At 33.1% G+C, this 72,089-nt stretch overlaps 6 protein-coding genes across 9 annotated transcripts; 4 read left to right on the top strand and 2 right to left on the bottom strand.

The window, feature by feature from the left end:
• Nucleotides 1–6,610: 6,610 nt before the first annotated feature.
• LOC102610363 (uncharacterized) lies at nt 6,611–15,332 on the top strand. Of its 2 annotated transcripts, none has more exons than XM_006492454.4 (2): nt 6,611–6,990; nt 15,033–15,332. In XM_006492454.4, exon 1 carries the CDS (start codon nt 6,827–6,829, stop codon nt 6,971–6,973), a length of 147 nt encoding a protein of 48 aa, XP_006492517.2. In that variant the 5' UTR covers nt 6,611–6,826; the 3' UTR covers nt 6,974–6,990; nt 15,033–15,332. The 2 variants fall into 2 exon arrangements, with proteins under 2 accessions (XP_006492517.2, XP_006492518.2); XM_006492455.4 differs by having other exon boundaries at nt 6,629–6,990; nt 15,030–15,332.
• Nucleotides 15,333–20,075: 4,743 nt separating this feature from the next.
• On the top strand, nt 20,076–21,659 carry LOC102610856 (uncharacterized protein At5g39865). The gene has a single exon (XM_006492456.4). It carries the CDS (start codon nt 20,416–20,418, stop codon nt 21,517–21,519), a length of 1,104 nt encoding a protein of 367 aa, XP_006492519.2. The 5' UTR covers nt 20,076–20,415; the 3' UTR covers nt 21,520–21,659.
• A 10,674-nt stretch (nt 21,660–32,333) lies between these two features.
• LOC102611161 (DNA-directed RNA polymerase V subunit 5A) lies at nt 32,334–37,453 on the top strand. 3 transcript variants are annotated; one of them, XM_052434423.1, is made up of 5 exons: nt 32,334–32,779; nt 33,779–33,955; nt 35,215–35,328; nt 36,068–36,196; nt 37,052–37,453. In XM_052434423.1, exons 1-4 carry the CDS (start codon nt 32,486–32,488, stop codon nt 36,155–36,157), a joined length of 675 nt encoding a protein of 224 aa, XP_052290383.1. In that variant the 5' UTR covers nt 32,334–32,485; the 3' UTR covers nt 36,158–36,196; nt 37,052–37,453. The 3 variants fall into 3 exon arrangements, with proteins under 3 accessions (XP_052290383.1, XP_052290381.1, XP_006492520.1); XM_052434421.1 differs by having other exon boundaries at nt 32,335–32,779; nt 36,065–36,196; XM_006492457.4 differs by lacking the exon at nt 36,068–36,196 and having other exon boundaries at nt 32,338–32,779.
• A 2,488-nt stretch (nt 37,454–39,941) lies between these two features.
• LOC102611840 (AUGMIN subunit 1) lies at nt 39,942–45,045 on the top strand. The gene is made up of 6 exons (XM_006492460.4): nt 39,942–40,423; nt 40,542–40,674; nt 40,767–40,901; nt 41,064–41,187; nt 44,436–44,573; nt 44,671–45,045. Exons 1-6 carry the CDS (start codon nt 40,174–40,176, stop codon nt 44,776–44,778), a joined length of 888 nt encoding a protein of 295 aa, XP_006492523.1. The 5' UTR covers nt 39,942–40,173; the 3' UTR covers nt 44,779–45,045.
• Nucleotides 45,046–47,538: 2,493 nt separating this feature from the next.
• Nucleotides 47,539–50,454, bottom strand: LOC102612130 (mitochondrial fission 1 protein A). The gene is made up of 5 exons (XM_015525244.3): nt 50,037–50,454; nt 49,236–49,365; nt 48,101–48,222; nt 47,925–47,988; nt 47,539–47,832 (listed from the first exon to the last, which is right to left on the bottom strand). Exons 1-5 carry the CDS (start codon nt 50,127–50,129, stop codon nt 47,747–47,749), a joined length of 495 nt encoding a protein of 164 aa, XP_015380730.1. The 5' UTR covers nt 50,130–50,454; the 3' UTR covers nt 47,539–47,746.
• A 2,939-nt stretch (nt 50,455–53,393) lies between these two features.
• LOC112496052 (uncharacterized) lies at nt 53,394–53,922 on the bottom strand. Its single transcript, XM_052434010.1, is given in 2 exon segments — nt 53,394–53,528; nt 53,530–53,922. Coding segments are annotated over 2 exon segments (528 nt in total).
• Between the last annotated feature and the right edge of the window lie 18,167 nt (nt 53,923–72,089).

The raw sequence follows: 72,089 nt of genomic DNA, 5'->3' as shown, positions 1-72,089 counted from the left end.
CCTCATCGCTATCATCCCATGTGGCTACCGTTGCTTTCTTCTTGAGCTTGTTGAGAAGAGGACATTCCGTTCTTATATGGCCAAGCTTCTTGCACTCATAACATTTGATTAATTCCTTCTTCTCCTTTCGGTTCTTGAGGTCTCTAGATTTTCTTCGCTCACCGGATTTCTTAAAAAGTTTTCTGAACCTTCTAGCCAGCATATCCATCTCTTCCTCATCCAGCTCGCTTTCCTCATCACTCTCATGTTTTGAGGCTTTGAGAGCAATGTTTTTCTTCTTCTCCTCATTGCCTCTTTCGGCTGCCAAGTCTTCCTCATAAGAAATAAGAGAGCCAATTAAATCATCAATAGGTAATACATTTAAATCCTTGGCTTCCTCAATGGCAGTCCTTTTTGGTCTCCATTCCTTAGGAACTGACCTAATGATTTTCTTGACTTTCTCACTATTTGAAAAAGTTTTCCCTAGGGCTCCTAGAGTGTTCACTATGTCCGTAAATCTAGTATACATAGAGTACACATTTTCATTTTGTTCCATTTGGAACAATTCGTATTGTCGAGTGTATCTACTTATTTTAGATTCTTTCACTTGGTTTGTGCCTTCATAGACAACTTCAAGTTTGTGCCAAATCTCATTAGCACTTTCGCAACTAGACACTCTATGAAACTCTTTCTTATCTAATGCACAAAACAAGGCATTCATGGCCTTGGAATTTAGAGAAGCTTTTCTCTTTTCGAATTCATTCCAATCCCGTGAAGGTTTTGGAATATCTTCTCCGACTTCATTTTTAGTCAAAGGCATGAAAGGACCATCATTAACGATTTCCCAAATTTCATAATCTAAGGCTTGCAAGTAAATTCTCATCCTAATTTTCCAATATGGGTAATCGTTTCCATCAAAGTAAGGTGGTCTAATTGTGGATTGTCCTTCCCTAAATGTTGAGTCATATTGGGTTGCCATTGATCTTTAGCTCTAGACGGTTAAGTCTAAACAAGAGCACCTCGCTCTGATACCAAATGAAATATGAGTGTGCAACCCAAGAGGGGGGGTGAATTGGAATTTTAAAAATTATACTAACAAATCCACACAACAAGCAATCTAATGTCTTAATAAAAATTGAAAGCAATAAGTTCAATCAAAGCACAATAATTAAATAGCAAGGGAAGAGAAAGCAAACTCAAGGATTTTTACGTGGTTCGGCAATCCCCGCCTACATCCACGCCTCCAAGCACACCGGGCTTGAGGATTTCACTATCCAAGCCTTTCCAAGGCTTCAAACGTTTACAATTGACTTCAAGGTGTCAATGAACCTTTACAACAAGAGATTATCTCTCCAATCTCTTCACTCCAAGTGTTTCTCACACTTGTACTCTCACAATTTGATGAGAAATGAAAATTACAACAAAAACTCTCTTTAAGAGTGGATTTACAAATGATAGCTCAATGAAGATTTAATCTATGAAGATTTTCGAATTTGAAGCTCAATATAAGTTGTGTGCACTTGTTTATGCTTGCTTGAGTTACCAAAAATGAATTGGTTTTGAGTTTATATAGTTTGAACTAAAAAACTAGCCGTTACTAGCCGTTATGCACATTTTTGGTCGTAACCGGCTTGCCGTTTAACCATATCCGGTAAGCTGCTTTCGTTCTGGTGCTTACTGTCCCGTATCCGGCTTGCCGTTTATCAGTATCCGGTAAGCCGCTTGCTACAGTAACTGCTACAGTAAAATATTTCCCGAAATTTATAATTTGACCCCAAAACTTTATAAAACTGTAGTATGGCCCAAAACGTTATGAAACTTTGCAAATAAGTCCAATTTCAGAATTTCTAAATAATTCTTCGTTAACCCCAAACTTTCTGAAATTATGACTTTGCCCAAACTTTGTGAAATTATATAATGACCCCAAAACCATTTAAATAATTTCAAATAAGTCCAAATCCGAAACTTTAAAAACATTATCAAAGCTTTTAAAATACATGTGGTTTGTTATCATCAAAATCAATATTTATAGCCATATAGGCTAACACACTCTATAATATATTCTGTCATTTTATTCATTATCTTGCGTTGTTTCTTTATTTGTATTGCTGTGAGACAGTCTTATAAAAAATAAAAAAATCTATTATCTTGCGTTGTTTCTTTATTTGTATTGCTGACTAATAGATTTTTTTATTTTTTATAAGACTGTCTCATCTTAAAAAAAATCAATTCATATTTTTTTATCAATTTCATCAAGTGTAAAGTAAGAAAAAAGGATAATACTAAATTCTTTTTTCAAAGCCGTGTGAAGCGCGATTCTATTTTCTAGTTTATTTATAGATCTAAATCCCCTTAAATCTATGTGAGTATTTAGACATAATGTTGACATACCAATATAGTAGTGGAAACACTTCATTACGACTATGACACATTATGTACTTAATCTCTGTATTTATCTAGTGTAGTTAGACTTCATAGATTAAATCTCTTTGGATTTGTATGGGTGTAGACTTGATGTCAACACATCAATCAGTAGTAGAAAAACTTCAATATGGTCATGGCATGTTATATACTTAATAATCATATTTATTCATAGCTGGGTAATTAAAAACTGAGTCGCATAATTTTTAAACTGGTAAAAAATGCAAAATATAAACATGAGAGACTATTATGATCATGATTTGAATACAAAGAGTGGATCCCATAACCTTAGTATTTTTTTATTTAGACTATTCCTTCTTTACTTCTTTTTGTATAATTATTTTTATTTAATAATTGATTACCATACTTTAAATTCCCTGTGGGTTGACCCGGACTCACCAAGTTACATTGTAACTAAATACTCTTATATTTAGGAGCAATGAACCACTTTTGAGTTGTGTCACATAGTACTGCTTTTTTAATCCTTACTACATCCCAATCATTAGCATTTTATAATTTCATTAATTTATTTTAATAAAAAAATTAAAATTAAAATTCTAAACTATCATAAGATTCATGAGCAAACATAAAATACAAAAAATTGAAATAGTACCACTAATTTATTTTTTATTATAATTCAACAAAATAATTAACTTTCGAGTATCGATTCTGGCTTGATTTGTAAATTAAATTTTTTATATAAATTACAACACTATAAAATTTTCATATTAATTAAACTTGAGTTAATTTACATTCGAGATATTTGCGATAATATCAGTATTTTGATAAGTTAGAATTCATTATACATTTGTTATCTTGATAAAACAATTGAGATGGATTCAGTAAAATCGATATAAACAATCAATATGAATCAGCATTAGCCAATTCCAAACTAAACATTCTGATTGCCAACTCTAATAAGTATAACAGAGGAGCCAGATATCACGAGATGATTATTTTGCGCAGTATTCAATGCGGCAATTAGACAACTTCTAGCATAAAAGTAGCTAAGTAAGTCTATCAAACTTCTTAACTAGCTAAGTAAAGATGATTGCGGAAAAACTAGAGAAAAGAAAGTGTGTAATAGCCAAAGAGAATTTTATTACTCGAAAAAGAGAATACAAGAGAGCTTTAAAAATATGTTTGAATTGTTTGTGCTTGGTGTGTGGTGGTGTACAAAATGGTAAGTGTCTTGCCCTTTTTATATGAGGAAGACTTCTCCATTCTGTTGCCGCTTGTGCAACTTGCCTAAATATCTAGATATTTACAAGTGTACACATGTGTAGAATTTCTAGATATGTGCAAGTTTTTTAGATGTACTAGTGTGCCAGAAAATTCTGGAATCGGGTGACGCTGCCATTCTTGACTCAGATTTGGGTTCTTGGACTTAAAAATTTGTGACAGCCACTCAAATTTTAGCGCACCTTGGAACACCAATTTTACCTCCTTAATGAGGAATTTTGAGCGGCCCGTAACACAGAGGTTAGGTGTGTTCAAGTCATAATTACAAAGGTAAAAAGTAGGTTATAACAGCAGCGTCTTAAGTGTGGCCAAATGAACCACTAAAATGTGTTGGCACTTTGTCAACGTAGTTACACTAAAACATAGATGCATATATTTAGGTTTTAGAGACTTAGATTATCATTAGGACGGAGATTTTTGTCATCGATGACCATCATAGAAATAAAAAATGATGAAGTTAAATGATTTAATACTTTAATAATGAATTAAATCGATTTTCACATAAAATGACAGCCTTTAAAATCATGTAATTAAACTCCCTAAAACTCCAAACTTTAGCAATTAAGTAATGGAAGACTTATTGACAAGCTTCATCAATTGAATGTGCAAGTATTAGATGATTCTCTCAACGTTAAAGAAGTTCACAGTAATATAAAAATTCAAAATATAAATATGTGAAAATAATTTTTGCAACCCACCTTATTTTAAGAAAATAGTTGCACAAAAAGTGCACATTATTTTTAAAAAAATTCAAATAAAGTTTTTTTTGGAGAACTAATTACTTAAATCCATCTTAATTTACTTTTTTGTGACATTAGTTTTTTTTATTTTATTTTATCATAAAGATTGCTTCAACATAAGTTTAAATTGACTATTTTACCCTTATAAGTTAAAATTGCCAAGAATTTACTTTAACTTCAATATTTCTATAATTTTATACCAAATTTATTGTTTCTAATACTACTTTATTAATATAATTATTAAACTTTAAATAAACTAACATAGTGTCTTTATGGTAAAATACTCACGTAAATTATTGCGCTATCAAATTTGTGTCATTTACCCATAAGGATAGTAAAAATAATAATTAGGCTTCATTAAAAAATATTAGATTATAGGTCAGATTTATTTAAAGTATTAGATATAATGACTTATGTTTATTGGGGCAAAATTTGGTCCTTTCATATCATAAAATTAATTTGTAAAATAAAACTTATATTAAAGTTTATGATAAAAAATGGTCAAAGAACTCTAAAAAATATTAATAAAAGAATTTAATTAATCAACCGTACAAAACATTTCTTAATTTGTATTTATTAAAAATATTGTTAACTCATTGTAATTATTTTTCAAATTGTGTGAATTTACAAAATAGTTGGGTGGTTATATCACTACCCTTAGAGATAACTAAAATAGGGGTTTTAAGTGTTGCAAACGGGTGTGAACACTAATTACCATTTTTTAAAGCTCCATTTGATATAACTTTTTAAGTAGAGTTTATTTAATTAGAGATTTTATTAGTGCCTGTTTGGTATGGCTTATTTAAGAGCCATAAGTGCTTATTTAATCGTATAAGCACTTTTAAAAATTTTTTATGGTGTTTGGTTATTTTTTTAGTAGAGTTTTTTTGCTTAAATAAGCTAATTTACCTCTACTAGCAAAAGCCCAAAATTTGAGCTTTTGGGAGTAGAGGTTATAGAGCTTTCCTAAAAATATATAATATAAAAAATATCATACAATTTAATGGTTCAAAAGTACTTTTTTTATTGACAACCAAACACCCAATGACTTTTTGTCCAAAAGCTCTATTGGTATAAGTTCTACTGCTATAAGCTCTATTGTTATAAGCTCTATTTAATAAGCTGTACCAAACGGAGCCTTAGTAGAACTTATACAAATAGAGCTTTTACCTTAAAAATTTTAATTGTTTGGTTGTCAATAAAAACTTTTATTACAAATTTATGAAATCACTTTAATAGGCAAGTTTTTTAAATTTATGCTATAAAAATAATAAAATAAAATTGTCAAATAAGTAGAAGATATTTTAGATATTTTAACACTTAAAAAAATTTCATTCTCCACTCCCAAAAACCCAAAATTTGACCTTTTGACATTAAAGGCAAAATAACTAATTTAAGATTATAACCAAAAGCTCAACTAAAAAAATAACCAAATGATAAAACAAATTATGATAATATTATAAATCTAAAGGAAAGTACTCAAAATATTATGGAAGATATTAAGGAAGAAAATTTTTTAGAATTGGAGAAACTTTGAAAAAAATTCGAGAATAATAGTAAGCAAGCAAGTGATGCTCATTTCTTGTTCACAATCTTTGCATATATGATTTACATGCCAAATATGCCTATTTATAGCAATAGTTCTTGTGATCGTGCAACTCCACCAAATAGCAATAGGATTATAATAATATATTCTTTTACATAATTGTGAGTGGGTTGGTAAACTGGGTTCGGTGAATTCACTAATTTCACAATAGATAAGTGTTTATAGGATTAAATAAACACTTATAACCATTAGATAAGTCATACTAAATAGACACTTAATTTAGTTATAATAAGTTATTCTTATAAAAATATTAATTATTAGATTCTATTAAAATACAGGTGTTGAGATAAAGAAATTTATTAATCTAGAAAATTAATTGTGTAATTTTCAAACAATTTTTTAGTTGATTTTTTGAATTCAAATCATGAAGAGGTAGAAATTTAAAAATCTGATTAGAAGTCTTCTAGTTTAATCTGATTAGAACCCTCCTCCTAAATTTTTAAAAATCTTGTGCTAAATAATTTTTTTAGTGAAAATATATGAACATAAATTAAGTCAATTTAATAGTTGGACCTTCGTTTCATATTTACGAAAATGAAAATAAAATGACACGTCAGTCGGGACAACCAGTTTGAAAAATAATTTCGTTCCAGAGATTTCATATTACGTGGCAATGGCTTATTGCTTTTTCAGACCTCTGGAACACAATTACTTCAAAGGCTCGCGTTAGATTATCAGCAGAAGCAAGAAAAGGCAAAGTAAAACATTATCATAATTCATTTTAGAATAGAATTACAAGTTTCCTTAAACTTTCTGATGAATTGAGTTGTTTCTTAAAGGGGTTTTGCTTAAAACCCCAAGAAAAATTGAAAAAAGAGAAAAGAAAAGTAGAAGAGAAATGGCAGTGACATGTGGATTCATACTGTGGATGGCGAAGATGGTGTGGATAGCTATAAAGGGTTGGGTCTCTTCGTGCTTGATTGTTGCTGATGAACTTGCTTCCTCTTTAAGAACCGGCGATATCGGTCCTCTCAATGTTGGCTGATTGATTCTCCATCTCTGGTTTGTTTTTCAAAACTTGCAGTCCTGTATCTTGTTAAATTTAAATTAGAATGGCTTGAATGAGAATTTTAAATAAGTAGGTAATATTAGATTGAATGGATAGTTCTCAAACTGGAACCTGAGTTGTACTTGCTTGATTCTTGTTTACTGGTCTTGACTCTTGATGATGCGGTTTTTGCTGATCGCTTGATAGGATTGAAAAGAAAAAAAAAAATTGGAGTTGTTGAATTGGCTATGATCTTAAAAGAGATTGTATTGGTGATTGGTAACTTAGGTTTTCTTTGGCATTATTAATGCGAAGCCACGGAGATCAGTTTTGCATAAGTAATTTCATTGCTGCTATTTGAAAATTCCAAATTGAAGTTTAAATCTTATGTTGAAAAGGTTTGAAATTTAGGTGATTACTCTTTTGTTCATTGTCGTCATTGCTAAATTAACCATTTTTACACTGTCATTCACGTCAATGAAAGAATTATCTTGGTTATGCTTCCTTTGTCTCTCGTTATTATACTGTCATTTGTGCATATTAATGTGTTGCTGCCATTAACATGATGGCTTCTGTTTTCCCTTGTACAGTTTGGATTTTGTCTCTGCGTATTTTCAAGTGAGCAATTATTGTTTTAACAAATGGAAAACAGGCCAGTTTTAATGTTGTTTTTGTCAGTGTTCTATCATCTTCCTTTTTCTTTAGCATTTTTCTTGTCTTATCAGTTGTTTGTTCTTATGTTTTTCCAATCTGGGTGGTTTGTTTTCTGTAATTTTTCCAAAAGGGATTGGAACAATTACTAAGTTACTTTAAGGTGATGTTGGTTATGGGTGTTCAGAATCCAATTCGATCCGCTCAATCCGTCTGATCCGTGAAAATCCGATCCGTGGATCTGTGAATTGGATATGGATTGAAAATTTAAAAATCCATAATCAATGGATTGGATATGGATTTACTTCTGTAAATCCGCAAAAATCCGTGAATCCACAAAAAAAAAATAATAATAATTTATATATATATATATATATAAAAATAAATAAATAATTAAATATACAAATATAACTTGTAAAAATTGTAAAACAAAATAAAAGTAAAGTAATATAACGCCAAGTTACCAATAATTTGTAAAGTCATCCAAAAGCAAAGTAACATATCGCCAAGTCACCAACAATTTGCAAACAAAAACCCTAAGCTTCCCCGTCATCACACGCACTAGCAACTGGGGTTGGCAATGGGACAGGATGGGATGGGATTTACCAATTCCAATCCCGTCCTGTATATGCAAGTGGGATGAAAAAGCGTCTCACTCTCGTCCCTATATTTTTTTTGGGACAAAAATATGTCCCGATCTCGTCCCAAAAGAGATGGGATGCTATGGGATCCCATCCCAATTGAAAAATTTTCCATTCTTAGTCGGCAATGAGATGGGATGGGACGAAATTTGCCAATTCCACTCCCGTCCCGTATATGCAAGTGGGATAAAAAAATATTTCACTCTCGTCCCTAAATTTTTTTATGGGACAAAAATACGTCTCAACTCCGTCCCAAATGGGATGAGATCCTACAGGATCCCATCCCGTCCCAAATGGAGGATCCCATCCAATCAGGAAAAATTGTCATCCCTACTAGCAACACCCAATATTGGTTCGATACACTCTCGACACCGATTTGAAGGACGTCGGCCGCACGATTCCAGCGAGAGCAAGCCATCTTTTTCCCCGAGTCCATCGAGCCACTTCACAATCACTGGTTCCAGCCAAACAATTGCACTATTACAACCTTCAAGATTGCCACCTGTACTTCTCCTGGTTCCCATCGTTGACGGCTCCGTAATCACCACTTTTCAATAAGTGCAACAACCCCGGTGAAGGATCAGACTGTGTTTGGTTTCAGAAACTTCGCCATTTCAATTAATTGTGGCTTTATTTAAACAATTAATTTCGGTGTTATATTAATGTATTATTGTAACTTTATTTGAACAATTAATCTTAGTGTGTTATATTTTGAAACTTTAAACGTATTATTTTTGCTTTATTTGAACAATTAATCTTGATGTGCTATATTTTGAAACTTTGAATGTATTATTTTAGTTTTATTTAAACAATTAATTTGTTTAAATTTTATTCAATTTTAAATTTAATTAGTAGTAAAATTATTTTTATATTAGATTTTTTTTTTATTTCATTAGTTCATGGATTGGGGAGAACTAAAAATTTTTAATTTGGAAACTAATGCGCAAAATGGTGGATTGGATATGGATTAAGTTAAATCCGCAGATGTATGGATTGGATTTGGATTGAGTTTAATCAATCCGTGGATTGGATTGGATTAAAAAATTATAATCCGCAAAATTGTGGATCGGATATGGATCGATGTCCAATCCGTAAAATCCAATCCGCAAACACCCCTAATGTTGGTTCAGGAATTTTATTCCTCTGAATCATTAGAGGGCTGAGCTTAATGGATTTACTATTACTTTGCTGTGAAGAATTATTGGATTTTCTGAAGACCGTATCTTGCTTTTCTTTGATAATGACAAAACAGACTCAAGTAGAATTCTCTGTGTTGGCTGGCTGTGTGCAAATTATCTGTCTTGTGCCTTTATAATGAATTTTTTGACTTGCAATTATATTAATTTTCTTCTTGAGTCCACTATCTTAAGAAATTCTATGTTGGGGTATATTATTTCAAAATAGTTAAATAAAAGCAGCAATGTTCCCATGTCTACTGTTTTTGTATTGGTAACCCTCTGCTGTCAAAGGATTTATTTTGGTTTGTATTGTTCTGTTCTACTATTAATTAACATGGTTGGTCAGGGGGTAAAATTTTTGTTAATTTGATTCTCCATAGATTTTCTGTTAATAATATTCTTGTTTGTGAAACTAATTTGATACGCCGAGTTTACAGATAGCTTAGAGGGATTTCATTTTCTTACTGTTTTCCTTGGTTACCTTGACTCTCTTCAAGTCTCTAGTTAGTATTTTTTGTCATCCTCGTCTGAGACAAGTAAGCATGGCAAAAATCATCTGTATTGAGTTACAACTTATGTCAAATCCTATTAGCATATGATTCGGCTAGTTTGTTTAGCATCGGCATTTTAGTAGTAAATTATTGACTAGGTAGTGAGGGGGATAAAACATTTTGTCGTAATAGTATTGTCTTCTTATTGCTGATAGCTAGGAAAAACAATATCATAATGACATTTTAAAAGGTTTTGACTCTTTTAAACTTTTGCATGACTGTTTGTAGTCTGCTCAGAGTCTTTCCAATTTTCTTTCTTCCCCTCCTTCGAATAATAAAGTTTCAGTGTTTATATTTATAGAAAAGATTACCATGTAGGTGAATAACTTGTATTACTATATATTTGATCAGAATACAATCGTACAAATATATAGCTTTACAATGAACTAATTTAGGAAACTATCCTAGCTAATTGACAACTATACACGCAGCTATTCTAGGAAACTAGATCAATTCTAATAACTCTATTTTTGGTATAATTTCCTCTGGTTTGAATTAATATCTTGCAACACTCCCCCTCAAGCTGGCTTGTAGATGTCTTCCATAGCTGGCTTGCTAACTAGTAGTTCAAAATGTCCCTTGTGTAGTCCTTTGGTGAGTAAGTCTACTATCCGTTACAAAGGGAACACAAATTACCCCACTTTCAATTTTCTCCTTGATGAAATGCTTATCAACCTCAATATGCTTAGTTCTATCATGTAGAACTGGATTGTGGGCAATTGAGATGGCAGCTTTGTTGTCACAGTAAATCTTCATGGGAAGAGACACTGGAATCTTTAAATCTTCAAATAGTCTCTTTATCCATATTGCCTCGCAAATTCCATGTGAGAGAGACCCAAATTCTGCCTCAGCACTACTCCGAGCCACAACGTTTTGTTTTTTGCTCCGCCGTGTAACGAGATTTCCTCCAATAAAGGTGCAGTAGCCTGAAGTTGATCGCCTGTCAGTTGAGCTACCAGCCCAATCTGCATCTGTAAAGACTTCAATTTGAAGGTTGTCCCGTTTCCGGAACATAAGACCCTTTCCAGGGGTTCCCTTTAGATATCTTAGGATCCTATAGGTTGCATCAAAGTGTTCTTGCCCTGGTGAGTGCATGAACTGGCTTACCATGCTTACAGCGAAAGCTATATCAGGGCGCGTATGTGACAAGTAGATCAATTTCCCTACTAGTCTCTGAAATTTCTCCCTATCAATCACATCTTCAGCTTTAGCAGGACTAAGTTTTAAGTTGTCTTCCATGGGAGTCTCAACAGCCTTACAACCTAGAAGACCTGTCTCTTTGAGAAGATCAAGGATGTATTTTCTTTGGTTTACAAAGATACCTTCCTTTGATCTTGTAAATTCCATACCAAGGAAGTATTTTAGCACACCCAAGTCCTTGATCTCAAAATCTCGTGCCATTTTCTCCTTGAGATCTACCAACTCTTTAAGATCATCACCTGTTAGAATTATATCATCCACATAGACAATTAGTATTGATATCTTACCTCTCTTCGAGTGTTTATAGAACATTGTATGATCAGCTTGGCTTTGGTGATAGCCATAACTCTTCACAGCCCTTCCAAAACGTTCAAACCACGCCCTTGGAGATTGTTTAAGGCCATATAGGGATTTTTTAAGTCTGCAGACTTTGTTTTGATCGAACACCTTCTCAAATCCTGGCGGTGGACTCATAAACACTTTTTCTTCTAAATTCCCATTCAGAAAGACATTCTTGATATCTAACTGGTGTAATGGCCAGTTATAATTTGTTGCTAAGGATAATAGTACCCGAATGAAATTTATTTTGGCGACAGGTGCAAAGGTTTCTTGGTAATCAACCCCATGTGTTTGAGTAAATCCTTTAGCCACGAGTCTGGCTTGAAAGTTCTCTATACTTCCATCCGCCTTGCACTTCACTATAAACCCCCATTTGCACCCAACTGTTTTTTAATTCATGGGGAGGTCAACAACTTCCCATGTCCCACTTTTCCTCAGAGCATTTATCTCTTTCATCACTGTTGATTTCCAATTAGGATCATTAAGTGCTTCTTGAATGTTTCTTGGCACATGCAGGTTAGAGATTTTAGATATAAAGCATTGTATTTTTTTGAGAGTTTACCATAGGATAGATATTTGGACATAGGATGAGAAGTACAAGAGCGTTTTCCTTTTCTAATTGCTATTGGAATATCATGATCATTAGAATTGACATCAGGCATAAGATCGATGGTAGGTTCAGATATTTCATCATGGTTAGGAACAAGATTATGTGAGGAAGTATCTAGAGTACTTGTATTTCTTTCAGATTCTTCACTTAGGGTGTCTGGTTGGCCCTGTGCTAAAGGGATAGTCGGTCTCTTACTACTTGTATGGTTCCTCCTTGAATAAGTAAAAAGCTCTCTATCTTGTTTCTTGAGAACAGAAGGTAGTATTTCTCCCCCTGTCGCGGTCTCAGAAGTGTTTGGCAAAATAGTCTTGGTATCACCAGTTTCAAAAACAACATTAGGAATAGCAATTTTCTTTTTATTAAAAAACTCATTTTGAGGTATATGTTTAGTAATGCAATCTACGGTTTTAGGCAGGGATTGGAAATAACATCCCAAAAATTTCCTTCTTCTCCTATGTTCTCCCCCTGAAGAGAATTTTTTTGAAAAAAATGTTGATTTTCCAGAAAAAGTGATATCCATAGAAACAATAGTTTTCCTAGTTTTTGGATTAAAACACTTATATCCTATCTTATTCAATAAAAATACATTTTTCACCCCTTGGATTGAGTTTAGACCGGTTTTTATTAGGTATATGAACATAAGTTGTACATCCAAAAACTTTCAGAGAAAGATTAGATTGAATTCGTGATTCAGGAAAATATTTTTTAAAAACTTCAAGTGGTGTAATGTAGTTTAGAACGCGGATGGGCATCCTATTAATTAGATAGGATGTAGTTAAAACCACTTCACCCCAAAGATATTGAACATTCATAGAAAACATAATAGCACGAGAAACTTCAAGTAAATGTTTATTTTTACGTTCAGCAATATCATTTTGTTGAGGTGTATCAACACAAGTAGTTTGATGGTGAATACCTTTTTCTGCAAAAAAAGTTCTAAGATTTTGCTTAAAATATTCAGTTCCATTATCGGTATGCATAATTTCGGTTTTAGTTTGAAAGTGGTTTTCAATCATCAAGTAAAATATTTTAAATAAGTTCTGAACCTCAGATTTTTCCGTCATTAAACAAACCCAGCATAGGTAAGTGTGATCATCAATAAAAGTCACAAACCTTTTTTTTCCTGAAGAAGTATTAATTTTTGAAAGACCCCAAATATCATTATGGATTAAATAAAAAGGCTTCAAGGCTTGATAAGGCCTTGAAGGATAGATAGTTCTATGACTTTTTGATAAAATGCAGTTTTCACAATGGAATTCAAAACAATTCAAACCTTTAAATAAACTAGGAAATAATTTTTTAAGATAAGGAAAACTAGGATGCCCTAGCCTATGGTGCCAAAGCATAATTTGATCCTTAACCCGAGTAGAGCTGATACTACTAAAGCCATAAGCTTCTTTGTGCCGTGGCTTATTGCAGCGATCACACCAAACGCGAGACTTTTCATCAGGTTTCTTTGTAGCAGTTCGGCCAGCATTAATACTAGCAGCAAGGGCCGAGTTTCAATAGTGTTTCTGAGATTCCTTTTGCCAAGCATGACAAGACGCCGACTCTCCTCATGGCATACCTCAGAAAACACTTCTCCAATAGAGGGAAGCGGCTGCCTCCCAACAATCCTGCCTCTAACTTCATCAAACTCCATGTTAAGACCAATGAGAAATTTGAAAATATGGTTATCCTCCACCGTTTTCTTAAAGTGTTTACAATCTTCAGAAGATTTCCACTCATAATCATTAAATAGGTCTAAATCTTGCCAAAGTTGTTTCAAGGAATTAAAATACTTAGTGACAGTATCCTCACCTTGACGGATTTCTCCGAGTTTCAGAGTTAACTCATATACCTGAGATTGATTTCTCAAGTCAGAACACATTTGGTTAATGTTGTCCCAAAGCTCCTTGGCCATGTACACATATAGTTGGAGCTTATGTCGTCCTCCATAGAGTTCACCAACCAAGTCATTACCATCGAGTTCTCAGCATCCCATGTTGGATAGGTTGCATCATCAGCCGCAGGCTCCTTTGTCTCTCCAGTCAAACACCCAATCTTGCCCCGACCACGGATATACATGTGCACAGATTGAGACCAATGCAGGAAATTTTCTCCATTCAGTTTAATGGTAGTGATCTGAATGGATTGAGATTCTGTGGTCGAAGCCTGGGTTTTAGGCGGTGCAGCAGCAGGTGTTGGATGGCTTGCAGAACCATTCTGGGCTGTTCAAGGGTGCTTGTAGACTCGGAAACAATGCCGGACATGATGAAGAGGTAGGACTGATTTTAGGGTAGAAAAGAAAGTAGGAGACCGGCTAGGTTTTCTGCAGGTAAGAGAAAGGGCAGAACAGCAATAGGGTTTCCAGGAATTAAAGGAATTCCTGCTCTGATACCATGTAGGTGAATAACTTGTATTACTGTATATTTGATCAGAATACAATAGTACAAATATATAGCTTTACAATTAACTAATTTAGGAAACTATCCTAGCTAATTGACAAGTATACACGCAGCTGTTCTAGGAAACTAGATCAATTCTAATAACTCTATTTTTGGTATAATTTCCTCTGGTTTGAATTAATATCTTGCAACAGTCTCATTATTGCAACGACCACAGTCTGGCTAGCAAAGCCACCAGTAAATTTAACTATTCAACAGCAAAACCTAGTCAAACCAGAAACGACTCCTTGAGTCTAACTCAGGCTTGTCTTCGCATTAGTAAAAGACCTGAAGCAGAGTTAATGTATATTCTTAAAAGTTTATTTACATCACAGGGAAAAACTTATTTTGTTTTCATTTCTACTTCTTGTCACCCTATAGTTAGATTGCTTTCCCAAATTGCTGATTTAACTGATATCCCACTGGAATATTCAAGTTAGTTTCTTCAACTTGGCAGCAGATAATGGAAAACCTTACAAAGCAGAAAAGGAGCGTTTGATATGGACTGTGAAGATCCAGAGCCATTTCTAATTTAGTCAACAGATGTTGTCTACAGAATGGCAATTGGTTTTTATGGTCAGAACCGAGAATGCCGTATGTGAAACTGTTTGTGCTATATCTTTTCCTGCTCAATCTTTGTGATTGTTTTTCTATACCCAGTTTCATATCAAGTCTTGAACTTTAACTAAATATACCAGAAAGCTATGTGGTTTATTCACCTTTTTTTATAATTAGTAGACGTATGAATATCATTCCTGCATATTATTGAGCTGGTAAAATGGTACAGAAAAAATAAATTCCTAGTTGTTTCTAAATATCTGAAATAGGCGGCGGTTGGATTTAGTCTGTTTCTTTTTTTCTTAATTGTTTAACTTTCTCCCATGGGTCTAAGCATGTGTTTCATACATCAAACTGTGCTATATACAGAAGTCATGCTACAAAAGGTGCTTTAAGATTAGTTTAAACTCTAGAGTTGCACCCTGTTGATTATCATAAATTTTTGTTGTGGTCTTATGATCATAGCAATGATACAACTTTCAGTCAAGTAGGTGCATTTTTAGCATGCCGTATAGGTTAAATGTGGTTTTCACATCCTATCAAAATCATGAATATAGGTAGCATACAATTTTATTTGGATGTAATGTAGGGCGTTTTCATTTGCTTAAACGGGCATTTTTCTATATTCTAAAATGATTTGGTGCAAGATGTCAAGTACTTGAAGATTATTGTACCATAAAACCATTCATGTGACTAATCAGACTGCATCAAGGCATTTCGCTCTTGCAGCATGTGTTTAGTTACTCTGTATTATTAAATTAAAGGCAAACATCATTGTCTAATTTCAATTTTATATTTTAAAACCAGTGAACATCCGCACTAAGAATTTTTATAGAATTGAGGTCCTAAATCTTTTTATTGACTAATATCCATTGTCTAAATATCATGGGAAATTCTCAAATTGTTGTACGAAGCTTTGTCAATGACGGCCATTGGGTTTGAAGCCCAACCCAATTGGAGTTCTTTGCAATTCCCGTTCTGGAAAAGTGGATGGAGATGAGTGTATCTCGTCAAACTCTCGAGTAGGAGTAGAGATCTTGCTTTCTAGTAGGGATGGGCATTTTGTCGGTTCGCTTCGGATAGTAAGAACCGAATGGTTTGAACTTAATCAAACTAAAAAATAAATCGATTTAATGTAAAATTAAAAAAGAAAAAAGAAAAACTATCTTATATTAGTTGCACAAAACATAAATGATTAGTAATTGCAATTGAATTGGACTAAAAAAAACATCAATTTTAGGTAAACTGTCAAAAAATTTGGTTAACATCGGATTTGATTTGATTTAGTTTTTGGACAAAATCAAACCGAATAAATGTACGAATGTTAAGCTTCGTCATAAATGTCTATCTCTCTACTTTCAACTTCGTAAAATGTTGTCAACCTTGAGGACATGGGTTCAGGTCCCAGAGCATGGCTAGGGACTTGCCTCCTGTATAATGGGAGTTAGTTGACTCTTCACATTGGGGTAGGATCGATTTTCCTTCAATATTAATAGTGAGGGTAAATTTCCTTCTAGTTTAGTGAGGATTGATATTTACACTGTGCTGTAATAAAATTATTCATGACAAGTCCCAATAGATTTCTAATTATAAATATCAGGATTGTAATATATCAGTGTATCAAAAAACTTCGTAAAATATTGAGCTCCGTCATAAATGTACGAATTTAAACTTCCAAAGATCTCAAATTATAATAATTGTACAAATGTTACAACCCCATGAGATTTTTAAGTTCGAGGTACAAAAAATGCCCATCAAAATCATGGTAAGTGTCCTTAGTAGGAAATTCAAAAGAGGAGAACAACGAAGTGGGGCATGAGGCAGCTCAGCCACGACATGGTATAGTTGTTAAATTAGCCTAAAATCGGTGCATGGTGGTCCTCCTCCACAATTATCAAATGTCCATTTCAATCTGCTGTTTGGGCTACATCTTATTTATGCCTTATGGTTTGTACCGGTTTTTATTTATTTTATTTTCTTTTCTTTAATTCCTCATTATTTTGCCCTACTTTATCTTTTGTACTCTTCTATCGTCATTATTTGTTAAAAGGTTTGGCTGTGACAGTGGCGCAACAAGTTTAATTTGAATAATAATACATATTAGATTTTTATGTTTTAAATTTTATCATATTTTATACATGGATTACGGAGTTCATTGGATGATATATATAAAAAAAATTACTTAAATTTATGTTTATTTTAGTCATTATATGATGAAATAATATTTTAATAATGATAGTGTATCAATCGCATTGCCTCTGCTTTTAAAACTCACAATACACTTACAATTTATCAAAAACTTTACTTTTTTTTTTGTCCGACCAGTCACTGTAGTAGCATAGTAGAAATAAATTGTTTTAAGTAGCTAATTATAAGAAAGTCATTCTCAATCTAATTTTTGCATAAGAATTTATAGCTGCTATAAGCTATAAAGTAGAAACTAATCCGTATGATAATTAGCCGCTTACACCTTTTATGTAGAGTCTTAATCAAATTTTTGCATAACAATTTGCTTTCTTATGCTATAAAATTAAAAACAACCGAGTATCACCCAATCATCGTCTCTAAGCTTACATGCCATTGAATACTCTTAAGTTTATTATAAAAATGACATTAGACATTATAAATTTTTTATTCCGAATGATATGTTATTAATTGAGTGGTTGGTAATTTTTTACAAAATTCAAGTGAATTAATCATATTATCTCACCGACCAATTGCTAAAAAAAAATTAAGATATTTAGCACTACTCTAACATAATAGAGCACCATTGGCTTGCCTCCTAAACTCATTCATATAATTATTTACCAGTATTCTTGATTTTATTTTATTTTTCTGATTAAGGCATGACTAAAACATGATTAAGACATGGTGTTGCGCATTCAAGTCATAACTCAATTGAGCAAGTGGTGAGTATTACCCGAACTTTAGTTGTCAAGAAGTTTATGACTTGGCCATTTAATCATTATGAAAAATAAATATATATAATAAATGATCCAACAACCGTTTTGGAATTTGCATTATCAATCGAATTTGGTATCATGATCACCTTCTTTTCAAACAAAAAATGTAGAAAAATAAAATTCTTTTCCAAAATAGAACTCATAGATACTTAAAATTCATTGTACTTTTTGTCACTAAGTTTTACTTCTCTTAAAACAATGCCAATGTGTTTCACCTCTATTTCTTTATTTAAAGGACAAGGGTTGTTAACTGAAGTATATTCCCAAATTTTGAACTCATATTTTTCTTTTTCATTTTTTCATTTAAACATTTTTTTTTTCTAATTTTCTTGAAACTTCTTTTTACATGCATGCTTTTCTGTAATAGGAGCTAATTGATGGGAGCAAATGAGTTAAACAAATAGATAATGAACCAGAAAAAGCAGATCATCACTTATTAAGATGAAGTGGGTTGGTAGTTTGAATGGTCAAAAGTGGGCAAACATTGTTTGTATGAGCATCTTGCTAGCTGGGCTGCCAATAGCATAAATACAAATTATGACAACCATCAAGCGAATCAAACAAGCTGAAAATCTAACTAAAGAATTTAAAATAGTTCATAGTAAATCAATTTTAACTTACTTCAATTCAATTTCAAATTGTTAGAAGCAAATAAAATTGTTAATTATGTGATTAAACTATGTAAGAGATTTTTTTTTTTTCAATACTAACATTTACAATGAAGGCTACTGAGATTAATCCAAACAATTTAAATCGGAGCAAAATAACTCATCACATGTGGCTCATTATCCTTCACTCTAAAACAAAGCAAAGGATAACACAAAATAACCTGACTTTCGATCTAAAAAATAAAAGAAGTATTGATAATAACATGGAAATTTCATCGTTCATACGTTGCCCTCAATTCTTTCTTTGGCAATTTTTAATTTAGCTGAAAACCAAACACTGAAATATCACCATCATATCGACCAAATTAAACTCGTAAAATTTCTCAGTACCTGGTGTACTACTAGTGTGGTTTTTTAAGCATTAGTCAATTGTATTTAATAAGCCATCAATGGGCCGGTCAGAAGAGCCAACTCTGGTGGGTGGTGGAGCCTGTTGCAAAAGAGCCGATGAGTTTCCTTCTATGGAGGTCAAAACCATTGCGTGCATATTTCTGTTGACTTTGACTCATTGGGCCATTATATTTCTGTTGTAAATTACTCCGAACGTTGATGGATTTCTATAATGTATTGTTTTGCTGTATTGTCGGCTAATTAATGAAATTATTATTTTGCTTAAAAAAGAAATTATCTATTTTTCTAAAACAGTACATTAACTTGTAGCAGATCTAGAAAAATAAATTTACTGAGGGTTAAATTAGATAATAACAAAATACAAAAATTAAAACTTTAAATATATAAAAATTTGCTTATACATTCATAATTATTTTTTATGTATTTTCATATTTTGAAAATGTTATTTAATTAATTCATTATCAATACTATTAAATATATCATTTCTTACATAGATAATTAAATTATTATTCATCACATAGATGACTCTTTACGAATTTCGTTGTTGAAAATACTTTTTTTTACTATTGATATGAACACAAAAAGAATTAATCTTATTTTTTTAATAAAAAATAATTTGGCTTGCGAGCTATTATTGTTTTTAATTAAGTGTTGGTTCTTATAATTTTTAGAAATTAAAGTTTAAATTTTATGAATTTATAAATTTATAGAGTTATTTTAATATATTTAAAGAGATTAAAAATAATTTTCCTTCTTTTTGATTGTTTTATTTTTTATTTTTTTACCAGCTCCTGAGTCCTGACAGTCACATGCAGGTCCCCCACCGCATTAACTAGCTAGAGACCTGATCACATTTAATACCCAATGGAAGTTCATCCCCGTGTATCCTAATAAGTTTCCAACGCAAATTTTGTTTATGTATTTCTGCTTTGGAGTTCTGACAAAGAAAATCAACAACACACCATATGCAATCTGCAAAGATTATCCTCATAAATTGAGACAAACTCCAAAACAACTTTTTAAACTCTGGCCCCATGCAACCATGAATATCATAATCATCAGCTCACCACTTCCCAAGTTCCAACTCAATTGAAAGCTCTCTCTCACCAATTTCCCGTTCCCATTTCTTTTTAAATCTTCCTTTTCATCTAAGCCTTCCCACCAATTCCAGAGTGCACCCAATCCCACCCTGGAATCCTCACTCAAAAGCAACCCAAAAGCCAAAAATCTCTCAACAAAGAAAGCATCACAATTTCAAGAGCATCAAGAAAGCACTTAAATCAAAATCTTTTTTTATTCATTCATGGGTTGCACAGCTTCAAGACCCAACGCCCTTCCCACCGGAAACCACCATCATTACAACTCACAAAACAACCCTTCTCATTCTTATTCTTTGGCATCAGCAACAAATTCAACTATTGCTTCTTCAAATTCACCAAGAACAATTAGCACTACTAAATCTCTCTCATTACAAACTCAAGCTCCATTGGTCCATCACCCGCCTTCGAGAAAAGGTGACACTCACCATCTTGTCTCTTTAACCTCCACCACCTACGGCTCTCTCCTCCTCATTGACCGCTTCAACGGCCAGGATTCCCCTGATCAGATTATGCCAACAACAACGGCAGCAAACCCAGTTGAGCCGTCATCATTGTCCCCTGATTCTGTCATCAACACCTGGGAGCTCATGGACGGCCTTGATGATGATGATGATGATGGTGTTGTTGTTGATGATGATATTAACTTTCACAAGGCTGATGCTTGGGGATCAGTGAAAGTTTCCCCGTCAACAACAAAGCCACTGTGGAAGCACTTATCTGAGGAATCACTGCTGTCAAAAATGGACCCGAATGTTGCTTCAAGTTATAGAAGAGCATTGTCTTCGAGGCAACTGGGTTATAATAATAATAATCATCATCATCATCAACATCGCCCAACAAAAGAATCTAACAATAAGATTGTGATATATTTCACAAGCTTGAGAGGAATTCGGAGGACCTATGAGGATTGTTGTTCAGTAAGAATGATATTCAAGAGCTACAGAGTTGGAGTTGATGAAAGAGACATTTCAATGGACTCAAGTTACAGAAAAGAATTGCAAGACTTGCTCGGAGTTGAAGGAAAAGCAATCACTTTGCCACAAGTTTTTATTAGAGGAAAGCACATTGGGGGTGCTGAGGAGATTAAGCAGCTTAATGAAACTGGAGATTTGGCTATGCTTTTGAAGGGGTTTCCGGTTGTAAATGCTGTGTCTGTTTGTGAGAGCTGTGGGGACGCAAGGTTTGTGCCTTGTTCACATTGTTGTGGGAGTAGAAAAGTGTTTGATGAAGAAGATGGTCAGCTGAGGAGGTGTACAAATTGCAATGAAAATGGCTTGATCAGGTGCCCTGCCTGCAGCTGTTGCTGATTCATTGAATGAATTTTGGGTATGAAATTTATTTTGTTTCGAGTGAGTTTGTCTTGTGTATCGTCACATGGGTAAATTTCGTATTACATTTATTGTAAATTTCGAATCACATTTATTATAAATTCACTATCTTTAAGTTATTTCTTTGATTTTTGAAAATTTAAATTATCCTTATTTTTGTTTATTATTTTTAAAAAGAAGGAAAAAAAATAAAGTAGGTGACTAAATTTTTTATTTAAAAAAATAAAGGGTAAATTAAGATTTTCAAAAATAAAAGAATTGATATAAAGATATTCAATTTATGAGGGAATAATCAAAAATTAACCCTTATTTCATATTATTTGTTGAGTGTTTACCAGTCAATTTAATTTTTAGGTGAAGCGATTAACTAATGGGATAGTAGAACTGAGAACTAAGTTGTCAAGTTTTGATTTTTCTTGCACTTTTAATGTGAGGGAGCCTGTTAAGATTGTCAATCTAACAAGTTTATTGTCGTGGTGTGGCTTATTTTTGTTCATTGCCTCCAGAGCAGCTGAAATTAGAAGTGATATTTTTATGGTTTTTTTTTGTTAACCTTTCCTTGTTTCTCTATTGTGAGAATGAAATGTGTTCATGCTGCATTATGTTTTTACTTTACATCAGGTATTTATGCTCTATGATGAAATTGTTGGGATTATATGCTTTTTAAATTATATTGATTTATTTATTTTCTGATTAATAAAATATTTGAGATAAAATATTTGAGATATTTTTTAAAAATTCTTAATTGTATAAATATTTTGAATAAGGTCTGTTTTATCATATTATATGTATTTATGTGGTCATCATATAAATTCACAAAAAATATAAATATAAGTTATCTTCTGATTAAATAAAAAGAAATTATCAGCCATATACCCTTAAATGACACCCGTATTAAACGTGTTACAATACTTTTCAAGTGTATCACTCGTATACCTTAAGTTGACAAAATACTTCTGCCGTCCACCAATTCGTTAACTTTCGTTAGAAAGTTAACAGAATTGTGGTAAATTGACTATTTCGCCCTTGAAACTCCAAATGATGTAAAAAGATAAATTTACCTAAAAAATTAACGTAAATTTTTAATATACAATTTTTTTTTTATTTTTTTAATTAATAATATATTTTTTATTAAAAAATATGAATTATTAATGGTACATATTATTAACAATTATCCTTAAAAAAATATTCATATTTTACCGCAAAAAATCATTAACAACATATTATTTACAATTATACATATTATACCATAAAAATTTTCAGTTGGAGCTTGGAGGAGTAGATCTTCAAAAAATTAGGTTAAATTTTGGAGCAGTAGATTCGGTTGTAAAGTAGCTTTTTTTTAGCAATTATTAACAATTATCCGATAAATGGGATGACATGTCATTTTTATCAATATATATCATATGACATGTCAGTTTTTACTAGGTAAATGGGATGACATGTCTTTTTAAAAAAAAAGACTAAATTACCCTTATGATGTAAGTGCTTGCAAACGACAGTTAACGGATTGGTGGATGACAGAAGTGTTTTGTCAACTTAGGATATATGAGTGATATACTTGAAAAGTGTTGTAGCACGTTTGATATTGGTGTCATTTAAGGATACATGACTGATAATTTCCGTTAAATAAATTAAGTTCGCAGTTGATAAATAAAGTTGGGGGCTCTATTTATGTTTAGACTGTCGTAAATTTATTAAATGATTTGTCTTAATCATGTATGAATTTACTGATATAGTTTAACTACATTGAATTGGATCACATATGAGATTTAATTAACCTTGAACTGATTGTCAGACTTATTAAATCTCATAGGCATTGATTTTATTTCAATTTCAATCTTGAATTAATTATAGTTTCATGTTTGTGATTATCATTTCATTTGAGTTACCAATGGGCGCTACGTACATTTTTAGTCAAGATTACTCGGTATCTTGGTTGAAGCAATTATGAGCAATGAGATTATAGATTAACAATATAGAATTTGTACAACACATCTCTTGACGGGTTTTCGATATTTGATTATAGAATTATCTGGCCAAAGTATGTCACCATAATTAGTATGTTGAAAATGATCATTAGGGAAAATTAATAAGTGTCAAGGAATAAGATGTAATTAAATTGATTGGATAGTTGAGATATTAATTTAATTAACAATGTGATACAAAGAATTATTCAGTAAAGAAATCAATGTGGCATAGGTCGAATTATTATTCGAAAACACTATCCTAGATAACATACAATTATGGAGGTCAGTTCCAATCTTTTAGTGGTGTAAATTTGAAACTAAATAATTGAGTTAGTTTAATTACATGCCTAATTATTGTAGCCACTATTGTAGGGGTGCTCGCATATTGGATTTTGCGGATTAAACATCAATTCATATCCAATTTATGATTTTGCGGATTGTAAATTTTCAATCCAATCCAATTTACGGATTGACGAATTCAATCCAAATACAATCCATACGTTTGTGGATCGGATGCAGATTTGACACAATTTATATCCAATCCACCATTTTGCAGATTGGTCTGCAGATTAAAATTTTTTAATTATGTTCCTTCTACAAACTAATTAAATAAAAATATCTAATATAAAAATAATTTTACTACTAATCAAATTCAAAATTGAATAAAATTTAAATAAATTAATTGTTTAAATAAAGTTAGAATAATACATTTAAAGTTTCAAAATATAACATAGTAAAAAAAAATCTCATTTGTTTAAATCAATACATGAAAATTAACTAAGATTATAAAAATTAACTAAAATTAACTGTTTAGAAGGCTATTTGTTTATTTAATTATTCAATTATTTAATTATGTTTATTATATATTATTATCGGATAAGATATGTATAGTGTTAAGGTAATTATATTTTAATTTATTTATTTATTAGTAAGTAGTAATGCCACATTTGCAAGTTTTATTTTTTAATTTAATATATATATACATTTTTTTTTGGGATTCGCGAATTTTTTGGATTTACAAAAGATAATGCATATCCAATCAACTGATTACAAATTTTTAAATTTTTAATCTAATTTGATCCACCAATCTACATATTGGATTTTTACGAATCGCATTTTTGCAGATCGGATGGATTGAGCAGAGTAGCCACAATATACAAATCAAAGAAAAAAGATTTTTTCTCTCTAACTTTGCGAGAAAAATTATTCTCTTACTAGTTGTTTTTAGTAGTGATAAAAGTACCCACACGTCAAGTACAAATAAAACTTAAGTCATAACCTGGAAGATCATTAGTGACGGGTCGTGATCTAAGAATATTGATAGTGATAGATCGTGGTCTGAGAGCCTAGATTACTATCGTGGTCTGAGAGCCTAGATTACTTCAGCGAAAAAGCAAAGGTACGATTTCAATAATATGATAATTTTATATATTGTATGAAAATTTTAATCCAAATATTTCTGTTGTAAAATATTTTTTAAACCAACAATTGGTATCAGAGCGATTTCATATTAATATATAGAGTTACTGTATGAAATCAATCTCTTGTATTATGTGTATATGATGAGTGGCACAAATTTTATATATTATTTTATTATGTTAATGAATATAATTATTGAGCATATTGATAATTATCTCAAATCCTGCTTAGATATTTCTTTTTATTATTTTTATAGATTTGTAATAAGAGAGGTGGTCAATTTTCACCATGTTTCTCTCTTGATTATTTTAATTCATTATTCTCAAATTTCTATTTATATTATCCAATTAATAGCCAATAATGGGCTTGAATCCAATATATATACATTTGAATTTTTCTGCCCAAAACCCAAATACTTTGGCTAAACCATAAAATAGTGAAAATATAAGGGTGCCATGAGATATAAACCCAAAACCCTAAATCACTTGTTTTTCTTTCATCTGCCACCAACATATCCTGTTGGACTTAAATGCAACAAAATCTCAAACTTTGGTAGAAAACATATATTACTAAGACAATAGTGTCTAGCGAAAAAAAAATCCAATAGAAACCCTACACCCCTTTATGCTTTTCGCTGCCAATTCCAGAGACACTGCCGTTTCTTCTCCTTGCCGCCGTCAACTGTTCTTTGTTTTCTTGGGTTCTTTACATTATTTTATAAAAAAAAAAATATTTACAAGAACTCCTATACCATAAATGGCTTACAAAGAATCTAAGAACCATGAATTAAAATAATCAAGAGAGAAACATGGTAAAAATTGACCACCTCTTTTGTTACAAATCTATAAAATGAATATAAAGAAATATCTAACTATGAATTAAGATAACCATCAATATGCTCAATAATTATATTCATTAATATAATGAAATAATATATAAAATTTGTGCCACTCATCTTATACAGATAATACAAGAGATTGCTTTCACAAAGTAACTCTAATATATGAGATCGCTTTGATACCAATTGTTGGTTTAAAAAATATTTTGCAGCTAAAATATTTGTATTGCAATTCTCATACAATATATAAAATTACCATAATATAGAAATTGTACCTTTACTTTTTCGCTGAAGTAATTTAAGTTCCCAGACCACGATATGTTATCGTCAATCTTCCTAAATCACGATCCGTCACTAAGGATCTTTCAGGTTATGACTCAAGTTTAATCTACACTTGCTGTGCGGATGCCTTTATCACTAGTAAAAACAACTAGCAAGAGAAAATTTTTTCTCTCAAAGTTAGAGTGAAAAAAATATTTTTTTCTCTGATTTGTATATTATGGCTACTCTGTCCTTTTAGAGAAAACAAGCTATTTTATATCTCTATTTGGTGGAAACTCTAAGCTCCTTATTTTTTTCCTTTTTTAATTCTATTAAATCAAATTTGATTTAAATAAAAAAATAAGAGAGAAACCAAAGGTGGCGTTACACTTGTTCTTGTTATAGGGATCCACCTTGTAAAAATAACACAAGACCCTTTATACACAAGCATATTAAAAGGAGCCTCCCACTAAATAATATATTTAAATTTTTAACCTAAATAACTAGTTATCTTACTTATCAATCCAGTAGTAGCGCAATCAATTTAGGGATGACAATATTTTCTGGACCCGGCCTGGACCCGGACAAACCCGAAAATCCAAAACCTGGACTCGTATATCTTTATTTTTATATTAAGTTTTAAAACTATTTTAAGTTATAAATAGAGAAGTTAAAAAAAAATCATGTGCCCTAATTTGCAAATTGCAATTCACAGCCGCATCGCATGTTTCCTCTTCCCTTCATCAAATCTTCATTGTCGTCACTCTCATCACTTCGCCACCTTGTCCTTCGCAGTTGTGTTCACTATCATCATCGTCATCAGCCGTCTCTCTAGTCTTCTCTGTCGCGATTGGTGACGATTGTGATACGGGTTGAAGTTGCACGCAGATCATGGGAGGAAACGTTGGGTTAGATGCTTTGGAGGATTATTTATTATTATTATTATTTTTTGGGTGTCGTTGGGAGCTTTGGTTGTGTGGAATGGTAAGGCCCAAAGATTCCTTTTACACTAAAAGTTTGTCTCTGTGATAACTTGCGGGTGAAGCTTAGGGAGAACCATAGGCAGATTTGGGTGTGAGTATTCATATGTCTATTGTCGTTGTGTGTTCATCTGTTTGTAGTTAGAAATTTAGAGCTGTAAGAAATAATTGAAGATGATTGTTTTCTACAGCTGAAATCCAATCCAGGTTCGACACCCGGAATCCGGAAACCCAATTTTTTTCGGGTTCAACCCGTACCAGACCCGGAGTCGAAAAAATCAGGTTTATATCCGGGTTCGATAAAATAAAATTGGCATTCGGGTCCGGAACCGAGAAGGCCAAACCTGGACCCGCACTCGAATTTTGCCATCCCTAAATCAATTAATTTAGTTAACTTAAGGATCAAATGGGTACATACAACAGTGACTACAATAATTAGGTTTGTAATTAAACTAGCCCGAATATTTAATTTTAAATCTACTCCACTAAAAGATTGAACCTAATCTCTATAATTGTATGTTATCTAGGATAATGTTCTTGAATAAGAATTCGACTCATGCCACATTGATTTTTTTACTAAACAATCATTTGTACCACATCGCTAATTAAATTGATATATCAACTGTCTAATCAATTTAATTACATCTTGTTTCTTGACACTTATTGATTTTCTCTAATGATAATTTTCAATATACTAATTATGTTGACCCACTCTGACGAGAGAATTTTATGATCAAATATGGAAAACCCGTCAAGAGATGTGTTGTACAAATTCTATATTGTTAATCTATAATCTCACTGCTCATAATTGTTTCCACTAAGATACCGGGTAATCTTGACTATAAATGTATGTCGCACCCATTGGTAACTCAAATGAAATGACAATCACAAATATGAAACTATAATTAACTCAAGATTGAGATTGTAATAAAATCAATGCCTATGAGATTTAATAAGTCTGACATTTATTTCAAGGTTTATTAAATCTCATATGTGATCAACCAATGGGCCTTTGGTCCAATGGGAGAAGCCTTGCACTTACAATGTTCAGTGCAAGGGTTCGAATCTCCATAAAAGCTTTATGAAGGTTAGTTTCAATACTCCTTCAGTTATCAGCTAATTGAGTGGAGACATTCTCTCTATTACGAAATGTGAGTGGAATAGGAACCCTTCAAATATATTAGAGGGTTTAAAGTATCTGGGCAAGTGCTTCAGTGGGTTAATGTATGACGGTGGTCCCAATTGTTTAGTATGATTGTAAATACATTCTCTCCCTTACGAAATGTGAGTGGAATAGGAACCCTTCAAATATATTATAGGGTTTAAAGTATCTGGGCAAGTGCTTCAATGTGTTAATGTATAACGGTGGTCCCAGTTGTTTAGTATGATTGTAAATATTAATTGTAATGTCTGATGTAATATTAGTAACAATCTATATATATCAAAATTTAAAAAAAAATCTCATATGTGATCTGGTCAAACTTTATCAATAAATTCATACATGATTAAGACAAATCATTCAATAAATTTACTACAGTTTAAACATAAATCGAGCGTCCAACGAGATTTATCAACTGCGAGCTTAGTTTATTTAATTATAAGATAACTTGTATTTATGTTTTCTGTGAATCTATATGATGATCACATGAATACATACAATATAATTAAACGGATTTTATTCAAAATATTTATACAATTAATAATTTTTGAAAAATATCTCAAATATTTTATTAATTATAAAATAAATAAATCAATATGCTTTAAAGAGCATATAATCCCAACAGAAATTTCATAGTTTCTTGCAATTTATGTAAAGAATTTAGGCTATCAAATTCAATTATTTGTGACAAGTACCCATATACCCTTAAGATTGTTTTTTCAATTAGCCTTTGATTCAGGTTGTGTGATTAGAGGAGAGCTTGAATTTTAAGCATGTCCATTCCGAGAAATTTGAACCAAGAAAGTGATTCATGGCCCAACCTTGTTTGCAAATTACAGCCGAGTCTAAAGTAGAATTGTTGTTATTAAGGTTAAGCCAAGAATTTAGTTAAAACTTTTATTATCTAGTTTCGAGAGTATTTGGTAATTGCTATTGCTTTGGACTTAGCTTCAGCTTCTGCTTTGTAAATGCTAATATAACTCATTTGCGTATTAACTTAAATAAATTTTCCACGAAATGAAAAAGGAATGACAATTAAATTACAATATTTTATTCAAACATTAATTTATACAATCTAAATTAGATAATTTTTCTCCGGGTCCGCCCATGTTACCACTGTTGTTGTACGTTACAACAGCTTTTGTCTTTTCTATTCAGTTGCCGTAAAATTTTGTTGAGCTTCTTGTACTATATATTATTTACAATTCATTTATAAGTATTATAAAACTTTCTGCTTATAATATAAAAATTCAATTTATTTCCTTACACTCTTTTTCATTTACTATTTTTTTGTAAGTATCAAAAGAGTTTCTATTTACAACTATGATACATTAATTATTATAATACTCTAATAGTAATAAAAAGACAAAAACATCCTTAAATTAAAACCAAAAAAAGGCTTTTCTCTTTTGACGAATTACGATATCTCATCTTCCATCACTCATCATCAACAAAAATTTTAAGGATATGACCATTCATCTTCTTTATAATATCATCTCATAATAATTAGTACTTTCATGATAAAAGAATTAACAAAATAAAAAATAAATTTCCTTTGAATCCATCCCTCTACACTATTAATTGCTCTTCATCAATAACCTTTATCGACAATTAAAACCACCATTAGACTCATCATAGAGAGAGAGAGAGAGTGAGAGAGAAGAAGAAGAATCGGGAAAAAAATATATGAAACTTTTATAATTTTATAGTGCGTTCACTAAATGGAAATCGTAAAGAGTTGGAATCAGAATGAGGTGGAATTAAAATGAGGAATTAAAATTAGAATAAGTTATTTTATAGTGCATACACTAAACGAAAATCGAAAAGAGCTAGAATTAGAATGAGGTGGAATCAAAATGAGTAATTAAAAGGATTAGGATCTTCTCCTGATTTGAGCACTCTTGATCTTTTACAGATCTTGTGCCACATGTGCTTTAGTATTAGTGTATGATTAAGATTTAATTATTTTCTCTTTTTAATTTATTAACCACCAATCATATTAATAGAATTTGGTTAGAAAAAGATCAGATCAGGAGAGAATCCTAATTCGAATTAAAATAAAAATAAGTTATTTACTTGAACTATAAAAATCGTAATTAAAATGAGCTGTATTGGCATTGATGTGTTTATTTTGTCTGAGAATCAAAATTGGAATGAGTTAAATTATAATAAATTACTATAAAATTCTTAATTAATTTTTATCATAATTATTATTTTATGTTTTAATTATTGTGATTATTATTATTAAAAAATTAATTATTATTAATTACTATTAATTAGTGTTAATATATTAATTAATTATAGTACTTTTTTATTGTTGTTAATAATAATAATAATGATGATGATGATGATGATGATGATGATGATGATGATGATGATGATAATGATAATAATTTTTTTGAGTTAATTAAATGGAGGGTATTTTGGGAATTTAAAAATTATGAGGGACGAATTTGATACTCTAAGGATGTTAATGAAATAAAACAAAATACGAGGGACTTAACAAAATTTTACAATAATTGAGCCAGCAAAAACAAAAGCAAAAGCTGGTGTACCTTACAAGTTACAACAGTGGTGACATGGGCGGATCCTTTCCGTTGCCACTTGCCAAGGTTGCTGGCAAGAGTATTGATTGGTGTGAGAAGGATTATTTCAAAAAAGTTAATTTTTAAATTGGTAAAACGTAATTTATTCGGTTGTACATGTGCATTTGATTATTGTAATTTCAATTGAGAAAGAATCATATTATAAAAAGAAAGTAAGTTAATTAATATTAATGAATTCACAAAATAATTTTTTTTATTCTCTCACTTTTGTTTGACAAAAACTTAAAAAGCAAAAAAAAAGGAAAAAAATAAAAATTCCTTAAAAAGGCCAAACGGCCCACAATCTACCAAAAGAAAATTGAAACCAACAAGCCCAGAGGGCAAAGCTGGGTCCAACTAGCTTGAAGAGAAGTTGCGAACACGCGCCTAACTCGAATCTGGGAGAGGTAAATAAGCAAAACATGATGCACGAGCACGAGCACTGCGCCACTAACTGTCAGTGAAATGTCGATTCCTAACTATATTCGAGAACGTCACCCACCAAGAGTTCTGATTGGAGAAAAAACCTGCAAGCCGAATCTAAACCGTTGGTTCCGTAGCCATAACGTCACTGCTGGTAACTCAACTATTTCCCACTGTACTTTTTGGCCTTTCTTGTGAAACCGTAATTACCCCTTTAACTTTGGAAGCTGTGTAAAACTTAGGCTGCCCTTTCCCCAAAATCTAAAGTTAGATTTGACTTCCGTTTAATGGGGCATATTTTAATTTAATATTTTCACCCAAATTTTGAACCTTCGATATTATCGAGAATTTATTAGTGGATCAATGATCATTTTATATATTTATTATCAAATTATATGACATAAAAAACTAATAAATACAATATTAAAAAATGTTTCTGAAAGATTTATTTATTTTTAAGTAGACATTACATTAATTATTACTAACCATTTTAGATTTTCATATTTATTTTTTATTTTGTAAAAGATAAAAAAGTGTGAAAAGATAGAATCAAAGTTTTCTATATTTTAAATTTTGAATAGCTAGTTAAATAATTGGTGGCTTGAGGACGGCTCTACAGTCCTTGGAAGTAATAGCAACTGGCGAAAAAAAAAAATCTAAATGCTTGATAAAGTCATATTTGATATCAATATTCATCTAAATCTTTACTTTTTTTTCCAAAAAAAATTACATACAAGTATTGGTAGAATTAAACATCATAATATTTATTTTCTAAAATTTAAATTTTGAAAAGGAAACAACATTTTAGCGATAATAACATAAAGAGAAAAATCTTCTTTTTTTAGTGAATAATGACATTTCTCTTCTCCACGTCCGTTTAACATATATGTTTTATAATTTTATGGTTAATTGTAAATTGTAAGTGCATTGATTATTTTTAAATTACTTTCTATATAAGCGAAGTAATTTATTTTTAAATTATTTTCTTTACTTTAAAAATCTCAATTGTTAAGAAAATAACTTTTTAATCAAACCATTCAATCAAACCACTCCATTTTTGTGTTATCTTTTAAATAAAAATAATGATTTGAAGATTACTAAGCATATTTCAAATTTATTTATTTGTTGTATATACCTCCGCGTATAAAAGTAATTTTCGTCATGAATTTCAAGTGGAAGTCAAAGTGTTATTACGCCTGTGTCACCTGAAACTAAGAAGACTTAGAAGAGAGAAGGGAGCAGCTTCAACTAGCACAGAGCCCAATTAGAATCGAAGAGGCGACAAAAGTCTAGGCGGTAGCAGTTTCATCATGGAAGATGGCAATGGGTACGACTCAAGTATGGAAATGGAAGGCGGCAATGGGTACAACGGCGAGCCGACGGAGAGCTGCCTGAGCGGGTTCGTGGACAACGGCAGCAGAGACAGCCTCAGATATTACCTGTCACGTAGAACAGTGCTGGAGATGTTGAAGGACAGAGGCTATGCTGTTGCTCTCTCTGAAATCAACCTCTCTGTACAAGATTTCCGAGCTATTTACGGCCAAGACCCTGACGTTGATCGTCTTCGCATCTCCATTTCTCATCAATCTGACCCTTCTAAGCGGGTAAAAAAAACATTCTTGACTCTTCACTTCACTTTCCTCTGCTTTGATTGTCGAGTACTCATCTGGTCTAAGATCCTGGATGATACCCGGACTTTATCATGAATTTTGTTGCGTTATTTCACTATTAAACCATATAACTTAATACGTTTTAGGGGATCATTATACTATTAAACTATATGGCTTAATAACTTTTTCAGACTTTAACAAATCCAGATTCTTGAATTAGAACATTTCTATGTATGTATATATACACATTAGCATTGCATGTTCTATATTCTTCAAACATTGTCTATTAACAGGTATTAGATCATTTAGCGTCCGTTTAATCCCGAAGTAAAGCCACGGTCTGTGAAATATAAGTTCATCTCTGGTAAATATGACTTTTAAATAATATTTTTTGAGCTGTAGTCCAGAGGTATCAATTTCATTACTGCCTCATCAGCTCAGTCCATTCTTATCATTAGGTCATGTATAAAAGTTTAGAAGAACTCGTGCATAGACTTTCCCATTTGCTTGATGTTATAATGTTATGTTCTTCAGTTTTTCTAAAAAACTTTGGTTTTTCATAATGCTGCATCATATCAGTTATTCTTTTCAATTCTTGATTCATTTCTGTTATTTGGATGTTGACGTCATTGTCTCCTTCAAATGATATCATTTGTGATAACATTTCTTTTGATTGTACATTTTTTATTTGGGATCTCTCAGATTTGACATCATATTTTTCCCATTAAGATTAAAATTAATCTCTTGAGTTTCTCAAGTGTTAGTTTTATATCGAAACTTGTTGGTGATTGGGTGCTAGACCTAAAATGGGATGTTCACCGTGTTCAAGTATTGTGCTGAAATGCTATTTGGAAACATGGTTGCTCCTCGTAGAAGGCTGATGGTATCACTACTAGTTATTTAGTAGTTCACTTGTATGCTAGTTGTTGCATTATGTTATCATGTGCAAATAATTTACTCCCTAATGGCTAATGTAAATTGTTTTAATTTCAGATACTGGTCGTTTTCTGTGGGCCTGGTATTGTTAAAGTTAATGTAATCCGGAGCATCATATCTCAAATTGTTAATAGAGATACTTTAACTGGGTTGATATTGATCTTGCAAAACCAAATAACAAGCCAGGCTACGAAAGCTGTGGGCCTTTTCCAATTCAAGGTTGAGATGTTCCAGGTCTGTTTTGTTTGTACCTCTTGTTGATATTGGTTGGTTCTTTCTACATTGATTTGGATTCATCTTAATTTGACTCTTCATTCATTGTTATCATGCTAATATTTTTAATTTTCATTCTTCGAACCAACAAAAAAAAGTCCAATTTCTTCCAGGTGGTGGATTCACATGTATGTTTTGCTTTTATTTGTACAACCTTAAGCTGTCTGAGCATTTTTCACTCTTTGCTGCATTAACTTTGGCACCGACTTTCTAGCGTTTTAGTTTTCACAGTGATAAAATTGAACACTATAAATTTGGTAGAGATGAATATGCTATGTCTTGAATACTACATCTTAGTTTAGGTGCGTGGTGGGTCTATTATTTACAAACCCACAAATGATAAATCTGAATGGATGGAGAAGTGTCAACATATGATTCTGAATAAGGAATAAATCCTAGCTTGGGTCTACATATTACTGTTTGATACAATTCTTTTAGTTGTTTACTGTTTTATACAGTTTTTTTTTTCCAATTGACAAACACTTTGCTGCAAGAGGAACCAATGCCATCTTTAATGTTTAACCAAGAACAGTATATGTATGAGTGAGGTCAAACTGTAACCGCAGAGATTGTGTACGGTGTATCCTCTTTCGAAGTGCAAATAAATTTGCCTTCTTTGCTTCTTTTTTCCTGTTCATTTATGCCTTCTTATTTGTCCTCCATCACTTTTTCATGTGTTTCTTACAATCTAATTTTCGTGTCTTAACGACAATAATTTAGTTGGTTTGTTGCGATCAATTTAATGTTACTGTTATTTATTTATTCTTGGGTTATGCTCCTTTCTCTAGACAACAAATCTAGATTTGTTAAATTAAGTAAAAAGATGAGAAAGAATCATAACATAGGGCTCATGAATTTCTCTACCTTGTCAGATGTTCTTGTATTTGTCATTTTTTTCTACTTATCATCTCCATGAATCACCGATTACAATATTTTTCTTTCGATTTCCCATGTAACTTGAGACACGGGTAGTGCCTTACTTTGAAAGATTTCATAAAATGGGCTTTCTTCTAGAGACCCGATAACCCATCTTGCATGAATTGCAGTTGGAATAAGGAAGTTGTGTCTTTGTGTTTGTTCTTTTAAACATACATTGCACATGTATGTGCAGAAATTTAATATGGAAATTTGTTTGTTGATATTTGCATTTTTACATTAAATTAATAAATTTGCTGTCCGTTCATGTCCCTAATATCTTAAATGGCTTGGGTTGTTGTCAGATAACTGACTTGCTCGTTAATATCACAAAGCATGTCTTGAAACCAAAGCACCAAGTACTAACTGATCAAGAGAAGGAAAAGCTCTTAAAGAAGTACAGCATAGAAGAAAAGCAGGTCAGCATTTACTTGAGTGAAACATGTTTAGATTAATTGATGTTTCATTTTACTTTTGTTTATGATCTAGTATGATGAATTATGGACAATTTGGGGGCATTAAATGTCTTAGAAGTAGATCCCTTAGTTTGTATAATATTTATCTGAAGCCGTAATGACAGGCAAAATATATTTTGGTTTGACTGATTAGTTTATAAACATTACTAGAAGGAAATTATCAACATAGCATTACTATAAGTCTGCTTTTAGATATGAAAATTCAACATGTAGACATTGTGGTTGATGACAAATATATTTTCAATACTCAATATTATAGTATCTGTAAGCTGTAAGCAACTTTTAGGGTTAAATTTAAATCTCCTGTTGTATCTATAAGCACTCCTGAATTTTCCTTTCTCTCTCTTTCATCACCATTCACCATTGTTATGACCACTATTGCTGTCGCCTCCACATTATAACCGTCATCAGCCATAAAATCTCAAGTACCAACCATAATAAAATCTCTTGTGGCTCTTTTTAACATTATCACCATTGTTCCACAATCACTATCTCTAGCAATTATCCTTATTGCTATCTCCACAATAGCATCACCGGTATCCTAATTACCAATCTTAATAAGAACTTTTTTTGCATATTTCTATGTAACAATCACTGTCACCTTATGGCTGTTATTATGATTATCACCATTGTTCCACAATCACTATCTCTAACTATTATCTTTATTGCTACTCCACAGCAGCACAATCGCCATCACTGTTGGACTACCACCAAACAATCACCATCTCTCCAACCACCTTGGCTCAACAACCATCCTCATAATTATCCATGAAACTTATTACTTTTCTGCTTTTATAAATAAATCCTTGAGGTAACTTAGATCATCATAATTTAGAGGACTTGTCAGATCTCAGTTATATTATTAACTAATCAAATCTAAATTTTTTCAGCATTACATTTTAACACTTGTTAAAATGCTCTTTTCTTTCCCTTCTCTTCTTTAAGTTTGTAGTTTATGGCTAACTTTTAAGTTTAATGACACAACATCTCAGTCATAGAAGACAATTAATGACTTTATATAGAATATTTGGACTCTGAATGAAAAAGTTCCAAGGTAGCTCTAATTCCATGCTTTGCCAATGATAGACTTTATATAGATATTATTCTTAATATTTATACTTCTATTGGCAGGAAACTAGGGGAATGAACCTGCCATGACAGATTTGAATTCCCAAGCATATAGCTATAATAATATTAGGATGACTGCTCCATGCTAGCAGATGGTTATAATATTAAGAATAATATTAACACTTCTTGCAAAAGAACTGAAGCAACAAATTTGCCTTCCTAGTTGTTTCAGTTTCTCCTTTCCCTCGTAAAACAGTGGTGAAAGTAAACAAATGATCTCCTGTAGTTATAAAGAAGAAAGCTTCTTAGTGTGATAACATACGTCCTTGTTTCTCAGGTGATTGATATGGGGTTATGTATGCTAAACTGAGGTCTGTAAGCATGTGCTGATGTGACTTGAACAGTTTGTATGATATTTTGCATAATCAAACAGACAACTCTATGAATAACATGAAATTTCATATCAGTTAGTGTTTGTAGATCATAGTGACTATTGCAAACAATTGTTCTCTCGCTTTAGAGGTCAGAAAATATAGTTGTGATTTACTTCACTATTTTTTTTTTTCAAGAAACTAATAATAATAATTTTTTTTTTCAGCTTCCTAGAATGTTGAAAAAAGATGCTATAGCACAATATTATGGACTTGAGAGGGGGCAGGTGGTGAAAGTTACCTATAGCGGCGAAATAACAGAATCACATGTCACTTACCGCTGTGTCTGGTGATGGTTCGCTGCAGTATCGTCTGTATATTAGTCATGCATTTTGTACTTTTAAAACTGGATGTAATCTCAAGTAGATTAGCAGACCTTTATTTTATGTTAGTGGTGGGTCTTTTATGTCTTGGTTTCTTGCTTTCTGAGATCGGACCCAGTACTTTCTGGCATAGCAAGCAAGGCCTTGTAAGCTGTAAAACTAAGTTAAAATTCTCTCAAGTGCTCTGTTGGCATTTCTACTCTTTTCAGAACTGATGAATCCAAATAACCCTTGAAAAAAAAAGAAGCAATTCTTAGTATTTAGGCTTTGTTTGGAATGGTGGTTTTGTAGCTTAAAAGCAACAGTTGGTTATAAAATGGAAGCACCAGCTGTTGTGAAAGCGAAATGAAAGCGAATGAGTATTTGTTGGTAGAGATAAATTAGTAAGGGGAAACAACTCATTCGTTGGTAGAGATAAATTAGTAAGGGGTAACATTAGATTAGCTTCTAAGTATCTAAAGTCTGCATAGGATTATTGGTTTATTAAACTCTCTAGTAGATTCCCTGTGGAAGCATTGTTCCTTAATCATATGGATGCTCTAAGGGTGTTCAGAATCCAATCCGATCCGCTCAATCCGTCCGATCCGTTGAATCTGATCCGTATAAATCCGATCCGTGGATTGGTGGATTGGATATGAATTGAAAATTTAAAAATCCGCAGTCGATGGATTGGATATGGATTTACTTCTGTAAATCCGTAAAAATCCGTGAATCTGAAAAAAAAAAAAATATATATATATATTAAAAAATTATTATAAATTTAATTAAAAAAAGTATAAATGTGACATTGTATAGTTACTAAGCACTATAACATATCTTAGCAATTACCTAATAATAATATAAAATGAAAAATAATTAAATAATTAAATATACAAATATAACTTGTAAAAATTGTAAAACAAAATAAAAGCAAAGTCACACGCACTAGCAAAAGCAAAGTAACATAATGCCAAGTCACCAACAATTTGCAAACAAAAAACCCTAAGCTTTCACGCCGTTACACACACTAGCAACACTCAATACTGGTTGGATACACTCTCGACACATATTTAAAGGACATCGGCCGCGCGATTTCGGCAAGAGCAAGCCATCTTCTTTTCTAAGTCCATCGAGCCACTTCACATTCACTGGTTCTAGCTGAACAATTTTACTATCACAACCTTCAAGATTGCCACCTGTACGGCTTCTCCTGGTTCCCATCGTGGATGGCTCCGTAATCACCACTTTTCGACAGGCGCAACAACCCTTGTGAAGGATTAGACTGTGTTTGGTTTCCGAAACTTCGCCATTTCAATTAATTGTGGCTTTATTTGAACAATTAATTTCGGTGTTATATTAACGTATTATTGTAACTTTATTTGAACAATTAAACTTGGTGTGTTATATTTTGAAACTTTGAACGTATTATTGTATCTTTATTTGAATAATTAGTCTCGATGTGTTTTATTTTGAAACTTTAAATGTATTATTTTAGCTTTATTTAAACAATTAATTTATTTAAATTTTATTCAATTTTAAATTTAATTGGTACCAAAATTATTTTTATATTAGATTTTTTTATTTCATTAGTTGGAGAGAACTAAAAATTTTTAATTCGAAAACTAATGCGCAAAATGGTGGATTGCATATGGATTGAGTCAAATCCATATCCAATCCGCAAACGTATGGATTGAATATGGATTGAGTCAAATCTACATCCGATCCGTAGATATATGGATTGGATTTTGATTGAATTTTATCAATCCGTGGATTGGATTGGATTGAAAAATTATAATCTGTAAAATATGGATCGGATATGGATTGATGTCCAATCCGTAAAATTTGATTCGCGAATACCCCTAGGATGCTGTTTAAGTATTTTTTTGTTGCCGTGTGAAACTTTTTAACTTGAAAAGAGGTAAAAATAGAGCTAATGCTAAGTTACATGCATGTACCTTACACCCCTCTCACATGAATAGTGAATGATGTGGGTCCACTCACTATTCATGTGAGAGGGTTGTAAGGTACATGCATGTAACTTAGAGGGATCCGTAAAAATAGGCAAGACTATTTTGGTTATATATATAGTTTTTAAATTGATACGATTTACGGATACATTTATTAAGTATTAGTTTGGAAATTTATTCGATGATTATGAGAGAAATATATATTTTTGTCGAAATTGGGAGAAAGAACTCTTAAAAATAAGCAAGATAAATTAGTAAGGTAACATTAGATTAGCTTCTAAGTATCTAAACTAAGTATGTATAAAGCATTACTGGTTTATTAAACTGTTAATAGATTCGCTGTGGAAGCATTGTTCCTTAATCATGTGAATGCTCTTTAAGGATTTTTTTCATTGCCTTGTGAAACTTGAAAAGAGGTAAAAATAAGCAAGATTGTTTTGGTTATATATATATATTCTTTTAAATTGTTATAATTTGCGGATACATTTATTTTTTTATTTTTGATTACACGGATACATTTATTAAGTATTAGTTCGGAAATTTATTCAGATGATTATGAAGAAAAATATCTATTTTTATCAAAATTGGGAGAAAAAGAAATTTTATTTTTTGAACTTAAAAAGAACCTTAAAAAATTAAATAAATCACTGAAGTGTAGATCATACTGTTATTTAGATATTCAAATATCAGTGCTCTTTCCATAATATTTAAATAAATTTAAAAAAAAAGAATTCGAACAACGTCACTTTCAGAAAGTCCTTTAAATTTATTTTAGAAAGAAAAGTTCTCATAATGTTTGGCCTGCGTGGCTGTGGAGTAAAGATACAGACAACTCCTCGTGCCTCCGGCGCTAACTCGTTTATTCAAATTCAAAACTGGCCGTCCGATCAGATCTACGGTTTCAATTAAATTAAATAGAAAAAAAATTTAAAACAAATGATGAGCAGCCAATTTGAAAGAATCATCTAATCAGAAATTCATAGATCAAACCGTCAACGCAGAATCTGTGGTCTCAGCGCAATGAGCGATAGTGTGAGCCTGATTGATCCTCCTCCGACGGAGTCCCGCGACGCGGCACGAATTGCGGATGTGAAAGCGTGGCTGGCGTCACAGTTCGAAGCGTCCGCAAAAGAGGTCCCCGCCTTCGAATACACGTCTCGGAGCGTTGCGCATTTGTACAACCTCGCAACTCTCTCGCAGGCCAAAACTAAAGCCGCCAACATCGTCGCCGCCGATTTTCGCCAAAAAGCCGCCGAATATCGATCACAAGGCATCTTTTTTTTCTCTTTACAATTTTCATTTCTTATTAAAACTGTTATCATCTCCCCCCCCCCTCCCCCCCCCACCAAAAAAAAGTTATTTATTTATTTGTTTGATGGTTTTTGTAGCTGCTAGGATAAGAGAGATATTGGAGAATGTAGGGTTGGCTCAAGAGAGTTTGCCCTCTAATGTGGTTTCGTCGGCGCAAGTTCTTGCAAATGTAGCTAATTTATTAAATATAAGAGACACTGAACTTAGTAGGTGGGTTGGGTATCATTTGTTTCACCGTTATTTATCATTTTTATTTATTTATTGTTGAGTTTTTAAAGCTTAATTGGATGAGGTTTATTCAGTTTCCTTGTAGCAATGGGCGACATTTCGCTGAGAAAAACTGCCGTGGAGGAGAAGAGAGCTAAAGTACAGAAGGAGTCCAAAATTCTTCTTGATTATACCCGTAAAGCAATTGCAAGGTTAACCTATTTGAAAAGGTATGATTCATAGGGTAGTAGTAGCTTTGACTATAATCGCAATTCTAGTTCTTTCCGTGAAAAATTTCTTTGTATTTATAGATATACATGTGAAGAAAAATTCTATTTTGTGGAAATATCTGTTGTTTATTTTTTGGATTTTCTATCTATCTACTTTGGCAGAACACTTGGACAGCTTGAAGATGATGTGGCTCCTTGTGAAGCTCAAATGGAGAACTGGAAGACTAACTTGGCAGTCATGGCATCGAAGGAGAGACAGTACCTGCAACAGTATAACAATTATAAGGTATCAATTTTTTGTTATCACTATGTTGGCATATGATGACGCTATATGTTCAGTTACTATGAGCTCCCTATGGCAAACTAAAACTTCAAAAAGTTGTCATGGAGTAATTTGAGTGAAAGGAAGTCTTTTATTTCTAAGATATTTGAATTCTTTAGAGAGGCACCATTTTGGACGTCGAAGTAGTTTTAGAGAGCTTTTGATGAAACTGATTATTAGCATTTGTTAAGTCAGCAGGTTAAAGTAGCTCAGAGAGAATTAGAATGATTAATATGTTTCTGACTCAAGGCATAGCCACTAAGGTCACCATAGAAACTTCAGTGCAATCGGCACAATGTAACTCTATAAGGAACCTCTGGCCTGACAAGTGTCTCCTTTTGTTTGTTGTTCAGACATCAACTTATTGTTGGCAATTTCTCATGTTTTCCCTTTTGGATATGGCCAAGTTTTTGAAAATTTCATCTATATAGAGAGTGTTAACTATCCAATTTTTATCGAAATTATGTTTTCTAGACAAGATGACATTATGCACAAGATTCTGTGATGTGCCACCACGGGCCTAAGGATAATGAAAAATAAAGCAGGTCCAGATTAGACACTAGGGGTTTAGTTTAAGCTTCCTAGAACTTTTATCAGACTCTTATATCACTGGATGTTGCTATTGGACCAGATGGTGTGGTCATTTATACATATTTCTTATCAGATAAACATGTATTTATGTGGCTCAATCTTAAATACATGGAATATGCTTAACTTTTACAGAAAAAGAATATGCTAGAAGTTTACAAAGAAAAAGAAAGAAGTTGCTTATGTAACCTCTCAGAGTGCATAGATCTTGAAAGATTTCAGTACACTCAATCTTTATGATATTGCCTCCATCCGTGATTGATGGATGAAATTAATAGCATGAGAAGTTTATAGGAAAATTGTAATTTGATTGTAAGAGCTAGAGAAATAAAGCTCTAATCCAAGTAGCGTGTCCTGTATAAACATATTGATCTTGTTTCTTGTATTGTGATGTCTTTACTTTGCGCCGTCCAAGCTTAAAAGGTAGTGGATCCAGATTGTAATTTTAAATTTTTACTCCATGGTTACCTAACTGAAGAAATATTTGCTAGAAATGGGCTATAATGAAGTTATCAGAGCAATTGATGAAATTTGGGATTTGGGAAAAAGGATGGAAGATGTTGCATTGAGCAGAATATATTTCATGCTGGACAAAGGAAATAGCATGTATGGCGTGGAATTCTTTGATAGGGGTATCCCTCAACCACTTTTTTTTTTTAAATAAAGGTGGATGCAGAAGGTCTAAGGATTAGCATTCCTTCCAGAGACCAATGTATATAAAGTCCACATCTAAAATTTGTCTGCAATATCAGAGTTTTCTGCCCACTAAATAGTTTCATTTGGCATCTTTAATTATTTACTGCTTATTTTACCATTGATGAATGCAATAATTTACTCTTGGAACAAATGTTAGGAATAGCAACTATTGTTTAAGTGAAACTTACACTATGTGAGTTAATTTAATGGCCATGGTAAATTATGTAGCTAGATTAGGAACTTCAGGTCAGCCCCTTTTGTTACACCCAAAGAATACTATCATATATGTGTGTTAATGACGAGTGCTTGAGGGGCTGAAATGAACCCATGTTTCTTTCAAACTCGCTTTGCTCTTCATGATTAGTAGCAACCTTATCTTCTCATAACTTCTTTTCATTCTCATATGGGTACCTAGTTTGTATGAATGAGATGTTTCAGTAATTTGCATTTGTTTGGTTTGGAAGAGGGTGATCTATATTTTCTGTTTTCTTGCCTTTGTGAGTTGGGATGTTAAGTGTCCACCAAGTACTTCTCTTTTGCTCAGGCCTACACCTTTCTCTTCGATAATTGTTTTCCTCATTCAGGCTAAAATAGTTAATCCCTCTCTTTCCTTTTTATGCCTCCACGTCGTCACCCGCGGACATTCTTCTACCTTTCTGTGTTTTGCTCCTTTTTAAAGGTGAAATTATAGGAAGAAAAACATGAAAAAGTTGCAACTTTATTACTTCCTTGTGGCATGTTTGAAATTAAATGGGTGTTGTTTTGGAACATTAATTGATCCAGTTGGTCATATGTTGGAACCTGCAGTAGGGGATAATTTTTGGTAAAGAGACTAACCCTATTTAAAGTTCAATATTTTTTTTGTCTTCCAATTATTATTTGGGATTTATTTTTTAAAATTTTTCCTTTTTATTTGTAATCACACAAAACAGTAGCTTCTTGCCTGGGAGATTGCAGGCTAACAAGGAAATATTAGAAGAGGTTCTGCGGTGGTTTTTTTTTTTTTTTTTTTGTGGTGATGGCTCTTTGATTATGCTTGCAAACCCCTCTCTCTTTTCTATTTTTTTATTATTCTTTTATTTTTTCCTTGGTGATCGTATGACTTGGCATTTTCTGACCTGGCAAAAGTGCAATTTTTTTAAGTTATTAGAAAAGTGACACACATAAACCCAAAAAAATTAAAAGGTGACATACATCTGTATTTGTTTGCAACTGTCATGTAAATGCCTTCTCTGGGTTGGTGATTCTGGGTGTTATCTATCCCTATGTAGCCATTCTTTTGGTGGTAGTATTTCTTTAGGTATATTGTGATGCATGAATTCATGTATAGCAATTCTCTGGCATGTTTAAAATTCTTGCTTTTCTAAGTATTCAGAACATCTTGTTGTTCGCCATTGATTTGTTAAATCATGTATAGCATATTTGCACAAAATAGCTGATTTTCTAATTGTTTTAGCTACATATACCCCAAAAGAGAAAGGAACCAAAAGAGAAGGAAAATTGCAGTTGAGAAGGTTTAAAAGAAGAAAGAGTTGTGCACCTAGATGTAGGTCCTGGGAGTTAAATTTGCAAACAATGCAAATTCAGTAATTGAAGGCTATATTCTGTGGCTACTATTGACTCAGTTGTGAGCCAGGTTTTGGTTGGATCAAGCCTCAATTCAATCTAATTAATTAACAAAAGCCTTAGTTATACACCTCCCGCGAGATGACAGCATGGCCTTACATATTATATGTTTTTCTTTTATCCTCTCTATCTTTCTCCCTGTTCTTTTCTTTTCTTTTTTATCTATTTGTTTTTCATGAAACTTGAAGGATGCATTGCTCTCACATCAATCATCAGTATATCTGAATTCTAAAAGGAGCAATTAAATTGTTTTATTATTACCTCTATTTCTTTTTTATTGTAATAAAATCTTGTCGGGATAGGCATTACTGAATCGTGTGGGCTACACTCCGGAAATTAGTCATGGAGTGTTGGTTGAAATGGCTGAGCACAGGAAGGAGTTGGAGAAGAAGACGAAGCCCATACTAGATACTTTAAGGAGCTATCAAGACTTGCCTCCGGTAATTCTATTTTCTGATTTACACTGCACCATATTTTGTGTTTCCAGGTTCTTGTCTTCCAGGCTAGAGCAAATAACAAGTGCTTCTGTTTGTGCAGGACAAAGCTTTGGCTGCTTTAGCAATTGAGGATAAAAAAAGACAGTATGCTGCTGCTGAGAAATATCTTGAAGATGTTTTGCATTCAGCCCTTGCCACGAATGATTAGCAACCTTGAGGGTAAAATTATTGATATATATATATATATATATATATATATAGAGAGAGAGAGAGAGAGAGAGAGAGAGAGAGAGAGAATTTTCCAAGCTATTATTATTGATTTTCTTAGGTACATTTGCTAGCTAAGATTTGTCAACCTTGGATAATGTTATTCAGATTACATAGATTATTGGTTGGAATAACTTAGTCAACTTTTAAACCGTTACCTGCTCTTGTATTTGGGTTAAAACTTAAAAACACTATGGATGTTTTTGGTTGTAAGTCTTAAACTAGGGAACATAGTGATTTTTTGTAATTAAATAAGTATAGCTTATTAGTTGTGAAACTATCCTAAATCAACGAGGGATGACCTTTTGTGAGTGGTCAAAATCTAGACTTGAGTATCCTCTAGTCTTGCATGTTTTGCAGAATTGTTCAAAGCAAAATCATAATTCTGTCTCTGCTGTCTATGGCTAATATTTTGTTTTCTCAAGTTATATCGTTTTTGTTGATTTCACTCAAATTTGGTCACTTTCAATGCAATTTGTGTGGGGGAGAATGTTTTACAAGCTGGTTGGGATTTTTAATCATTCCTCTCATCTCTCATCTCTCGATAGTTTAGATATAAAATTTGCGAAGTAATTTTAATGTTTTCAATTCAGTAACTCTTTAAACTAATAATGAAAATTTGAAGAACCCTTCCCATTACTTGACTGACGGTGATTTATGCCTTGCTTTCAGTTGTTATGGCATGCTTTGCATGTCATCATCACCGTTTAGCAGATACGCCGTGCAATGTGGAGGTTGTTTGCGTAGTTATGTTTGCATATACCAATATAATTGAATGATTGATAATATTTTGATCCCTCAATACTTTTCATTAGCACTCACTTCTCAATCAACCCCCATCAACAATTTTAAAATTAATAATATTTTTTAATACAGTCCATTTAATCTCCACTTTACTCTTGTTATAATTTTTATCATTTTTCTAACATCCTACCATCTAAAACATTAATTTAAGGGTCTAGGTAACAATTTAAGTTATTTATTCTTTTTAATATTTTCATATAAAGATAAAATGGGTATTAAAATTAAATTGATAAATTGGAATTAGTGAGATAATTAAGAACATTCGTAGTATTTTAATTTTTCAAAAGCTGTTTAGTAAAAAATGAAACTTTCAAATTGATGAAAATATGTTAAAACAAAAAGAAAAACAAAAAAAGCGTGTTTCCTAATATATTGGATGTGGACTAGGAGTTTCGTGCAATTTGGTACCTTGGATGTGAAATATATTCCAATTCGTGAGAGCAGAGGACATCCAAGAGTATAAGTAGAGTAATTCTGTTATAATTATAATTTGAGTAACATTACGTAACATATTATCTCTATTAGTATCAACTAAAATAAGAATGGATGTTTGAATTGCATCAGAAATTTGCAAAAAGCATATGAATATGAGAAATAAAATGAGAATGAGTGATAAATTGAGGATAAGATTGATCAAATGGTAGATGCGGATATGAACTACAATCATAACATAAACAATTGATGCTTGAATTGTATTAGAAAGTCGACAAGTACTAAAAGAGAATAAGATATAAGAGTGATAAATTGAGGATAAAATTGATCAAATGATAGACATGGTGGACTTTATAGAATATGAACGACAATCATTTATGAATGCTTATATTGGCTATAATCACTATTTAGATTCGAATGAGTTCGAAATTATTATTCTCAATGCTGGTATAATCAGATCCAATGAATCTTATTATAATCATAATGAGTTTCAAATGAATGTAAAGCAACATCAATAAATCTAATAGTGATGAGTACAATTGAATGCAAACTAATTTCATGACAAGTAAAATCAAAATATCCAATCCTTAATGAGTGTGGACTATCAAGATAATGTGTCTCAATACGTTGGAAGAGATTAGAAAAATAAGATTGCAAGATGTGTATTCTAGAGGTTAAAACATTTTTGACCACTAATTCGAGACATAGTTGAGGCTGGAATAATATTTTCAAAATCGCTTTGACAATTCATTTCCACTATGAATCAGAGACAAATTTTGCTGCTTAATTATAATCCAATATCTCAATAAATTTTGATATATAAATTTTAGTATACCTTAACAAAATAAAAGCAATAAATTTCGATAAATCTTAACAAAATAAAAACAATAATCACAACAATAAATTTGGATATATTTCAACAAAATAAAAAAGATAATCACTGATATGCAAAGGGATCATGAGAGGCAATTTAACTAATCACAATCACCCGGGGATTTCATGATCCTAAACAATTAAGCACTGATATGCAAAGGGTTCATATGTGCCAATTTACCTAATCACAATCACATGGGGATTTCATGGTCCTAATTTTATTCTGATATATATTCATAAGAGAAGCAAACATGTTGATTTTCTCAAAAACAATAAAAGAAAAAAAAAATTCATGCTTTGCGAATTATCAACTTATTTTCTTATACAAAAATCTCATAATCGATTTATCATGAACTTGCGTGAACTATGTACGAGAACTTCATGGACAAACTTCTACTGCTTATTTTGGATCTTAATTTTATTTTACTTCTGTCTGTCTCTCTGAAAGCAAACCACGTCACTTCAGTCTCAAGCCAAAATTCGAAAGAACGCCAAAAATTAATTCATGATTAAAAAAGATGGTAATCCACAAAATTCATAGCACCGACATTAGAACCTAACACTAAATAGAAGTCCAACCTGCCAACGTAAGTCTCAAGCCAAAATTTATATATTTCTTATCTCTATTAATAAGCATGCCAAAAATTAATAGAGCAAATTTATAGGAATATCAAAGTAACGCTACAATATTACTTTCAACAATTATTTGTAACACATTTTCAATAAATGTTCGGAAAATACCAGCAGAAACTACATGCAAAAGCAAGCTATTATTATTCACATTGTTGATCGTGGGTTTTTCACTTCTTGCGAGCCAATGCTGCGGCTATCCCACCTGCTATAAGCCCCACAGCAGTTGCGGTAATGCCAATTCCAATCACACCATCTGCAATAAAACATAAATGTTTAATAATTCCGTCACTCTAATGCTATTATGATATTAAAAGACCTTCTAGAAAAAATTTCAGTTGTTTTTACCTTTGGCAATCCGGTCTTCAACAGTCTTCTTAAGACCCAGGGCCTGCCTCCAATCAGGTGCAATCTGGAAAACCAAAAATATTAGGCGGGTAAAAAATAGAACTTAATAAACACCAAGTGAGCATGCGCTCCTGAGCCACCAAAAGGAAAAAATTGATGTCTGAGCAGAAGCACACCTCTAAACATTGCTCCAGAATCTGCCGACTCTTCGCATATTCACCAGTTCTATAGTATCCAACAGCCAGAAGATAAAGCTTTTCTCTCTGCTGCAAAGGAGGGCTACTATTGGCCAATGATGCTGCAAGAGAATATTTCAATATAACTTGCAGTTGATAGAGAAAGCTATCAAGTGACAGCAGGATCAACATCTGGGATAGAAAAGAAAGTTCAATGATATCCAATTTAAAAATTGTTTAACGGTATTCCTAAGCAGAAATGACATGACAAGAGTGAGGAAGATCCAGAAATCTATAGTTTAATGGTATTCCTAAGCAGAAATGACATGACAAGCCTCAAAAACTTTGTGAGATCTTGAGAAATCACCTTGAAGGCAGTTAATGAGTAGCAAAATGTGGCTTTCTTTAAGCTAATAATTGTTAATTCTTAAAGGACCATGTCCCTAGAAAACTGATGTGTAGAAAGAATGAAGATTGGTTCTGCAAAGAGCCCACTTCTTAGCAATTTTCCAGAATGATTGTCCATTGAAGGAGGATCTGAGGGGTTTGTTTCAAGACATGTACTCACTTTCATTATACTGGCCAATTGAATTCACATCAGGCTGTAAAAGCTTTGCTTAGCCCATCAGACAATTAAAAGTCTTGGCATATTAAGAACAGTAAGAAAGTTGAAATGACGATGCCTATTTTATATAAAACAAAATCAATGAATGCCTCAAATTTAAGTTCAAACAGATATGCAAATGCTTAGCAAGACCGGAGACAAGCACTAGTAGCCCAACAATAACAGGTCATGGCTAAGGCCAAACCACTTCTCAATCGGTTTTCTATCAGACACATTTAAAGGGAATGTCAATGAACATAAAAGCAATTGTAACCTAAGAAATACAAGTAGGAAGTAGGTTTATATAAAGTGCTTATCCAAGTAGTGACGGAAAGGCTAAAGACTGAAAGACATGTTTGATGAAACACAAAAAGAAAGTAATGACCATATTGAGCCACAACAAAAGCATCAACAAAAATTCCAATTGGCTGACAATGTATATCAATAGTGAAAAGGAATTTACTTATATAATCAAGCCAAAGCGCAAGATAAAACAAGAACTTTGAGTACGGCACTTAATTTTTAATTCACCTTCAAGCATTGCTATCCCACGCTGCACGTCTTCTGCTTGTCTAGAGTGAACAAGGGCCCATGACAGCCGCATAATGCTTTCACTCTTCTGCTTATCATCATTAGCTTCAGCAACCTCTCTCTCACAGCCCTGCCGGCAAACAGTATAGTTTAAACCACAAGGAATAAAAGCACGTAACAAAACTTGAGGATTGTTTTGCAACGGTATAGGCAACAAAAAAAAAAGAAAAATTTAAACAACTGTGGAGGACCGAATAAAATTCATGAAAAAGATTTGAAGGAGCTCATCATGCTCTCCGGATATGTTTCAGATTGAGATATCGTGGCTTTGGAGCAAAATCACTAGTTGTCAAGTATATGTGGGAGGTTGGTAAAATACCCACTTCAAGAAAACACCTACTCTTTACAATTCACTTATATCCCTGACACTTGGTTACTTCATCAAACCTCAATTCTACTCTTTATTCAGTGGCAGCAACAACAACAAAAACAACAATTATATATATATATATATATATATATTAAATTTCATCAAATGCCAAACAAGGGGAATGATAAGGGTTATCTCATCCCATTCATCAACTCATGAACACAAAGTAAAGAGCAGCACTGAAGCCCTAGTTATCCTATCCTAGTATCCTATCCCATTAAAGCAAAGGCACAGAACAGCATGTAAAGGAAAAGGTAACAAAATTGAAGCGCAATTTTTTTTTATCACAAAATTTAATTTCCCATTTTCGTTTATGCTATGTGCAAATATAGAATTTAAATATACTTCAAATAATTTGAAAAAAAACATACGGCGATGATGTCACGGTCGCACCAGGGGATTTGGTCGCCGCCAGTAAAGAAGGAGCCGATGGAATCGAAGAACTTGCTTATCTTTACGTCCATTAGATTATTGATGATACTGATCTGATTCCTGCGTCGCAGATTTGTTGAATTTCAAAATTTTGCAATATTTTATCGATTTTGCGTCGGGCCCGTATGTCGCCTTGTAGGTGGATGGGAGGGCAAATCAGTCCATACACATTATTATAAACTGTGGGCCGTTGAGCGCGGTGCCTTGCGAATTAAGAAACAAGTGAATCCTACGCGCTTCTCGTCTATATAGAGAGGATGTGACGACGACGAAATTGCTTTCTTGCCATTTAATAAAATTTATGTTAGGATCGTAGAAAGCCCTGAAACAATGATTTTTCCAGCATTAGGTGCTATTAAGGCTGCGTATCATCTAGATGAATCATTTCTTAATAAAATTTGAGCGTGCAGCGGAGCACTTATTTGACAATTCGCATTAGATTAAGGGACGATTAAATTAATAATCTCTTAAATTATAAAATTTAATTAGGGTTGGACTATTGCCACCCCTCTCATGTCCTCATAATGAAAATGACCCCTATTTAATTTTACAAATAACCTTTCTCAACAAACTCTAGCAAACCTCATCTCAAACTCTTTTAAGTTCACTAATTTTTTTTTTCATTCAAATTTATAGTGATTGTACTTATTTAACATCTTAAGTTCAGCTATTGAGCTTATCAAATTTAGTTTTAGAGTGATTTCATTTTACACCGCCAAATTCATATTTTTATACTTTGAATAAGAGTAAGATCTTTTTTTTTCCCCTTTTATTACATAAATAGTTGTACTTTTTTGGAGTTATTTTTCTCGTACATTAGTTTTTATCCTTTATTTAAAATTATTCTTTTGAAAAATTCATTTGATACTAGTAAATGAACGGTTTGAAGCTCTATAATGGGTCATAGACAGCAACCCTGATTGTTAATGATATTATTGAAGAAGATGCGTGCGTTTAATTAAATTTTGTATAAAATAATTCAAATTAAGTCCAAAGTTGTAAATTTATAAACAAAGGGGTTTGACAAAAGTTTTAAAGGGGAGCCAATACCGCCACTCATTTAATTAATGTAACCCAAGCCCAACTTGAGTCCCAAGTCCCTAAATTCGTGTAAAGCCCAGGCCCTCAATAGTCAATATTTCATGGTAACGACATTGCTAAAACTTGTCTAAGAGAACTAAATTCATATGCATATAGACTTGCCCCAAAAGTCTATCTCGGCTACCTCAGCTCGTTTCGAAACATATGAATCCATGTTAGCCCAAAAAAAACTTGGTTTCTTAAAAAAATAAAAAAAATTTAGTTTTCAAATAATTTTATCTAATTGGTCACCTGCCTAATCAAGTGAACAATGAATAAATATAATGAATGAAATAATACACATTTTATAATTTATTTTGAATATTAAACACAATTATTTTTCGATTATCAATCATAAGAAAAATTTCATTAATGTCAAAATATTTATAATAATTACAAATTATTTTGAATATTAAATAAAATTAATCAATATATTATATTACTTGGGGTTTCTTAAACTTGAAATCTTTTTTGTTTTTTTTTTTTGGTCCAGTATGACTTTTAAACAACCTCAGCTCAATACTAGATAAAGCCTAAATAAACTGTTTTCAACTGATTTTGGGGTAGGAAAAGCCAAACCAATCTAGAACAATGAATTTATATTTTTGGGAGAGATGGGGTACTTCACTGGTTTGTTGTGTGCGATGCGGTGTATCTGAAATTCGGGGGAGGTGAGAAGGGGAGAGAGAGTGGTAACAATGGTGGAAGGTCAGAAACAAGAGAGGTGTCCTTCCAAATGAGTTTCACGCCTGCAAAACAATGAAATAGAGGTTAGAGGTGAAGCCGGGGTACCTCGGCGTTCACACTCCGACGCTCAAGTTAGCAAACTCAAGCTTTTATGGCAAAGAGAGCTAGCTAGCCCTCTGTAAATTAGGGTTTAAGGTTGAAGAAAACCTATTTTTTAGAGTGTGAGTGTTCATGGTGAGTGAGAACCTCCTGGAGAATGAAACACAAGCACATTTATATATGGAGTACCTCAGCTGCCACGTGGCATACCCTTTTTGGCTAACGTCCGTTTACCTTTTTTTGATTTTTGGGCCGTTATATGCATGTTCGCGGCGTATCTCATCCTTTGGAAATGTGGCGCACGCTGGAGAGTGGTCCAGGGTACCTCTGCAGTAACTGTCGGGTAGGCGGCTGAGGACCACTGCCCTTAGGACAGTGTCCTTCACTTTTGGCAGAGGTAGCAGGCGGCTGTCCCCCCCTTTTGGTACGACGTTCTTGATTCCTAATTCTGACAAAATCGAACAATATCTTTTAAGAGGTGGAGACGTTTCTCATGGCGGATATTTTCGGAGGATTCTCTTGCATCTGATCTACCGGGTATCTCGAGTTACGTAGGGTACCTCAATTTATGTGGGGTACCCCTAATTGTTCGGGGTACCTCTATTTGTGTGGGGTACCTCTAATCACGTCGGGTACCTCTAATCATGCGGGGTACCTCTAATCAGACTGGGTACCTCTAATCACGCGGGGTACCTCTAATCAGGCCGGGTACCTCTAATCAAGCCGGGTACCTTGAATTATGCTGGAGTTATTCCGGGTACCTCGAATTATACGGGGTACCCCAGTCTATGCGGGGTACCTCGAGTTACTCTGGAGTTTTTCGGGGTATCTCTGACGGTGCCGGGTACCTCAAATCATGGCAGGCATCTCTAATCGTGCGGGGTACCTCTAATCATGTCGGGTACCTCGGATTGCACTGAAGTTATTCCATTCGTTGACACGTGGCGTTCTGCTATCTTTCTTATTTTTCCCCCAAATATAAACTATTGTCCTATTTGGTATTGAAGTTTAGTACCTTAAAAGTTGCAACTACTATGGGAAAAAAATTGTAACTATCAAATAAAAGTTAATAATATACAATAAATATAATTTTTAATAATAATTTTGACAAAATTAATAAAAATATAATAGATTTTTCATCATACAAATATAAATCAAATAATTTTTTTTTAAGTTACAACAACTAGTGTTTACTAAACACTTTTCAGTACTGTACCTTTTAAACTATAATTGTCTAACTTTAATCCCAACCTAGCCCTACATGTTATTACTTTCTTGGGGTCAAGGTTTAACTCCAGTGATAAGAAGCAATTTTCCTAGACAGTCTTGAGTTTGACCCTCACCAGGGTGCGGGCATTAAATAAAAAGAATTATTAATTTCCTACTTTTCCAATTCTCATATAAACTGGAAACCGAGAAGCATTTTGACGTCAACCATCTTCATTCCAAGCAAACTTAAACTTCTCCATCACATTATTTGTCAAAAGCTCACTGCTCTTGTCCTTAGCCGTCTGATATGCTGAATATAACCTTATGAACATGAAGTAATCATCTAAATACATCAAAATTCTCTACAACAAACTAACCAAACGGCCCCGTATTATCATCTCTATCCACAGGCTCAAATGGAAAATCAATACTCATGTACTTGTTGTCCAACAATTTACGTTGTGGTTTCCAAAATGGCTCACAATCAACTCTGTCAAACGATTTGAAAACTACCCCTGCGGATTCATTGATTTCGGGCATGGTATAGGTCCATGCAATTATTACTCTAGTAGGTTCTTTGAGTATCCATTTTACTTGTTTATAAAATTGAGGCAAGTCAAACCAATATAGTGCAATTGTCACTAGATCTTCACTTGATTGTGTTGCCACAATTTGTTCAAGCTCAGTTATGAACATGGTTGGAGGAGTAAGTTTTTTTTCTTTAATAAAAAAAGTCTCCTTTTTAAGCATTCAACTAGTGAATAAATATAAATGGTGGGCTAGAATGTTATCCCCACAAAGTACAACTTCCAATTGCTCCAAGGCTAGTCTAGCTAAATTGTGAGCTATAACATTGCTGGCTCTCAGAGCATATTGAATTGATATTTGTTGCTGCCTTCTAATACAAGCTTGCAAATTAGATATAACCCAATAAAGTTCAGTTCTTGTGCTTTTCTTGTTCAAAACTAGATTTACAACCTCCTGTGAATCAATTTCTATGATTAAGGGCCAGTATCCCATCTTTTCTATAATTTCAACACCAATTTTTGTAGCTTCTGCTTCTGCATAAGCTACCTCAAACTAGAAACAAGAAGGTTGTATAGTTGTTGCTATTACTTCGCCTCTAGAATATCTAATCACAGTACCCAGACTAACTCTTCCCTGCTCAACCGCAACTGATGCATCCACATTAACTTTGAGAAAACCTGCTAGTGGGGATTGCTATTTGGAACCTACATTAGAGTTTTCCTCTAAAGATGTCTGTGGTTATGGCAACTGAATCTTTTTGTAAGAATGTACTATTGCATCTGCTTTAACAGCTGCTAATTGAGAATCTTCCTTTTTAATTATTTTCAAAGATAAAAGATTCCTTGCATGCCAAATATGTTAACATGAATATGTTAATAATATTGATTTTAATGATAACAAATTTTATATGGTTTTTGATAAAAATATTGGAGCTATTTCTTAATAAACGAAAGCCCTTTTAATCATTGCCTTATTTCTTCATAAAAGATGGTTTTTCAAATTAGAAAGAGATTCTCTACAAAAACTCGTTTAAAATTGCAATTCTGGTTATAAACGGTGAACCGTTTATATAAAACGGTTAACCGATTAAAGGCAGAGAGCAACACATTTCTTAAACCTCTAACCGTTTATGAAAAAAGGAAAATACAAAAGATGGGAAGGTTACTGGAAATTAACGGTAAACCGTTTTCTTTTAAACGGTTAACCGATTAGCACCAGAGAGCAACATATTGCCTAAGCTCTAACCGTTTATGCTTAACGGAAAACACCCAAGATGGGAAGGCTACTGGCAACTAACGGTGAACCGTTTATTTTAAACGGTTAACCGATAACGTCCAGAATTGAAGGTTGTCCTCCTCTGGCATTGCTTAACGAAAACTGATAAGGCTAAATTGTTGTGCAGGTTACTGGAGCCAAACGGCCAACCGTTTATTTTAAACGGTCAACCGATAATACCCAGAGAAGCCATTTTATGCGATCCCTTAACCGCTAAATGAAAACGGATTAACTGATGTTCATTTTGCAGGTTACTGGAGACAAACGGCTAACCGTCTATTGCAACCGGTTAATCGATAATATCCAGAAACGTTACTTCACGTAAGTCCTTAACCGTTTAGCGTAAACAGATAACAAATGCTCATCTTGCAGGTCTCTAGAAGTTAACGGCGAAAGGGCAATCCTAAACGGCAAACCGTTTATTTGAAAACTGGCCCAACGGTAACTTTGACCAACCGAAACGGTTAACCGTTTATGGTTAACGGCGAACTGTTTTCTGTCCGACAGTTTGTAACGGCTAGATTTTCAGCTCCAGATATAAATAAGCTCATTCAAATTCAATGAAGAGAGATCACAACACGACCATTTGAGCTAATATTTGAAAATACAATCTTCATAGAGCTTAGAACACATTCTTGCTTCATCTATTCACATATTAAGCATCATTGTGTAATCTTATATATTGTGAGAGGCAAAACAATTTGTAATCTTTTACTTTGAGTGATTGTAAGTGTTGGGATACATTTGGGTTAAGAGATTGGGGATAATCTCTTGTTGTAAAGGTCCATTGACACCTTGGAAGTCAAGTGTAAGCATTTGAAGCCTTGGAGGCTTGCTTAGTGGAATCCTCAAGCCCGGAAAGCTTGGAGGCGTGGACGTATGCGAGGTTGGCCGAACCACGTAAAAATCTCGGTGTTTGAATCCCTCTTCCCTTATCTTTTTATATTGTGATCATCTTAATTGTTATTGCTTTGAATTTGATTTATAATTGCATTAAGTTTTTCTTTAATAAATTGAATAATTTTTTAGAATCCCAATTCACCCCCCCTCTTGGGTTGCATACTTGTATTTCAAAATAGCCCAACAAGTAGCAACTATCAGCTCTATATCTGACTAACTCCTTTTGTCTGCCATCTCTTGCAAAAAACTAAGTATATCCCCCTTCTAGGAGTCTGACGTAATCTTCAAAAGTGGTTGTTAGAGTGCAATTTATGCACTAGTTTTGCATTGTTTACTTCCCTTAATATCGATGTTTTGCACTTAATAATAGTGATTTACTTGTGTTTTACTTTTGTAGGTGCAATTATATTGATTGGTGATAAAATTGAGCTACAAGATGATGTTTAATGATAATTGTTCTCTTGGAGAAATTATGAGCGTCAGAAGAACTTTATTGATAAGGCGTGGGTGCGTGCTGTCAACTACGAACCTGCAGTTTTTAGTTTAACGTCTTTTGTATTTTTGGTTATTTTTGTAATTACGAATTTAATATTTCAGATATTAGTATTTTATTTTAAATAGAATTTTAGAGGAGAAGAGAGAGAGAGTATTTAAGGGAGGAATCTATTGTGAAAAAGAGGGATTAGAGAAAAAGAAAGAAACCCTAGATCTAAACTTTTCTCTTCTCTCTATGAAGAACTAAACCTATTTTTCTGGTTGAAGGATAATGAAGCTTTGATTCATCACTACTGTGAGATCTTTCTTATGCTTTAATTGTTTTATTACTTTTTGGTTAATTGTTTATTCTTTGAATTATTTTCATGATTATGTTTGTTAATTAGGTAATTGGCCACTATTTAATTATCAACTTAATCTATTGTCAATTAAAGGATTCATCGTATGAAGATTTTAATGTTAGTGACAAATAACGTAGCAATGAGTTGTGTTATGAGAATAAACAATCTAATTTAAATGAACCATCGTATGTGTTTGTTGATTAGGATTTGGGTTTCTCTGGTTTTTCTGGCTGTCAATTGATTAAATCCTATGATCGTATCTAGGGTTGTCTATTGATTAGGGAAATAATCAACGGTTGTACCTTGGTTATCGACTAGTTAAGGAGAAATTGACTATTAGAGGGTCTTAGTAGCTATAACTGGTCTATTCATAAGTAGTAATAATTTATATTTGAATCAATGATCAGTAGTCGAATCAAGCTGAGTTAATTCCTTCAACCGGAGCTTTCTCCAATTTGAATTACAGCTTTAATTTGCATTCTAGTTATTTTAATTTGATTTCTATTATTGTCAATAATTCCCCCATTTTACGTTTTACATTTTAAAAGGATTTAAATAATTACCGATCTCTGTGGACACGACCCTGCTCAATCATTATACACAATTTATTTAGAGTAGGTATTTATTTTTGTTGGCTTTGACAACCATCAAATTTTGGCGCCGTTGCCGGGGATTTGTGTCATTTATTTAATCATTTTTACGTTTTACTTGGTGCATGGTTCATTCTTCTCGTACAGGTACACTTTCGTTTGATCCTGAAATTGAGAAGACAGCTCACCAGCTGAGATAGCAGACGAAGCGAGCTAAGCAACGATCCTCGTCGCCTTTGCTTTCTGAAACAGATACGGTGCCTGATTTAGTTGAATCATCTAGCGATTCAGAAGAACAAGTGATGGATAGAGCTGCACCTGTAGAAAGAACTCTTAGAGAGTTAGCTGAACCAGACTTGAATCAGCAACCACTCTACATTTAATATGTAGACTTGGAGGTAAATTTTGAATTAAAGTATGGTCTTTTTCATTTATTACCCAAGTTTCATGGTTTTGCAGGTGAAGATCCTTATAAACATCTCAAGGAGTTTCATGTTGTGTGCTCAAGTATGAGGCCACAAGGCGTGGCTGAAGAGCAGATTAAATTGCGTGCTTTTCCTTTCTCTTTAGATGGACTAGCTAAAGACTGGTTGTACTACTTGCTTCCTGGATCAATTACAACGTGGAATAGTTTGGATAAGCAGTTCCTCGAGAAGTACTTTCCTGCTTCAAGAGCTGCCAACATCAAAAAAGATATTTGTGGGATCAGACAACTTCCTGGGGAGACTTTGTATGAGTATTGGAAGCGATTCAAACAATTGTGTGCCAGCTGTCCTCACATCAGATTTCTGATTAAGTTCTTATTCAATATTTTTACGAAGGACTGTCATTGATGGATATGAGTATGATAGATGCTGCTAGTGGAGGTGTGTTGGTGAACAAGACCCCTACTCAAGCAAGGGAGTTGATCTCAAATATGGCTGCCAATGCATAACAATTTGGCAGCAGGCAAGATCCCACTTCAAGGAAGGTGAATGAGGTAAATATTTCTTCTGTTGAATAACGTTTAGATAAACTTACTTCTCTTGTGGAAAAGTTTGTTGTAGGTAATGTGCAACAGGTGAAGACTTGTGGCATCTGTTACAATATGGGTCATTAAATTGATATGTGTCCTACGCTTCAAGAAGAACCCGTTGAACAAGCCAATGCAGTTGGAGGATTTCCAGGCATGCCTCCGAGGAGGTATGATCCTTATGCACAAACATACAATCCGGGATGGAAGGATCACCCCAACTTCAGCTATGGAGTTAGGCCGTCAGGATTCCTACAACAGTATCCGCCAAGGCAATCAACACCTCCACAGTCAAACTCCAAGTTAGGTATATCTCTTGAACAAATTGTTAAATCACTTGCGACTAACGCTTAACAATTTCAGCAGGCAACTACAACAAACATTCAGAATTTGGAGAGCCAAGTGAGTCAATTGGCAACTACGATGAGCCATCTAGAGTCTCAAGTATCAGGGAGATTACCTTCACAATCTGAGGTGAATCCAAAGCAAAACACTAGTGCCGTCATCCTTAGAAGTGGGAAGGAGTTGCAAGAGCCTAGTAAGAAAGTGACAGAGCATGTAGAAGACGAGCTTGAAAAGAATGAATTGATGCCTAAATCTCAAGATGTGCAACCCACTAGAGCGAAACCTCTACCTATAGTGATACCTCCTCATTTTCCAAGTCGATTTGCAAAATCCAAGAATGAGGAACAAGAGAAAGACATCCTTGAGACATTTCGCAAGGTTGAGGTAAATATTTCCTTATTAGATGCTATAAAACAAATACCTTGATATGCTAAATTTCTTAAGGAACTGTGCACCTCCAAGAGAAAATTAAGAGGAGATGAAAGAGTTCACATGGGGGAGAATGTTTCAGCAGTTCTCCAAAAGAAAATACCTCGTAAGTGCAAGGATCCAGGTATGTTTACTATCCCTTGCAAAATTGGTAGTGTTAGAGTTGAGAAGGCTATGTTAGATCTAGGAGTTTCTATTAATGTCATGCCTCGTTCTATTTATTCGTCTTTGAATGTTGGTGCATTAAAAGAAACTGGCGTGATAATTCAACTAGCTGATAGGTCAAATGCATATCCTGATGGGGTATTAGAGGATGTCTTAGTACAAGTTAATGAGTTGGTTTTTCCTGCTGATTTTTATGTACTTGATATGGAAGCAGATAACTCCTCTAATTCTGTCCCAATTTTTCTAGGAAGACATTTTCTTAAAACCGCTAGAACTAAAATGGATGTACATAAAAGGACTCTCACTATGGAGTTTGATGGAGAGGTTATAGAGTTCAATATGTATGATACCATGAAATATCCTAGTGATGAACATTCGGTATTTTCTATGGATGTTATTAACCTTATAGTGCAGGAAGTTTTTAATTTGGATGTCGAAAATTCATCGGTAGCTGCTTTAAATAACAGTTTGGGCCTCAAAGGATTGCAAAATGATGAAAATGAGTTTGTTTTAAATTCTGTATTGCAAGAGACAATTTATGATCTAAATTCTTTGAGAACTTTAACTCATCATATGTCTAATATTGAATTACCTTCATCTCATGCAAAACTTCTTCCATCTATTTTGCAGGCACCGAAAATAGAGCTTAAACCATTGCCGAGCCATCTAAAGTACATGTTTCTAGGAGATGATGAGACACTTCTGGTGTTAATCTCTTCAAAGCTTAGTACTTTAGAGGAAGAGAAACTTATTAGAGTGCTGAAGGATTACAAAAAGGCTATTGGGTGGACAATTACAGATATTAAAGGGATAAGTCCGTCTACGTGCATGCATAGAATACTGTTGGAGGAAGATGCCAAACCTTAAATTCAAGCTCAACGCCGTTTGAATCCACTCTTGGATGAAGTAGTGAAGAAATAAATTCTAAAACTTCTTGATGCAGGTATAATCTATCAAATTTCGGATAGTAAATGGGTAAGTCCGGTACAAGTGGTACCAAAGAAAACTGGTATAACAATTGTTGAGAATTCTTATGGTGAGTTAGTACCTACCCGAGTTCAGAATGGGTGGAGGGTTTGTATTGATTTTAGAAAGCTTAATTCACTCACTAGGAAGGATCATTTTCCTATTCCTTTTATTGATCAGATGCTTGAAAGGTTGGCAGGAAAATCTCACTTTTGTTGTCTTGATGGCTATTCAGGTTTTCATCAGATACCAGTTGCACTTGAGGATCAGGAGAAGACTACCTTCACATGTCATTTTGGAACCTTTGCGTATCAACGTATGCCATTTGGTCTTTGTAACGCTCCCACCACTTTTCAGAGGTGTATGGTCAGTATTTTTTCAGACTATGTAGAAAACACTATAGAGGTATTTATGGACGATTTTACGGTCTACACTAATTCTTTCGATGATTGTCTCTATAATCTGAAGAAAGTGCTTGAAAGATGCATTGAAACAAACCTTGTCTTGAATTATGAAAAATGTCATTTTATGGTAGATCAAGGCATTATTTTGGGTCATGTATTCTCTGCTAGAGGAATTAAGATAGATAAAGCTAAGATAGATGTTATTAAATATTTACCTTATCCTACATGTGTGCGGGAAGTTCGTTCTTTCCTTGGTCATGCAGGTTTCTATAGACGATTTATCAAGGATTTTTCGAAGATAGCTCAGCCTTTATACAAGCTTCTTCTGAAAGATGTGACGTTTGATTTTAATGAAGCATGCAAGGTAGCATTTGATAAGCTTAAGGAGTTATTAACTTCAGCTTCAATTATACAGCCACCCGACTGGAGCCTCCATTTTGAGATAATGTGCGATGCCAGTAATTATGTTGTTGGTGCTGTTCTCGGACAAAGGGTTGGAAGAGCTGCTCACGTGATATATTACGCATCAAGAACACTTGATAGTGCTCAGTGCAATTACTCAACAACGGAAAAAGAACTTTTAGCTATTGTTTTTGCTTTAGAAAAATTCCGTTCATATTTATTGGGTACTAAAGTGATTGTTTTTTCTGACCATGCAGCTCTTAGATATTTGCTCGTGAAGAAGGAAGCGAAACTGAGACTTATCCACTGGATCCTACTACTTCAAGAGTTCAACTTGGAGATCCGTGAGAAGAAATGAACATAAAACTTAGTTGCAGACCACCTTAGTAGATTGACCACGAGTGAAGAAGCAACACCTTTGAGGGATGATTTTCCAGATGAGCATCTCTTTGTAACTCAAGGTATGGTTCCTTGGTACGCTGACATTGTCAATTACTTAGTTATAAGAACACTACCTAGTGATCTGACGAGGGCTCAAAAAGATAAAATTAAGAGCGATGCTAAATACTATGTTTGGGATGACCCTTACTTGTGGAAACATTGCTCTGACTAAGTCATCAGAAGGTGCGTATCTGAGTTTGAAATTCTTTCTATTCTTCAGTTGTGTCACTCATATGCATGTGGTGGTCATTTTGGTCCCAAAAGGACAGCATCAAAGGTGTTAGAATGTGGTTTATTTTGGCCTACTTTATTTCGCGATTCATACATGTTTTGTAAGTCGTGTGAGAATTGTCAAAAGACTAGTAATTTAAGTCATAGAAATCAAATGCCACTTACCCCTATTATTGTATGTGAAATATTCGATGTGTGGGGCATTGATTTTATGGGACCTTTTCGCTCATCTTTTGGCAATGCTTATATTCTTTTAGCAATGGATTACGTTTCTGAGTGGGTAGAGGCTAAGGCCACCCGGACTGACAATGCTAAAGTTGTTGTAGATTTTGTCAAGTCTAATATTTTTGCCAGGTTTGGTGTACCGAGAGCGGTGATAAGTGATAGAGGCACTCATTTCTGTAATCGAGCGGTGGAGACTTTGTTCAAAAGATATCATGTTACCCACAGAGTGTCTACCGCCTATCATCCACAGACAAGTGGACAAGCTGAGATATCAAATAGAGAAATCAAATCTATTCTTGAAAAGACAGTTAGTCCAAATCGAAAGGATTGGAGTTTGCGATTAGATGATGCATTATGGGCGTATCGCATCGCTTACAAAACTCCCATAGGTATGTCTCCTTATCGTTTAGTATTTGGTGAGCCTTGTCATTTACCTATAGAACTTGAGCACAGAGCATACTGGGCGGTTAAGCAATGCAATATGCGGATGAATGAAGCGGGAAAACAGAGGAAGTTACAACTGCAAGAGTTGGAGGAGATTAGAAATGAATCCTATGAGAGTTCGCGATTTTACAAGGAAAAGACGAAGACATTTCATGACAGAATGATTTTGAGAAAGGAGTTCTCTGTTGGTCAAAAAGTTCTTATTTTTCATTCTAAGCTTAAATTTTTTCCTGGTAAATTACGTTCTCGGTGGGTAGGACCTTTTATTGTTACTAATGCTTTTCCTCATGGTGCAGTTGCGATTTGGAGTCCGACCTCTGATAAAGTTTTTAAGGTTAATGGTCATCGTTTAAAACCTTTTTATGAAGGTTTTTCGGTGAATATTGTGGATGAAATGGCGCTCGAGAGTCCTATTTATGGAGATTGATGCATACATGTGTCTAACCAAAGACATAAAACAAAGGCGCTTTTTGGGAGGCAACCCAAATGATTTATTTATTTTGCTTTTTGTTATATCTTCTTTTAATTTTGATTCAGATTTTTTTTTAAAAATAATGTGTTTGCTAATTTTGATCAGAAGAAAATTTTTGATAAGGCGTGCCCACGTCTTAACTAATAAGTACTTCTGTGATTTTTAAAGTAAAATTGTTTTAAAGCGTGCCCACGTGCTTATTAGAAAAGTACTTCCGAAATTTTTAGTGTCTCTAAGTGATTCATCAATAAAAAAAAAAAGAAAAAAAGAAAAAAAAGTTTCATTTTTTTCCTTTCTTTTCTTTCTTTTATATATATATTTTTTTTTGAAAAAAAAATTTATTTATTTATATATGTATTTATTTGAAAACAAAAATGAAAAAAAGGTTTCTTTTTTTTTCCTTTCTTTTCTTTCTTATATATATATATATATATATATATATATATTTATTTATTTATTATTATTTGAAAAAAAAAAAAATAACTGTTCACAAAATCCCTAATTCAAAAAATCACTGTTGATTATCGTTTTCCCGCAACAACCCTCAGCTCCAGCCGTCACCATCGCGCAGCGCAACCAGTCCGCGTGCAATCAGCCTCAGCCTGCGCGCGTAACGCAACCAGCAGCAGCACCCGTACACGCCCAGCTCCATCCCCAGCGCGTAGAACCAGCCCTAGCAGCGCGCATCAGTCCCACCCGCAACGCAACCCGTAGCAGTGCGAATCAGTCCCACCTATAACGCAACCAGCAGCAGCGCGAATCAGCCCCTGCAGCGCAGAACCAGCCCCAACACACAGCATCCCACACGTAACTAGTCGCGCGAGCAACCAGCCCCAACACGCGCAGCAAGCTCCAGCCGAGCAGCAATCGTCCGCAACCAACCTACGCCCTGTATTCCAGCTGGGTAAATCGAAATCCGTGAGTGCAATTATTGTAACAATGCCGAAGAGAAAAGCATAAACTTTCAAGTCATCTAAAAAGATACCCGTCGCAAAGAAATCCAAGATTGCCGCTCCCACTACGATTCCATGGAACACAGTTTCAGATTCATGCCAAGCTGTGAGACAAAGATCGAAACATGGAAAAGGCATGAGTGTTTTGCCACTTGCGGAATCCAATCTCGGAGGGTGCCTCACATTTGCGACTCAACAAGAGAAAGAGAGGTACAAAGATATTTCCATGCGCAAAATACTTCCAGCTAAGTATATTCATTACCCGACTCTTGAAAAATTAAATGTTAAGGATAATTTTGATTCTTTGATAGATAAGATTGGGTTGTGTAAGTTTGTTGATGTTGATTGTTTGGGTTATGTTGAGTTGATTAAGGAGTTTTATGCGACTTTTCAATTTAATATACCGAATGATTTTACTTTGCATACCCCGGACGTCATAAAGTTTAAGTTAATGGGACGAAATTTTTCACACTCTATCACGGATTTTAACCTAGCTTTAGGATTCATTGATGATGATTATTCTTCTAGTGATGCATATTTAGGAACAACTTGTGACTTTAGCGAAAATTTTAAGCCTTATGGTCTTTGGTGTAATTTATCTGTTGATCACAATACCTATGACCCAAGTAAATCAAAGAGTTCTTTCTTACGTGATCCTGTTTTGAAATGTGTGCATCGATTATTAGCATATAATTGTTTAGGAAAGAAAGATCACTCGGGAGTTTTCTCTAAAACTGAATTTTATTTTATCTGGTGCATGTTAAATGATGTGAGGCCTAATTTAGGTTTTTGGTTAGCGGATCAATTTCAAAGTGTGCTTAAACGGTATAAGACTTTATTTATTGGTCCATACATTACTCTGTTAGCTATAAACCTATATGTGCTTGATCATGACAATAATGATTTGCATCCTGCTTGCAAAAACAAATTTTTGGATATGTCTGTGTTTGAAAGAACAAGTGTGGTCGAATTCAAGGAGGGGAGATTTCAGTTTACTGAACCAGGACCCACTCAACCTCCAAAGAAGCTTTATGCTAGGAGTGGTGCTACTCTGATGACGAGTTTGACGACAACACTGCTACCCCGCCAACTATTCCTTCTACATTCGCACCACTTTTGAGCATTCAGTTTGAGAAAATGGAGCACAAACTGAACAAGATGGAGCAAAATTTGGCCGCATAGTTCGAGAGTGTGGGATTTATCCCACCATTTCTGCCAAGCCCATAGACGTTATGTGGATCAAAGCTCACAATTCAGGGAAGTTTTTTTTGCCTTTAATCTTTTATCCTTACGCTTTAATTTTTATGTGAGCTTTGATTATCTTACATTAAGGACAATGTAAGTTCTTGGTGTGGCGGAGGGATTTTTGCATTATTGATCTCTGGAAGTATTATTTTCACTCTACTCATCTATTTTCACTCTACTCATCCTTAAATGATTTTGGAGTTAGTATGCTTCATATATTATTATTTTTCTTTTCTTTTCTATCTCACTACTCTTTTCCCATCTATCTCAAATTATTTACATCTATTTTTTCTATCATACTCTTTCATCACTCACATTTTATCTTTCATTTTTTTTACTACATACATCTTTCTCGCTTATTATCCTTTTTACCTTTCATTTTATATATCACTTATACCTTCTTCTCATTCTACACCACTATTGATGGTTGATTCATTTGAAGAGTGTACATGATTTGATGATAAATTTACCAACTTTGTGAGGATTTGAGCATATGAGCAACCACTTTGCTATAATATTTTTGTTATGTGAATATCAATCTTAGTTTATTTATTCTAGAACTTGCTTTGTTATGCATGTTGAAGCCGCATTGCAGGATTTTATGCATTAAAATGATAAGGGCAAACCATTTACCATTTTTCTATTCTCGCATTTTTCTTTCTTTACCCAAAGACCTTTATTTACTATCTTTTGTTTGAGCCTTAACCATTACCCATCTAATTCTCTCCGTCTACTTAACCATGTTTCTTCTTTTTTTTTAGCCTCAATTTAAGGAGATTTTTGGACTCATTGCGTGGATATATTTTGTATATATTTTGTTGCTTTTTCTACCTTATATTAAAGTTTCTCAATTAGATCAACAAACATTATGCTTGAATTAAATTGTGCAAGGTTCGTTTCTTTTGTTTGAAAAAAAAAGAAGAAAAAAAAGAAAAAAAAGAGAAAAAAAAAAAATTAAAAAAATGTTTACATTCTTAGCACCGTGAGTAGAAATAAGCATTTTGATATCATAAGTTCATTCAATGAGTTCATTCTTCTCATTTTGATCTCTTTTTCTTTCGTAGACCTTTCTTTTTCATTTAACCTATTTAACCTCATTACAACCTTTTTAAGACCCTTAGATTTTTTCATTTTATTCATGTTTTGTGGATTGAGATGTGATATATAAGCAAGCTTATGGTAATAGCATTCTTTGATTTGATTTGAGTACATAAATGACACCCTAAACACTTTGAGTGAATGGAGTGAAGTCAATGAGAGGGCTATTAAATTTTGTTTCACTTGAATTTTGAATGGATCTTCTTGGTGGTTGAATGTTCTTATTCTATCTTATGAGATTTTATGCTTTAAAATCCTTGTCTCTCGAATGCTGATCGAATTAATTTCTTGAGGTATGCTTGCTTAAAATTGTTTTTGGATGAGTTGAGATGAGAATTGAGTGGAGATTTGGGATTAGTCTTGAGTTATATGCTTGAGGATAAGCATCATCTTAGTGTGGGGAATTTGTTAGAGTGTAATTTATGCACTAGTTTTGCATTGTTTACTTCCCTTAATATCGATGTTTTGCACTTAATAATAGTGATTTACTTGTGTCTTACTTTTGTAGGTGCAATTCTATTGATTGATGATAAAATTGAGCTACAAGATGATGTTTAAGGATGATTGTTCTCTTGGAGAAATTATGAGCGTCAGAAGAACTTTGTTGATAAGGCGTGGGCGCGTGCTGTCAACTACGAACCTGCAGTTTTTAGTTTAACGTCTTTTGTATTTTTGGTTATTTTTGTAATTACGAATTTAATATTTTAGATATTAGTATTTTATTTTAAATAGAATTCTAGAGGAGAAGAGAGAGAAAGTATTTAAGGGAGGAATCTATTGTGAAAAAAAGGGATTAGAGAAAAAGAAAGAACCGTAGATCTAAACTTTTCTCTTCTCTCTATGAAGAACTAAACCTATTTTTCTGGTTGAAGGATAATGAAGCTTTGATTCATCACTACTGTGAGATCTTTCTTATGCTTTAATTGTTTTATTGCTTTTTGGGTATTTGTTTATTCTTTGAATTATTTTCATGATTATGTTTGTTAATTAGGTAATTGGCCACTATTTAATTATCAACTTAATCTATTGTCAATTAAAGGATTCATCGTATGAAGATTTTAATGTTTGTGACAAATAACATAGCAGTGAGTTGTGTTATGAGAATAAACAATCTAATTTAAATGAACCATCGTATGTGTTTGTTGATTAGGATTTGGGTCTCTCTGGTTTTTCAGGCTATCAATTGATTAAATCCTATGATCGTATCTAGGGTTGTCTATTGATTAGGGAAATAACCAACGGTCATACCTTGGTTATCGACTAGTTAAGGAGAGATTGGCTATTAGAGGGTCTTAGTAGGTATAACCGGTCTATTCATAAGTAGTAATAATTTATATTTGAATCAATGATCAGTAGTCGAATCAAGCTGAGTTAATTCCTTCAACCAGAGCTTTCTCCAATTTGAATTACAACTTTAATTTGCATTCTAGTTATTTTAATTTGATTTCTATTATTGTCAACAATTCCCCCATTTTACGTTTTACATTTTAAAAGGATTTAAATAATTACCGATCTCTGTGAACACGACCCTGCTCAATCATTATACACAATTTATTTAGAGTAGGTATTTATTTTTGCTGGCTTCGACAACCATCAGTGGTCAACCTCCAAACTTTTTTAGACATTTTGCAGCTAACAAGTGCATGGTAAATAGACTCCTTTGTTCTTCTACATCTCTGGCACTATGGACTTGAGAGGATTTTCTTATTGTAAAGGTTTTGAACAGTAGGTAATAGATTCCTTGTTGCTCTCCTCATGAATATCTCTACCTTTTCTGGAAGTTCCAAAGACCAAATTGCTTTCCATGGAGATTGTTGTTTGTGTGAGCTGCTGGCTTGGTCTGGAAATTTAAGTTTTAAAGCCCCTTGGTATCCACTTTTCATGATATAATCTCCTTTCTCGTCAAAATGCTATAGAGCCTGATCTGAGCTTCGTTGTCTTGGGAGGGGAATCTTCATAATCTGGTCTGCATCCTCCTTTAAGAAACATTACAAAATCACCTCTTCCTTCCATCTATTATTGTCATGCTGATACTATAGATTCCAATGGTAACTTTGGTTGTGGGAAAGGCTTAAATGTGGTAGGTCTTGGTAGCCAACAATCTTGATAAATCTGCAATCTCTGCCCATCTCCAATCCTCCATGTTAGGCCTTTTAGAATTACTTGCTTTCCCCACAAGATGTTTCTCTAAATATAAGAAGGTTCTGATCCCATTTTAGCATGCAAATAAGTGCGAATTGTCATGAATTTGTTGATTGGTACAATAATTATTACACGTGTATTTTTTATTTATAAAAATGTCATGAATTTGTTGGTTGCTACTTGTATACCTTCCTTATATATATATATATATTCAATCTGTGAAAATATTTTAATTTCTTAAATTCAAATAATTTAGATTTATGAGTGAGAAAGTATTTAGAAAAAAAGAAAGATGCTAAATGATCTCGATATACTCCATCAAAATGGTCCTAGAAAGTGGTCAAATTGTTTTCAAATTACTTTATTTAACTGGCCATCTAATCTTGACTTGAGAAGATAAGGATTAAAAAATTAACTTAATCTTTGCCCTCCCCTTTATTTTAAGAATTCATTAATAGACCAAATACCACTTTTACAAAATGTCTAAATTGTTTTTCTTTTTTGAACAATATTAATAGTTTCTCTGATGCGTTTGTAATTCTGAGTTGGATAGGAAAAGGAAATGAGTTTGGGATTATAATGATAAAATTACAATTAAAGTTTTTCAATTTTTTAAATTTCAAAATCACTTGACATTTTGTCTGATCTACCGATTTACAACTAAATACCTTTTTAAGTAAGGGGAAAAATCTCTTAATGGGTAAGGGTATTAGAAGACTTGGCTTTATAAAAGCTCCTCTTACATTATTTTGTTTTTCAAACCCTAAAGGCTAGTAAAGAAAAGAATATAACAGCAAATAAAAGAGTAAACTCATAAAATTTTGGAGTATAAAGCTGGGAAGACTTTGATTTTATTTCTATTTTCCACTAAAGAAGTTCTTGAGTTTCGATTTAGTTTTAAAGGTAGGTAACTATTTATAATCCTTTGAACTTTTGGCTTTATTTATGATTTTATGTGATTGATTAAATGATTTTGTGTGTGCCATATTGATTAAATTGTACAAAAATGACCATGTATTGATTTATGTTGTCATTTAGTGAAAATATTGCTGTTAAATTATCCTAAAAAGTGTGAATAATGTAGATTGAATAACTGCTGTTTTCATTAAGTCACGTCATGAAGCTTTATAGTTTATGAAATTAGACATTTTTATCTTTCTATCCATATGTTTGTTGTTCAAAAGCTCATTGTATGTTAGTTAGAATGATTTTTCGAATTTGGAACACTAGTGCTGGAAAATTCTGATTTCTAGCAGCAGTTCTCGATTCTATAATTTATTTCGTAACACAAACGACTTCTGAACATTACGAGAGTTTTTAATATTGTATTTATATAAGTCTATTTTTTGTATAATTAAGTTCATAATTTTTAGCCTTATATAAAAACCATTAGAAATCAAAGAGTTGGGTTGTCGCAATCCTATAAACTATTTTCCAAAATTGCGAAGGTTGATATTAAAGTTACTTAGGGCTGCTTTTTCATCACTAAATGCATCATAAATTTTAATTCGGATTTCTTACTATTTCTTCAAATAGTTAAAAATTGAATTACTATTTTCCAACATGTATAAATAAAGTTATGAATTTTTGAATCAGCGGTTCTTTGTTTACATCACTGTTGGACATATTTAACATTTTTGTGGAAAATTAATTTTAGGAATGCCTTGAACTCTGATTAATTTTGTGAAATACATTGAATGCTGTTGTACAAATTTTATTGAACTCACAAGTGCACGAATCTATTGTAGAATAGATTAATGGTGACGAGTGTCGATCCCACGAGGAGGTGGATTTTAATTATGTGTAGAGTTAATTTTCTAAGTGAGTGATTGGATTTGTGGTGGAAGTGATTTAGATTATCCTAAAATTTAAATTAAAATGATGGGAATAAATTGAAGTGAAATCTATTAAAATTGAAGCGCTTGGGTATCTGAATCTACATCAACATGCACCATGAGCTTAATATTCCTTAGTGCTAATTAAATCATGAGGGGGTTTTCCACTCCTCATGAACCACACTCTAATCAATATAGTGCTAAGGGCTTATCGTGCCAAATAGTAATAACCTTGCACTAGGGAGCATGTTATACTAGTGCGGTATCTATACAAGAATATTACTATCTGTCGACGAAAAGTCAAAACATCCACAAAAATCAGAGGGGAAGAGAAAGTAAATTTACTAAATTAAGCCCATGGAACATGTTGAGACTTTACTTTCAACCCAAGCTTGAAAGAAAATTAGCTACTCATAATAGGATCGTGACACCTCATCGGTCAATGTCATCTCAACAATCAATGCCACATCATCGTTCCGTATATGTAAACAGTGTCGTGAACAATATCATGGACAGTACCGTACATGTGAATAGTACCATATATGTGAACAATACCATTTTTCTTTTTATGCTTCTCCTAAGGTTTTCGATTGTCCTAAGTTCAAAAATTATGTCCGTTTTACTGTCTGATCTCTTGTTCATTGTGAAATGATCATGATGCCCCTAAAATACATAAAATACTTAATTATAATACAACACACATAATTAAATCACAAGAGACTTAAATACATAAAAGTGGGGATGTTAGTGAGACTTGGAGTGTAAAATGACAATTTTCTCCTTTATAAATATACACTTTTTAGCACTCAACACACCTTCCAACCAGCTTGTTGCCAGTCCCTAGCAAATTAAGAAAAAATAAAATTCAAACCCAAAATGATTTTTTTTTAAAAAAAACAATCGTGTTTATTCAATCAGACTAATGATAGAAATCTAATAAAAGTATAAGCATTATCTCCAAGCTAAAGAAATATCACTTCCACATTAACCATCCACATAAATTAGCCCAGTAGACTTTGTCACAGCTACTTTCAAGAATGTCATGTCAAACCCAATAAAAATAGTCACTCCAATGAATGCTAAATTTGAGAGAAAATAATAAAGAAGTAATATCACACACTCTCACCAAGATAAAAGAAATATGCCTACAGCTTATAAATAATATGATTTTAAGTCAAACAAAATGCTAGTCAAACCAAATTTATTTTTTTTCTTTTTTTTAATGCACCATTACATTTTTTTAGCCTATATAATTAGCTTCTATTTCAGACTATAAATCCTTAAAATCAAGGACTTTTATTAGGACGTAACGTAGGCTAGGGACATGACTAACAAAAAAGAGAAATAAGGAAAACAAAAATATATGGGTGAGAAAAAGTAGAGACCTTTTCGACATTACAAGATGCATTTCGCTTATTTATTATTATTGTTATTATGCTTTTTCTCTTTTTTTTGTTTGAAACATTTTTTTTTATTTTTTCATTTTTTATGGCACAACTTCACTGAATAAAATAATTATTTACATTTTTCTCAAACATAAATATGTGATGAAACTTGTAAGGTATCGGGTAATACTCCTAATCGGAGTGGGTCAAGAGGATAAGTTGACAGAGAAATTTTTTTTTATATATATAAAAGACTCAAAATGGTTAACTATAGATATTTCACAAAAGAGATGGCTAGAAAGGCTCAAATTGGTCAAAGATGGCTTTTTCATCGTCTTTTAAGGCTCTAAATAATATTCCACATCTACTAGTTAGATGAACCTTCAGATGTAGTAACACATTTTTTTCTTTCTTCTTCTTTTTTTTTTAAATTTTATTTAACCTTTTTTTAGAGGACTGACTTACAGGAAATCTAGAGATCATGTATAAAATAATAAACTGCTAAGCTATATGAAGAATGGGCAAAAAAATTTACTCTCCAAGAAAAATGATAGACTCAAAAACTCACTAGGTATTTGTTATGACATGTGCATT

This window comes from Citrus sinensis, chromosome 9 (genome assembly GCF_022201045.2).
Source record: "Citrus sinensis cultivar Valencia sweet orange chromosome 9, DVS_A1.0, whole genome shotgun sequence".
Classification (NCBI taxonomy): Eukaryota; Viridiplantae; Streptophyta; class Magnoliopsida; order Sapindales; family Rutaceae; genus Citrus; species Citrus sinensis.
Note: the sequence above shows the minus strand (reverse complement) of the source record. Positions and strands in the feature narration are given on the sequence as shown.

Coding starts and splice junctions, on each gene's coding strand:
- LOC102611840 (XM_006492460.4), top strand. CDS start 40,174: ATGAGCGATAGTGTGAGCCTGATTGATCCTCCTCCGACGGAGTCCCGC. Junction 40,424..40,541: donor CGCCGAATATCGATCACAAG/GCATCTTTTTTT, acceptor TGGTTTTTGTAG/CTGCTAGGATAAGAGAGATA. Junction 40,902..41,063: donor AGGTTAACCTATTTGAAAAG/GTATGATTCATA, acceptor CTACTTTGGCAG/AACACTTGGACAGCTTGAAG.
- LOC102611161 (XM_006492457.4), top strand. CDS start 32,486: ATGGAAGATGGCAATGGGTACGACTCAAGTATGGAAATGGAAGGCGGC. Junction 33,956..35,214: donor TCAAGGTTGAGATGTTCCAG/GTCTGTTTTGTT, acceptor GGTTGTTGTCAG/ATAACTGACTTGCTCGTTAA. Junction 35,329..37,051: donor ACAGCATAGAAGAAAAGCAG/GTCAGCATTTAC, acceptor TTTTTTTTTCAG/CTTCCTAGAATGTTGAAAAA.
- LOC102610856 (XM_006492456.4), top strand. CDS start 20,416: ATGGGTTGCACAGCTTCAAGACCCAACGCCCTTCCCACCGGAAACCAC.
- LOC102612130 (XM_015525244.3), bottom strand. CDS start 50,129: ATGGACGTAAAGATAAGCAAGTTCTTCGATTCCATCGGCTCCTTCTTT. Junction 48,223..49,235: donor TGGGATAGCAATGCTTGAAG/GTGAATTAAAAA, acceptor ATTCTCTTGCAG/CATCATTGGCCAATAGTAGC. Junction 47,833..47,924: donor TGAAGACCGGATTGCCAAAG/GTAAAAACAACT, acceptor GTTTTATTGCAG/ATGGTGTGATTGGAATTGGC.
- LOC102610363 (XM_006492454.4), top strand. CDS start 6,827: ATGGCAGTGACATGTGGATTCATACTGTGGATGGCGAAGATGGTGTGG.